This window comes from Canis aureus, chromosome 6 (genome assembly GCF_053574225.1).
Source record: "Canis aureus isolate CA01 chromosome 6, VMU_Caureus_v.1.0, whole genome shotgun sequence".
Taxonomy (NCBI): Eukaryota; Metazoa; Chordata; class Mammalia; order Carnivora; family Canidae; genus Canis; species Canis aureus.
This window is the reverse complement of record NC_135616.1, coordinates 39805529-39871607: the sequence shown is the minus strand read 5'-3', so window position 1 is coordinate 39871607 and position 66079 is coordinate 39805529. Positions and strand designations below refer to the sequence as shown.

Sequence of the window (66079 nt, the reverse complement as noted above, 5' to 3'; positions counted from 1 at the left end):
GGATGGAGAATTCAACAGTGGGGTAGGCTTCTGGGCCTGAGAGAGGCCATCTCCAAATTGTAGAGGGGGGGTCTCAGGCAGGAGGACGTGTCTTCCTGCACTTCTGTCCCTTCCTCCCTTGCCTGTTATCCCAGCTGCCTAGATTCAGGGAAAGTGGGACAGCTTGTGGGGGAGGGCTCCCTCTGTACATCCTCGATGATGATTGACAGCATCTTCCTTTTGCTGACCCCAAGCGTTCTGGGAGCTGTAATTGGTCATCAGAAGATCCAGGGCTCTGCAGGTGTTGGGGTGGAGGACCTGGGATGGGAGGGTTGGCTTCCCCCAGCGAGGCTGGGAGTGCCGAGGAGTAACTGTCCCCTCTGATCTCTGGCCAGAGATTGGATGCCCTGTGCCTCCTCCCCACCTGCTCAAGGCCAGCCTGCACTCACACGTCACCCAGACATAAAGGAAAAGACACATTTTTTAGGAAATGTTTTTAATAAAAGAAAATTACAAAAAAAAATTTTAAAGAACCCCATCCCTTTGTGTCCCCCCCCCCTCATTCCCCACTGCTGCCTCCATTTCTGAGGTGCCCTAGGAGGCTTCCCTCCATTTGGGGTCTGAGGACTTTTCTTTTTGTAGCTGGGGCTTTGGTGTTCCTTGTTGTGTCATTTCCCACTCACCTCCCCACCTGGTCTCCTGGGTGTTGTCACCAGACCTGAACCCGCGAGAGGACAGGGAACCAAGTGCCCTTCCCGCCGGCCTCTCGTGGCCTCTCTGCCTCCCTGTCTCCTGTCTCCCCTCTCCCATGGGCTCTGATGAAAAATTGCTGACTGTAGGTTTGGGAGTTTAGTTCTTAGAACCGTAGACGATTTCAGTTCTAGGAAAATAAAACCCGTTGATTACTAGATGGAATCTTGACTGCTTCTTGGGGGTGGTGGTGGTGGTGGTGTCTGGGGGGTGTGAGGGGGCAGGAGATGCGGGGGTCTCCAGTCCCTTGTCGGCCTGAGGTGGGCCAGTGGGCAAAGTGCATGAAGCGTCTCCTTGTACTCATGCCAGCCGCTGGGGAGCAGTGCATACCCCCCAGTCACCTGGGGGCTTGCCCCCAGCAGTGGGGGTGAGCGGTGCCGGAGCCTGACCCCCACCCCCGACCCCAGGACACAATGGGACGGGAGGTGCAGGGGCTGGTTTGGGGGAGCCTTGCTGCTGCCTCGAGTCAAAGCTACAAAGCTACGGATGCCTGCCAGTAAGTGGCAGGAAGGGCCGGGGAGCTGGCGACACCCCGAAGTGCGCGGAGTGGCCTGAGCAGGTCAGCATCTTCCAAGCCTCCCAGAGCTGACATTTTGTGACAAGCTTATGGACTGGCCTTTGAAGGGCCCACGTTTCATCCCTTCCTGCAGAAGCCCTAGGGCAGTTTCTTAACCTGCCCTGCCCCCTGCAGCAGACTGGGGGGCGCGGGGAGAGGACCGTCCGCAGCCCAGCCTGGAAAGGGAAGCCCTGTGTTTCCAATAGGAAGCCACAATCCTCTAGAAAATGGAGACTTCCTCTCTGGAAACTACAATTTCCAGCGGCCCTCGGCAGAGCGCGTGCTGGGACTTGCCCCGCGCCGCAGCCTAGCCTTCCCGGCCTTCAACTCCCGACGTGCCTCTCGGTGTTCTTACGCTGCCTGATTTCCTACCCGACCGAATTTCCTGTTTCCAGCTCGCCTAATAGTGACGGACGGACTACAACTCCCAGCTTGCAGAGCGAGGTTGATTTGCGCGTCTGCTCCGCATTTGGACTCCCATTTCCCATAAAGCCGAGGGACAGGGGCGGCGGGCTCAGGGCGCATGCGCGGGCGGCGCGGCGGCGCGGCGGGAAGCGGAGGTGAGCGTCCGGGGCCCGCGGTCCTGACCTCGTCGGGCTTTCCCGGGAATTGGGGGCCGGAAAGATCTTGGTTTGCCCGGGCCGTGGCTCGGTCAGCTGCTTGGAGCGGGTGGGTGCTGAGGACTGCTGGGGCCGGGGGCGGGCGGGACGGGCTTCCCGAGGACAGCCCCTCCGGGGTGTGTGGGCGCGGAGGGCCGGATCCTGGGGGTCCCCCCGCCCCCCCGGGGCTGCACCGCGCGCGGCCGAGCAGCGACCCCGCGGGCGTCCTGGCCGGGACGCCGGTGAACTAGCTCCCGGGGCTCCGTCGTCCACGGGCTGGCCTGGTGCTCGCACCTGCCGCTTCCCCCCTGCGTCGGGGTCGGCCGATCTGCGCTCCGAAGCGGGTACCCGGTGCGCATGGGAACCCCGAGGCCGCCGTTGGTCGGCAGGACGTTGGCAACTTTTTTTTCCACGTGAAGAAATAGAAAAATGGGGATCCCTGGGTGGCGCAGCGGTTTGGCGCCTGCCTTTGGCCCAGGGCGCGATCCTGGAGACCCGGGATCGAATCCCACGTCGGGCTCCCTGCATGGAGCCTGCTTCTCCCTCTGCCTGTGTCTCTGCCTCTCTCTCTCTCTCTCTGTTTGTGACTATCATAAAAAAAAAAAATTAAAAAAAATTAAAAAATTAAAAAAAAAAGAAAAATGATCCGACGGTTCAGATAAACCACTTGGTTTCTTTTCCTTTTATCCCAGTGTGCATAGTTGGAACCTGTAAACAAATGTGAAAGGAACCGCGCCCCCAAACAGTTCCTTTGCTCCGAACAAGTCCTGGGGCTCTTTCCTAAGCATAAATGTTTAAAGCCTGTGCCAGAATATGTATGGTTTTTTTTTTAATTTGCCTAAATGGCACAATACTATTCGCATTATTCTGTACTTTGTTAAAATATTAGAAGTAGTTTGAAGGACACCAACAACCCCGTAAAGTTTCAAGGATGACAAAACTAGCCCAGGCGTTAAGTTGCCCTGGATCCCAGAGGAAGATGCTGAGCAGGTGGGCACCCAGGTCTCCATGGCTCCGTGTGCTCCTTGTGCCACAGGAGTGCACTTTATTTGCACTTTTAAGTGAGACTCTGTGCTTAGCTGTAAAATAACATTAACGATCCCTGCTCTATCCCCCCCCCCCCATTTTTTCCCTTTTTTCTTTTTTAAGATTTTATTCATTCATGAGAGACACAGAGAGAGGCAGAGACACAGGCAGAGGGAGAAGCAGGCTCCATGCAGGGAGCTCGACGTGGGACTGGATCCCGGGTCTCCAGGATCACACCCCGGGCCGAAGGCAGTGCTAAACTGCTGGGCCACCGGGGCTGCCCCATTTTTTCCCTTTTTAAAAAAAGATTTATGTATTTCTTAGAGTGCCCGGGGGAAGGGTGTGGGCAGGAATCTCTCTCCGCTAAACTTGAAGTCCAAAGCAGGGCTGATCTCACAACCCTAAGATCAGGACCTGAATGGAAATCCAGATTCAGCGGCACCTGGGTGGCTCAGCGGTTGAGCGTCTGCCTTTGGTTCAGGGCAGGTCTCAGTTCAGGGCTGGAACTAGATGGCATGGCATGGTCTCTGGCCTCAGGGAACATTTTGGACCTTGAAGTCAGATATGTGTGGGTTTGAACGTCAGTTCTCATATAGTAGCTTTATGAGCACAGACAAGTCACCGAACTTCTGTTAAGTCTTTCCTTGCATCTTTGCCCACACGTCTCTATCCGTCTATTCTGGGGGTTTGTTTTTTAATCTTATTATTTTTTTCAGCAGGCTCCACACTCAATGTGTGGGGCTTGAACTCAGGACCCTGAGATTAAGACTCACATGCTCTCCCGACTGAGCTGGCCAGGTGCCCCTCTGTCCGTCTTCTTGAAAGCTGACTTGGAAGGTTTCTGGATCTTCCCTGGCCAGGGGATTCCTCACGGCCTCCAGCCATGCGTCTCTCTGCCCTGCTGGCCTTGGCATCCAAGGTCACTCTGCCCCGAGACTACCGCTATGGGATGAGCCGCCCAGGCTCTCTCGCAGACAGGAGGAAGAATCCTCCAGGGACCAGGCGGCGCCGGGTGGCTGTGGAACCCATCTCTGATGAAGACTGGCATCTGTTCTGTGGGGACACAGTGAGAACCTTGGATTGGGCAGAGTGGTGGGGGTCTCCCGGGGCAGAGGTCCCCTCCCTGACCCACATGTCTTCCCGCAGGTGGAGATCCTAGAAGGCAAAGATGCTGGGAAGCAAGGCAAAGTGGTGCAAGTCATCCGGCAGCGCAACTGGGTGGTCTTGGAGGGCCTGAATACAGTGAGTGGAGAGAGGATGGGGTGCTCAGGAAGCCCGTTCCGTGTCACTCTGCGTGAAGAGCAGCCAGGGAAGGAGGGAGGGAGACTAGCTGCAGGGGTGGTGGACAGCCCACTATGCTGCTGTTCACTGGGGCCGAGTGCTAGCTGTGGGAGGCAGGCCCTGTCACAGTCCTTGGTTTTCACGTCCCCTCTCTTTCGGACAGCACTACCGCTATGTTGGCAAGACCGCCGAGTCCCGGGGAACCATGATCCCTAGTGAAGCTCCCTTGCTTCACCACCAGGTCAAATTGGTGGATCCCGTGGACAGGTAAACACAGGGGCTCTGGCCAGAGGGCTCCCCTCTGCGAGTCTGCGTAGGTGTTGGTCACGCATACCAACGCATTCCAAAAGGAATGGTGGATGTTCCTGAAGTTGAGAGGGGCCATCTGTCTCATGGATGTGACCCCTACAGGTCACCCGGGTTAGAGATGGAACAGCAACAAGATGGTGACCTTCATGTTTTCAGCCATTGACTTTTTGGGGTGAAATGCAATAGGAAGACCGGGTTCTCAGGCTGGATTTCTCTTTTACATCCACCAGGAAGCCCACTGAGGTGGAATGGAGGTTCACGGAGGCGGGCGAGCGGGTACGTGTCTCCTCAAGATCGGGAAGAATTATCCCCAAACCTGATTTTCCCAGAGCTGACGGCATCGTCCCTGAAACGTGGACTGGTAAGGCTGGGGGAGGGGCAGGAAGGTGGGCTGGGGGGAGGAGTGGGAGGGAGGGTGAACAAGCCCTCCCACCCATCTCCTTTCCTCTGGCTCGACAGATGGCCCCAAAGACACATCAGTGGAAGATGCTCTCGAAAGAACCTATGTGCCCCGTTTAAAGACACTGGAGGAAGAGGTGATGGAGGCCATGGGGATCCAGGAGACACGAAGACACAAGAAAGTCTACTGGTATTGAGCCTGGGAGAGCACTCCTCCCTCTGCTTCTAGCCCTGAAGGACAGGCCACTCCTGCTGCAGACACCAGCAAAGAGCCAGGAGTCCTCCCCTGGGTGCAGCCTCCCCATCCTCTGGTAGCCTGGCACCCCTAACCACAGTGCACTGGCTTCTGGGACTGACGCAAGAGGTGTTGGTCCTCACACAATGATAGAGCCTGGATGGAAGTTAGCCAGCTTCCAGGGGGGCCAGGCCTGCAGGTTGTGGGAGAGAGACTGTCCGTGTCTATGTTTATGTCCGTCCGTGGATGTGGGTGGTCCAGCTGTGGCAACTCTACGACTCAGTAGGGGTTGGTGCACGTCTGTGTTTTCTTACACTGACTAGAAATGGCAGGGAAATAAAGATTTCACTTGTTTAATAAATTAAAAATAAATTTTTACATAGCATGATGTTATCACAGAGAAACCAGAGTTCCAGGAACATAGAATGCTGGTTCTTTGGGCAAGTGTGGTGGCTGGGTGGTTTCAGAGAGGGTTTGTCAGCTGTCTTCCATCTCCAGAAGAGAGAAGGCTTCACCCAGGGGCCTCTTGGTAGCCACCAGAACCAGGTTTCTGGGTGAGAGTGCAGGACTGAAGATCGGCAGGAGCTCAGCATAGAAGCCTAGGAGAAAGGCAGGGCCGCTCTCAGACTCCACTCAGATGCTCCTTGCCTAGCTTATGCATAGTCCTTCTCCTTGCCTCCCAGGGGAGGCCTCAGGCTATCTAGGGAGACCTAGTTCTCTACCAGGAATGTGGGGGTTCTGGCTTAACATGCAGCTCACGGATGTAGGCCTGATGAATGGGAATGTGCACTGACCAGCCCTCTTCGCCACCACCCCCCGACCAGGGAGGAACCCAGGCTACCCAGCAGGTGTGGGAGCTGGTAGCCACCCTTACCCTGCTCCTGAACATAGAGCAGCCGGTCCAGCAGAATCAGTGTCTCTACCAGTGGGGCCAGAAGCAAGGCCAGGCTGAAGAAGGCCACCACTCGGTTCTCCTGGGCCTGGTGGGCCTGAAGGGCAGCCAGATTCAGTGGCAGCTGAGGATCCAGCCCCACCCGCCGGAGTCCCCGCCGCACGTATCTGTGGGGTCAGCCACAGACAGCAATCAGTTTGCTTTTAGGAACCTCCGCCTCCCACTCAAAACTGCTTCCCTAACCCAGCTGGAACTTTGCTCTGTGTGCTACCTACTGCGCATTTTCAGATGTTTCCCTGGCTGTGAGCTGTCTATCCGATAGCAAATTAATCACAAAATTTACTTTCAGCTAGATCTGTCCGACTATTCAGCCATTTTTTTAGCATTTAAGAAATTTGATAGAGTTGTCTGATAAAAAACTGCCTTCCTAAAGAAATGTTGAGGAGCTGCCCCCCGAGACTTCAAAATCAACCCCCTGGGCACATCTGGAATGTCCTTCAGGATAAACTGACAAGTGAAGATGGGAGGGGCATCAGACCTGCAGTTGGTGATGTCCCCTCGTCACCCCCCCCTCAGCCTCACTCTTCAATCTTCAGCTCGTGGACCCTGGGGATCCCCTGCACGCCTGGCCGACGCAGCTCGGGCTGGGCACCCCGGATGACGGTCTCCAGTGCTGCCCGGTAGCAGTGGGTTCGGAGGCCAGGGCCTGATTTCTGCAGCCGCTCTGCATACTCCTCCAGGGCGTGGCAGGCTCCTTCCCGCAGCCTGTAAGGCAGCTCGTGGCCGGGCAGCCCAGCCACCCATTGACTCAGTGGGTAGCCACCAGGGTCACTCAACTTCATGTAGCAGCAGCCCACTGAAGCCAGGGCCACCACTTGAGGACAGGAGAAGTGCCTCAGCAAGGTAACGCTCAGATCCCCGCAGGCATGCAGGCCTGTCAGCAGCAAACGGGCCCTGCTCTGAGGTGAGGTGTCCAAGGGAAGCAGAAGCTCTTCACACAGAGCCGTAGGCTCTACCCACCTAACCACATGGTGTGGGGAGTATCGAGGGCTGGCTCGGACCACCTGTGAGGCAGGAAAGAACACAGGCAGGTGGGAAGTCTGTCTGCTGTCCCTGGGCCATGTCAGGTCATAGGAAGGGACATGTCCCCTGCATTCCTTCGCCAGGAGAGAAGCTGGAGAATGGGAGAGCTGAGCCTTGAATCAGGAGACAGGCTGAACTCTGGGCTTATCACAAACCCCAAACCTCTCTGTGTTCTGGCTCCCTCCTCTGTCAGAAGCCTGGTACCTTACCGGCTACCTCGCACGTGGCTGGAAGGACACACCAGTGTGCAAAGTACTTGGTAACTAGAAAGTGCCTTCAAGATGTGAGGAGGCGGGGAAACCTGGGTGGCTCAGCAGTTTAGCGCTGCCTTCAGCCCAGGGCCTGATCCTGGAGACCTGGGATCGAGTCCCACATCAGGCTCCATGCAGGGAGCCTGTGCCTGTGTCCCTCTGCCTGTGTCTCTGCCTCTCTCTCTCTGTGTTTCTCATGAATAAATAAATAAAATCTTAAAAAAAAAAAATGTGAGGAGGCTCTGGTGAAAGGGAGCCCATGGGCAAGGGGCAGCAGAGTTAGGTTAGAGACCACCACCTCAACCTCAGAAACTGAAGAGTGAGTCCAGCCTTGGTGCCTGATTCCAGCCAACCAGACCCTCCCCTACAGCCCCGGCTGCAGAAGCTGGCCTACCTGTGGGTGCCTCTTCTCTTCCTTCTCCAGAGCCTGCAGGAGCTCCTGGTCCAGGCGCTGGGCTCTCTGCACCAGCCTCTGGTCCCCCTCAATGCTCTTCACCAGCAGCCCCAGCCCCAGGGACATGAACCGGGAGAGATGGCCCTGCAGTCACAAGAGGGAGGGTGAAGACAGCCCCACTCAGTGTTCCCTCCACTGGCAGCCTCCCTAGCCTCCCTGGACACCTGAGGCTCTGGCCCCCAAAAGGCTCATCTACCCTGACTTCCACAACTCCTCAGCATCTTCCTCCAGCTTTCTATCCCCACAACTCAAACTATCGGGGGTCTGACTCACCTGGCCTGAACCTATATCCACAACCTGGGTGCAGCCCGTGAGGTCACTCAGCTTCTTCACCAGCTACAAGAGGAGGGAACAAAGTTCTCCTGGCCACTGGTTGCTGGCTCCCAGAGCAAACACCCATAATGAGGGTGGAGGAGCTGCAGAGGGTAGAGGAAGATGCACAGAGGGCCACAGAAGAGACAGTAGATATGGAAACCAAGAGGAAGGGTGCTGCCCCCAGGCTCAGGTGGTTCTTACTACTCAGCATCAAGAAGAGCTACGTGTTGAAGCCCTGAGCACGCTATGGAGAGGCAAGACAGGAAGATACAGCCACCAACCAACCCATCAAAGGATGAACAAACATATAAAACAAACACAGAAAAAAATAAATAAATAAATAAATAAATAAAACAAACACAGCATTGAGGGGGTGGCCCCTCAGTGCCAGTCGTCTCACCTCCCCCAGCCTCCGGATCTCATGCTGCTTCTTGGCCCTGACGTGTTTCCGGAAGGGAGCTGTCAGCCGGGAGCTCTGGCTGGGGTTCTCCAGGAACTCCGAAGGAGTCTGAAACCCAGGTGTCCGGGTAAAGGCCAGGGCACAGGCTGTAGACTTCAGGGCCAGCAGGGAAAGTGGCCACACCGACCTGTACCTGAGATAGGCCAGCCCCAGTGAATAGCTCTATTACATCCTAACTGTGCCAGTTTACAATTCAGGAAGCCCCAGGGGGACCCTGAGTCTGAGTCCCCCAGCACGGGGCCCCTCTTGCCCATACCTGACCACTTCCCCTTCCCCAGGCATCCCCAGCAGCTGCGTGGCCAGCTGTGGTGGGTTCAGTCCATCCAGCGCTTCCTGCCATGAGCAAGGGAGTGTGCCCCACAAGTTGTCTGTAAAGAATTCCTGCAGAAGGGGAGAAGCAGTCAATTTCTTTAAAAAAAAAGATTTATTTATTTATTTATTTATTCATTTATTTATTTATTTATTCATTCATTCATGATAGACATAGAGAGAGGCAGAGACACAGGCAGAGGAAGAAGCAGGCTCCATGCAGGGAGCCTGACGTGGGACTCGATCCCACAGCTCCAGGATCACGCCCTGGGCTAAAGGCCGCGCTAAACCGCTGAGCCACTGGGGCTGCCCAATAAATAAAATCTTAAAAAAAAAAGAAAGTTCAGCTAAATAACAAATACTTAGAAAATATTTTAATACGTTGTGCACTGTCCAAAACATTTTCCATGTGTCAATGCATTTAATCCTCCAACAACCCTATTAGATAAGTACTATCTTCTCTCCCATTTTACAAATAAGGAGACCGACACACAGCAACTAACTCTTTCAACTCAAAAAGCTAGTAAGCAGCAAAGCTGGGATCTGAAACCAACTGGACTCTAGTTCTTGCTCCTAACCACTCTGCTCTACTGCCTTCCTGTGGAAGAAAACCCTCCAGGCACACAAGTAACTGCAAAGACCCAGGTACCCACCATGTTTGTAGCACAAAAATCAGGCCAGTGTAGGAGCAGCAGAATGAACATGGGAGAAGCTCGTGTCAGACTTCACGAGGCAGCAGGGGGGACACCTGCCTGGCTCAGTGGTTGAGCATCTGCCTTCAGCTTAGGTCATGATCCTGGGGTCCTGGGATCGAGTCCCTCCGTCTATGTCTCTTATAAATACATAAAATCTTAGGGAAAAAAAAAAAGAGGCAGCAGGGGATGGGGATGGGTCATGCAGTGCTTTCTAGGTAACGGTAAGGAATTAAGATTTGATCAAAGCACCTAGAAAGCAAGGCACTATCTTGATCAGATTTACTTTTTTTACTTTTTTTTTTTTTTTTTTTTTTTATGATAGTCACAGAGAGAGAGAGAGGCAGAGACACAGGCAGAGGGAGAAGCAGGCTCCATGCACCGGGAGCCCGACGTGGGATTCGATCCCGGGTCTCCAGGATCGTGCCCCGGGCCAAAGGCAGGCGCCAAACCGCTGCGCCACCCAGGGATCCCAGATTTACTTTTTTTTAAGTAAACTTTACACCCAACATGAGGCTCAAACTTACTACTCTGCCACTGACCGACCCAGCCAGGCGCCTCTGATCAGATTTACATTTTTATTTATTCATTTACTTTTAATTTAAATTCAGTTTGCCAACATATAATACAGCACCCAGTGCTTATTCCACCACAGTGCCCTCAGTGCCCCTCACCCAGTTACCCCATTCCCCCCCACCTCCCCTTCTGCCACCCTTGGTTTGTTTCTCAGTCAGGAGTCTCTCATGGTTTGTCTTCCTCTCTAATTTCTCCCCACACAGTTCCCCTGCTTCCCTTATAGTCCCTTTCACTATTTCTTATGTTCCACATGAGTGAGACTATATGATAACTATTTTTCTCCGACTGACTTATTTCACTCCAGATTTACATTTGAAAGAGCTCAATCAGGCTGCTTTGTGAAGAAATGTCATGGAGAAGAAGTGGACACAGAGGTTAGTTAGGAAATGGTCCAGGAGCAGAGGATGGTGGCTTAGTCCCTGGTGGCATCAATGGAGATGGAAACACAGGAGTGAATCTGGTATCTATTCTGGAGACAGAGCCCCAGGAAGGGCCGGCACGTACATCAATGAAGGAGAGAGCTGGACCAAAGATGCTTCTGGGTCTGGGGGCTGACAGTCAGTGGACGCTGGTGCCACTCATACATCAGTGCATTTTCTCTTCAGGTGAGCCCTCCGACGGGGATTACTGCGGCAGCTGAGAAACCCGGGCTAGGCGGAGTTTCTTCAGACGCCTAAGGCTGGCCCAGTAAAGGAGGCAGCTGGTCTGTCGGCCTCCAGACCTCTCACTGTCCCTACACTGATGAGCCAAGGATTGACTCAAAGCTCGGGTGAAGAAGCACCTCGCACGTTCCCGGCAGGGCTCTGTGGTCCACACTTTGACCGTGGACTTGGGACGGTAAGAAAAACTACCTGTGTACTAGGAATGTTAACAGGTACGGGGCGGGGGGAGACGGGAGACGGTTCTAACCCTCTCTCGCACAGACACTAGGCTGAGACGCATAGAAAGCCGGAAGCCGGGGATCCCTGGGTGGCGCAGCGGTTTGGCGCCTGCCTTTGGCCCAGGGCACGATCCTGGAGCCCCGGGATCGAATCCCACATCGGGCTCCCGGTGCATGGAGCCTGCTTCTCCCTCTGCCTAGGTCTCTGCCTCTCTCTCTCTCTGTGACTTATCATAAAAAAAAAAAAAAAGAAAGTCGGAAGCTTGCGCCCCAGATTCTCCGCCCGCCGGGCGCACCCGCCCACACCCCCCGGGCCTCACGATGATGTAGGCGTCCACGATGGAGCGGTAGCGCGCCAGCACGCGGGTGAGGTTCACAGCCAGCTGCCTCCTCTGCTCCAGAGAGAGGCCGCGCGCCGAGACGCCGGGCATCCCGGGGGCAGGCGGCGGCGTCGGGAGCGGGGCGCGCTGAGCGGAGAGAGCGCCGGAGCCAGTCCCCACGCGGGGACCCTTCCCTGGCCGTCGGCAGGCGCGGAAGACGGGACGCGCCCCTGACGTCACAGGTCGCGACGCCGCGCGGAGGGGGCGCCCCCGGGGGGCGGAGCACCGCGCAGCACGTCACAGAGGCGAGACGCGGCGTCCCGGCTCGCCCCTCCCCGCGCATTTCCCTCCTTCCCCGGAAGTGAGGCTGGCCCCGCGTGCGGCGTTTCCCGCGGGGCGCGGCCGTCCCACCTTCGAGTTGTACCTCCACGGGGCTAGAGGGGCCGGGGAGCGCATCCCGCCCCCGCCGCCCCCCACGCCGCCCCCGCCGCCGCCGCCCCTGCCGCTGCTCACGCACTCAGACTCCCTGGCCTCCCTCCCGGAGGCGGGGGCGCTGCGGGCGCGCGCACGCCGGCCCCCGACGCGGTCCAATCCGCGCGCCTGCCGGCCCGGGCCTCGCCGCCGCGCGCCCACTTCCGCATCCGGCGCCGGGCGCTTCCGCTCGTAGCGGCGTCTGCCGGGAGGTAGGTGTGAGCGTCGGGGGCGCTCTCCTGGGCGGGGACCCCCGCGGCCTGGGTTCCCTGGGCGGCTACATGTGGTCAGGGGGCCTGTCTCGGGAGCAGGGCTGGGGCGCGGCGCCGGCGGAGGGTGACCGGCGGCCCCGGGGGCCGGCCCCGATTGCCGGCATGCGCGCTCAGCCGCTCTCCCCGGGCGGGCGATGCAGCCCCCGCTCCGGCTTTCCAGCTCCGCTTCCGAATGGGACTAGCTCTGGAGAGTGCCAGTGACCCTTCCCAGGCCCTACAGCTGGTGCATTATGGGGCCGCGCCACAACCGAGGCCCTCCTGGCTCACACGGTGCCCCTGACATCTCTCCACGTTACAGATTCGTTCCCACTCTGGGCAGTCGCTCGGATGCCTTTCCAACCTGCAGCCCACGCAGACGGGTCTTGTTTCCCAGGCCTGAAGGCTCTGTGATCAGGCTCCCTTTCTTTCCCAGGGTGTGCTACGGACCTCCAGATGTGGGCCCGTGGGATTCAGCAGAGGATGAGTCCTCTGTCGTGCTGTCATCAGTAAGCCACTCTTCCCAACTGCTTTCCCGCCATCCACTGTCCTCATGTCTACCCTGCTTCTCAATCTGGATTTTGGGGAACCTCCCCCTAAAAAAGCCTTAGAGGGGAATGCCAAGCACCGAAAATTCGTCAAGAAGCGGCGGCTCTTGGAACGGAGGGGCTTTCTGAATAAGAAGAACCAGCCCCCGAGCAAGACACCAAAGCAACATTCAGAACCTATGAAGAAAGGGGAGACTCCTAAGGTGGATGGCACTTGGAAGGTTTCTCCCCTTCCAAAAAAGAAGGCCGTTGCCTCCAGCAGTGGACCAGAGCAGTCCCTGGACAAGAAGACTGCAGTGCCGTGGCTGACACCTGCCCCTTCACAGAAGGCTGGCTCTGCTTTGGCTAAAGTAGATTTGCTGGGGGAGTTCCAGAGTGCCCTTCCAAAGATTAGGAGCCACCCAACTCGCCCCACAAGAAGGGCCCCAGAAGAATCCTACTCAGAAGAATGCCCCACAGAATTCCATCCAGTCTCATTCAGACAATAAGTGCTCCGGAACAACCCAGAAAACACCGAAGAAGATGGTGGCCATTGACTGTGAAATGGTGGGCACGGGACCCAAGGGGCATGTCAGTTCTCTGGCTCGATGTAGCATTGTCAACTACCATGGAGATGTGCTCTATGACGAATACATCCTTCCGCCCTGCCACATCGTGGACTACCGGACCAGGTGGAGTGGCATCCGGAAGCAGCACATGGTGAATGCTACACCCTTCAAGGTTGCACGGGGCCAGGTGAGAGGCATGGGGTACGACAGGAGCAGCAAGGTGGCTGCGCTGAGGTGCAGATCCCTTTTCAGCAGAGGATATCGCCCTAGAAGGCGCCAAAGAAGTTTGGAGGAGGGAAGTGGGAGTGGACTGCCAGATGAAGGGTGCAGGCATGGTGAAGGCCCAGAAAGTTACACAGCTAACGGCTGTGCTGAAGCGAGTTAGCAGAGACCGACCTGAACTCCCCAAAGGAATCATCACCTGGGAAACTAGGAACCTAGAGGACTAGGAGCACCACAGGGCAGAGTAGCAGGTGTGAATGGCGAGGGAATGGGCTCGATTTGGGAGTGCCTTGTAGAGATGTAGTTTGGGGTTGAGAACAGAGAGGTGGAGAGGGTTCCCAAGCAAGTGTGGGAAGTGTTGGTGGCAGGAGCTAGGTGGTTTGTATTCTTGGGACAGGTAGCCTGAAGCGGAGGGGTTGCGTGTCGGGCTCTCACCTCAGTCATGAGCAAACTTCTTTGTGGTAGCCCCAGGCTGGACCCTGGGAGCATCACAGAAGGACAGGAAAAGGAAGGCGAACCTGGGAGGCAAAGGGAGGAGGTGGAGGGGAAACCAGCTGGTCTTCGGAGGCCTCCAGAGGGCGCCCATGGTTCGTATTTTTATCTTTTCAACTTCACATTCTTAGTCTTTTTGGGACATGCTTTGTTCCACTAATTCTTTTCACTCCCTGTTAGTTGGAGGCGCTTCATCAGAGGCAAAGGTGCTGAGTTTTAGATAAAAGTACTTGAGAGGTGTGCCACAGGCCACCAGTGAGCAGGGCTGGGAGAGGCAGAAGGTGGGATGGGTCTGAGATCTCGACCCAGCTTGAATGAGGGCTGGATGTGAATTAATGTACAGTAGAGGTGTTGGTGGACAGTAAACTGAAGGTGCGGTTAGGAGCAAGCAGGAAGCTCAGCAGTTGGGCTCCCATTGAGTTTTCGTCATAAATGGATTCCACAGTGCCCATGCCAGGGTGTGAGATGGGTACGTTCAGATGGTCTGGCCCCTTCCAGGGGGTTCCTGCTGGCTCTGCATGGATTGTAGGACTGTGGCTTTTGTTCACAACCTGTTTGGAGCCCTCTTGGGGAATGGCCTTGAGAGCTTGTGCCTTATTCTTGGTTGTCTTTTTGGTTGCATGCCCTCATGCTTTGAGATCCTGAAATGGTGAGGTGACCTGGTCCTGAGACTAGTGTGAATGAGGTTCCTGAGCAGCTGCTGAGTGAGTGGGAGGAGCTGTAGAGCTGATTTTCTGGGTTGCTTGACCGATTCCTCTGCAGCCTGAGTCTGCAGGTGATTCTTAAGCTTTTATAACTTATAGGTCCTTCCAGAGTCTGATGAAAATCAGAGACACTCCTCCCCAAGCACCATATATGTAAATATTGGCATATGATTTGGGGTTTCTTTTATCTCCCTGGAGCCCATCTTTGACTCCATTGGTTCAACACTTAATGTCTAAGGCCAGAATATGGTAATGGTTAGAGAACTTCTCATAGCAAGCCAGAACTGAACTGGTTTAGCAAACATCTGACACATGAGTGTGATTTGGGACTGGAGCAAATTAATGAGAAGATAAGGAGCCATTGGTGATAGGAGTCCAAACCAGGGTTCCACCACAGGTTACCTGATGAGCAGGTAACAGCTGCTCATCACCTGGAAGTGAATCTCAGATGGAAGAAACGTTGTGGGAGAGGTCGAGGTAAGTGAGCACATGGTGCAAAGAGCTTGACAGGATCTATGACCACATTGGGCTTTCAGGATAGAGGGGCTCTTCTACCTTTGCTGCCTCCTCACCACCGCCTTTTCCGCTCCTATTTCAGATCTTGAAGATACTCACAGGGAAGATAGTGGTGGGCCATGCCATCCACAACGACTTCAAAGCCCTTCAGTACTTCCACCCCAAGTCCCTCACCCGTGACACCTCCCACATTCCCCCCCTCAACCGGAAGGCTGACTGCCCAGAGAATGCCACTATGTCTCTGAAGAGTCTCACCAAGAAGCTTCTAAACCGGGACATCCAGGTAGTGTCTCCCCAGATGCTGTCAGGCCCCCGGCTTGGATGCTGGGGGGCCCTTCTTGCTGCAGGCCCTGGCCCCGAAATTGCTCTGGTTGTAGATGCAGGTGGGGCTGCTCTGATGGGAAGAGCTTTAGCAAAAGGGCCCAGTGTGTAGGGTAACAGTTCCTGCTTTCTACCTCACAGAATGTCCCAGAGGGGTACTTGGAAGAGGGGGAAGTCTTCAAGTGCTGGCAAAACCCTAACTGAGGGATCCCTGGGTGGCGTAGCGGTTTAGCGTCTGCCTTTGGCCCAGGGCGCGATCCTGGAGACCCAGGATCGAATCCCACGTCAGGCTCCCGGTGCCGGGAGCCTGCTTCTCCCTCTGCCTATGTCTCTGCCTCTCTCTCTGTGTGTGACTATCATAAATAAATAAAACATTAAAAAAAAAAAAAAAAACCCTAACTGAGAAAAGAAAGCTTCTTTTAACAAAAAAAAAAAGAATGTATGTATGTATGTATGTATTTATTTATGAGAGACAGAGAGAGAGAGGCAGAGACACGGGAAGAGGGAGAAGCAGGCTCCATGCAGGGAGCCTGATGTCCACTCAATCCCTGGACTCCAGGATCACACCCTGAGCCAAAGGCAGATGCTCAACCGCTGAGCCATCCAGGCATCCCACACATAGTGCTTCTGAAAGTCTGCAAAATGGATGACAGGATCTCTTGTGTGGGCGACAGGTTTGCACTCAGAGAAAGGTGTCCTGCCTGGCAGGAGGGTGGGCACACGTGTGTAGAGAGTGGTTGAGGTTGTGGGGAAGGTGCGAGACTCACAAGGCCTGTCTGTGATCTGGTTGTTGTGTTTGCAGGGTGCAGAACAGCGTGGTGTGTATGGTCCACAGAAAGGTCTGAGGCAGACAGTGTCATAGGAGTTGAACCCTCAGAGGTCTCCAGAGTGGCCCACTAACTCTGCAGCAGCAACAGCATTTGGGGGGGCTGGGGAGAGCCAGTTGGGAAGGAAAGAAATAGTCTCTTGTGGCTTCATGCTACTCTCTTTCTGCTGTATTCAGGTTGGGAAAAGTGGACATTCCTCCGTGGAAGATGCTCAGGCCACCATGGAGCTGTACAAGTTGGTTGAAGTCGAGTGGGAACAGCACCTGGCCCAGAATCCCCCAAAGGACTAATGGCAGTGGGGGCGCTGTGATGTGGGCATACAGAGGCGGCACCACACCCAGGAGAAACCGGGCCATGGACCAGTGGACAGCTCTACCAGCTCCACCTCTTCGCAAGCTCAAGCTGTGAGGGAGAGAGAGGCTCCACCCCAGGCTTAATATTCATTGAAATTTCCCCTCAGGTGTTGTGTTGTGTGTCTGGCTAAGTGTTCCGCGGAAGGAGGAAGCCTCCATGTCAGAAGCAGCCGTATACTGTTTACCTCTTCAATGGTGCTAACCATGGGTCCCAGGGTGCTGGCTCCAGCAGGCCTTCTGACCTTCAAGGGGCAGGGCATACTGGGAAGTGTAGTTTCCCAAACTGCCTTATCGCCAGGGTGTCCCATTTTATGCCTTTTGTTCTCAAGTAATTAGCAGCACCTTGTTTCACTCTGAGAAGGACCCTGGTTGGATGATCGTGCTGCGAATCACAGACTCAGCTTTTGTCTCAGTCTCTACCTACTTTGTGGGGGCATACTGCTTGTCCTTGCCACTCTGACCTCCCGAGGAGCCATTCCTGGTGAGAGGTTCAGTTCTCCTCTGGGTTACGCAGTAGAGGTAAGAGAGCGTGACTTGGAAATCAACTTTTCTGATTTAGGAAAGTGGTGTCTTTCCTAAAGTCATAGAGGATTAATTTAATTTAGATCTCACTTGGTAGGTTTAAAAGAACTTAAAGTGTTTTCATGGGTTTTAGTATTTTACTTTATTAAGCCAAATCTCTAAAGACTCAAATTATTGAGTATTATCAAACATTGATAAATTTTTATAATGGAAAAACAATTGTGTGCTGTTTGTTGTTGTTTAACGTTACGCTAAAAAGTGTTTACGAGGAGGAGCGCCTGGCTGGCTCAAGTAGAGCACACAGTTCTTGATCTCTGGAGTTGTGAGTTCAAGCCCCACATTGGGCATAGAGCTTACTTGGGGAAAAACAAAATCTTGGGCAGCGCTGGTGGTGCAGCAGTTTAGCGCTGCCTGCGTCCCGGGGTGTGATCCTGGAGGTCTGGGATCGGGTCCCGTGTCGGGCTTCCTCCATGGCGCCTGCTTGTTCCTCTGCCTGTGTCTCTGCCCCTCTCTCTCTCTGAATAAATAAATAAATCTTAAAAAAAAAAAAAAATCTTGTCATAAGGCCTAATGGGGCTATGATGCTGTGAGGGGTTCCCGGATCTCTGTGGATAGCACTAACTGGGCTCTCTTGCTGGAAGTCCTCAAGAAGCACTGACCAAGCCTTTGCATGTAGCCCAAGTACTCTGCTGCCTTGTCCTCATCCCTACCACAAGCTGAGCAAACCAAAAATGATGGCCCAAACCACACAAACATATTCACACAGTGGGTGTGTGACCAGCAGAATGATTCAGAGTGGGCATGTGGGAGGGATGGGTCGAGGGAAGGAAGGGTGCTCAGTGACACCAGCCTGGTTCAACCTGCCAGCTCTTCTTTGGTGGCACACGCCCTTGTCTTGGGAAGGTGAGTCACAGGTCTGACCTTGTGTCTGGGATCACCATGTGCACTGTGGCTTGGGAAAATGCAGCTTCCACATATGCACCAGGACTATGCCGTCTTGAGGGGCTGGTTTGGCTCCAGGGGCAGAGTTACAGTCATGGCAGGTGGGAGAAGGGAGTTTCCTACAGCCAAACCGACCTCGGTCTTGCTGTCCTGTCCTGCGCTGCAGGATCTGCTTGCACAGGCAGCTGCTGAGCTGTGAGCAAGTTGGTTCCTGCTGAGCATGACATAAGGAATGTCCATGACACTTCAGAGGTGCCAAGTGCCCTCACACACCTCTAGGTGGGAATAATGGAAGAAGGCCACACCCAAAACTGGGAATACTTGCGAAAGAAAGCAAGTCTGAGTTACATCATAATTAGTAAACTGGGAGATACCCAGGAAAATCTTCGAGGTCAGCTTTGAGGGTACGTGTCAGCTGAAAGAGATGGCTTTGTGTGCATCTTGGTAGATAGCAGGCGGCTCTGGTGCCCCACTCGCTGCCTATGTCCTGAAGGGCACCTGGTCTCGATGCGGGGCCTGAAGGAGAGGCCCCCCTCAACCGGAAGGCTGACTGCCCAGAGAATGCCACTATGTCTCTGAAGAGTCTCACCAAGAAGCTTCTAAACCGGGACATCCAGGTAGTGTCTTCTACTCTACAAGTAGAGTTCTTCTACTCTGGGAAGAACCTGGCCAGAGGACCTTGCAACCATTTCCTTACTGTTTATTCTCATCACTCTTCCTGGTCAGAGCCCAGCTCACCCCACAAGGCTGCCTGGGGCCCCCTCTACTCCAGTTCCCTTCCTTCTCTGCCCCTCTGCCCCTCTGTCCTGGCTTCCTCCAAGGGTGGCCGCCTGAATCCCAAACAAGTCTTTTGCCTGAATGCGGGCCCTTCGGATGGAGCAGGCGCACAATGAAACGCATGCTTCTCTTCACAGTAGAAGGATGTGTTGTGATTCAGAGACCCCTCTGCAGGTGAACTCAGGAAGGAGCAAGGCGCATGAAAAATGTATACTGCCAGATGTCATCTGGACAGTGTGAAATGTCATTTAACCAAGTGATTCTCAACGGGAAGGGGAGTGGCTGTAGGAGTTCCAAGGGATGGCGCTGCTCGCCCTCTACTGGTGGCCATAGCATGGCGGCAAGGAGGAGTCATTTGATTCCTAGGTTAACAAATGATTGTAGCAGACAAAGGAAAGCTCAACAGTGCTGTAATGAGGAACTTGTCCCGAGGCACAGGAGCGAGAGTCCAAGTACAGAGACAAATACCTAGGTACGAAGTATGCCAGGTGCGTCCACGAGCATCCACCATCTGCAGTGGGAGCATTGCTCACAAAGCGCTTCGGTTTGCCCTGTGGTGCCATGAGAGCAGGTCACCTTGTCCTGATAACCATGCTTCAAGTTTAATTCTGCCATATACTAAATCTCTAGCACTTTCCTTCTTGTGGCAGCAAGGATTCCAGCATTAAAACATTGGGATTGGGGGATCCCTGGGTGGCGCAGCGGTTTAGCGCCTGCCTTTGGCCCAGGGCGCGATCCTGGAGGCCCGGGATCGAATCCCACGTCAGGCTCCCGGTGCATGGAGCCTGCTTCTCCCTCTGCCTGTGTCTCTGCCTCTCTCTCTCTCTCTCTGTGACTATCATAAATAAAATAAAAAAAAATATTAAAAAAAAAAAAAAAAACATTGGGATTGGGACGCCTGGGTGGCTCAGGGCCTGATCCCAGATTCCCGGGATTGAGTCCTGCATTGGGCTTCTTGCATGGAGCCTGCTTCTCCTCACTCTGCCTGTGTCTCTGCCTCTTTGTCTCTCATGGATAAATAAATCTTAAAAAAAAAAAATAAAACATTGGGATTTCTTTCCACTCTTGATGTTAATGGTGGCTGTCAATAATGACCATCACAACCGTTTACTGATTGCTTCTGTGTCAGACACTGTGCAGGGTCCCCTGGTGTGTGTGGTGTCATTCTCACTGAGGTAGGTGGTGGTGGTCTCACATAACAGTTGGAACAGGTGAGGTTGACAAGAACTCTCACCCGGGCCCAACAGCTGCCAGTGGGCCATGCGAACCTGCCAATCTGCCAGGCTGTGGCCTCCACTCTGTACTGCTGCTGTACTCTGCTGCTGACAGAGCCACGCCATGTCTGATGACCCTTGGAATCATCAGACACTGATTAAGCACCTGCTGTGTGCCTGGCGCTGTGCGATGCTGGAGGTGGCTTGCCCTTCGTCCACTAGTTGTTACAGTCTGGAAAAGGGAAGCCAGCTCACTAATTTCAGTTTGCTGTGGCAAGGGCCGGCCAGGACCACTGTGCAATTTCAAGCAGGGGAGTGACATGATCACCTTTGTGTTTTAGGACCATAATGTTGGCAGCCAGATGGAAGCTGGATTGGAGAAGAGCCAGGAGACGAGTTCTGTCTGAGTAACCCGGGTAAGTAATGATGGAGGGAGGCCTGGATCACGGAGGTGAGAGGATGCACATGAACACCCCGAGGAGGTAGGAGCTACTGAAGACCTAGAGGTCAGAGCAGGATGATTAAAGACAGTCTTGATACTTCTGACCTGCGGAGGATAAGCAGCAGTGATGTCGTTCACCAGGACAGAGAGCGATGGGCAGAAGAGTGGTTTCCCAGGAAGCTGACTCTGGGGTGCCTTGGAGCTGCCTGAAGATACTGAGTGAGAGACCTGGGACTGACGGCTCAGAGACCGCCAGGCAGCAGCGGGGAACCTTGGACGGGGAGGAGGCCTTTCCACATGAAGGTGCATGCAGGAGAGCGCAAGGCCAAGATGAGAGGCTTGGGATCCACCCTGGAGGGCAGCCTGAGGGAGGCTACTAGGTGGGCCAGAGGGCAACCCGAGAGGCTCTCCAGGGGGGAGGGACAGTATCAGACACCACGGAGAGGGCCAGCAGCATGAGAGCCAAGGAAAGGCTCTGTTTTTGTATGAATTTGGTGCCTTTCATCTGAGCAGTGTCTGCGGTGGGGGCAGAGGGCAGCAGAAGCTCACCCGAGGTGGGTTGCAGAATATATTGGAGGTGAGGAGGGAGAGAGGTGATGTGCACCGGTCTCCATGGGCTCCGAAGAGGGGCCCATGAGGACCACATGGGAATGAGGGGTCTGAGGAGGCTGCTGGCAAAGCCCTCAACCACGTGGCAGAGGAGGTGGCCGCTATAGTGGGTCCCAAGAGATTGGGGGAATGAGCTTGACCTTGGCCAGCAATGGGGACCCTTGTCTTCTAGGTCCAAAGAGAAGGAGGAAGGGATGGGGCAGACGGGTATGTTTCTGGGCAGCACCCGGATTGTTCATTAAATCTAAGTAGAGGGACGCCTGGGTGGCTCAGTGGTTGAGCGTCTGCCTTTGGCTCAGGTCTTGATCCCAGGTCCTGGGTCCTTGCATGGAGCCTGCTTCTCCCTCTGCCTGGGTCTCTGCCTCTCCCTGTCTCTCATGAATAAGTAAATAGAATCTTTATTTTTTTTTAAGATTATTTACTTATTTATTCATAGAGACAGAGACACAGGCAGAAGGAGAAGCAGGCTCCATGCAGAGAGCCTGACGTGGGACTTGATCCAGGGTCTCCAGGATCACGCCCTAGGCTGCAGGCGGCGCTAAACCACTGCGCCACCGGAGCTGCCCTAAATAGAATCTTTAAAAAAAAAATCTGAGCAGAGTAGGAGCCAGAAGTCAGGGGGACAGAAGTTAGGAGCAGCCACGGAGAAGGGAGAATGAGCTGATGGAGTACGCCAGGGGTCCTGAGTGAGATCGGACTTGAGTTTGCGGTGGTGCTGCAAGCTGGCTGTCGGGTCTTTCACCTGGCAGCGCAAATCTAGAAGGGGAGAGCTTCCACGGTTGGGAGGATGAGGTGTGCTGGAGTCCTTGGACTTGCAGCCTTGAGAGGCTGAGCTGTTGAGTGAGGGTCAGAGGACCCTCCTCCCGGTGGCCAGCCTGACCTTGGAGACCTGGAAGGGGGAGCCTGGGCCAGATCTGCAGTGCCCTGGGCAGGCGCAGCAATGAACACATTGCCTTTCTGAGGAGGAGGCTGAGTGCTACTGAGAAGCATGAAGAGTCCTGGCCTCTCCCAGCTGGGGCAGGGCCGCCCTTGTTTGCAGACTTGATTTTTGTCAGAGCGCCTCTTTTATGAGCCTATCAAGGACAATAAATAGACGATTAAATCAAGAACAGAAGTACTGGGGTGCCTGGGTGGCTCAGTCGGTTGGGCATTTGCCTTCAGCTCAGGGCATGATCTCAAGAGTCCTGGGATCAAGTTCCACATGGGGCTCCCTGCTCAGCAGGCAGTCTGCTTCTCCCTCGGCACCCCCTCCTCCACCAGAGTGTGTGCACATGCACTTTCACCCTCCTTCAAATAAATAAGTAATCTTAAAAAAAAAAAAAAAAAACCAGGTCCGTCCAAGTGGCTCAGTGGTTTAGCACTGCCTGGAGACCCAGAATCGAGTCCCACGTCAGGCTCCCTGCATGGAGCCTGTTTCTCCCTCTGCCTGTGTCTCTGCCTCTTTCTCTCTGTGTCTCTCATGAATAAATAAATAAAATCTTTAAGAATATGGGCAGCCCGGGGGGCTAAGCAGTTTAATGCCGCCTTCAGCCCAGGGCGTGATCCTGGAGACCTGAGATCGAGTCCCATATCAGGCTCCCTGCATGGAGCCTCCTTCTCCCTCTGCCTGTGCCTCAGCCTCTCTGTGTGTGTGTCTTTCATGAATGAATAGGTAAAATCTTAAAAAAAAAAAAAAAAAAAAAAAAAACTTTAAAAATAAATAAATAATAAATAAAAAGAATCAGTACTAATGAAAAGCACAACCAATTATTTCTTTCAGCCTCATAGTCACTGATTTGAGCTGATATCATTTGCTTACCTACCTTTCATTCATCTGTTCCAGAAACGGTTATCAAGTACCAACCATTGCCAGACACTGTTGTAAGCCTGCAAAACCTACTTGGGCTTCCCTTGCCATGGGGGCTGATGAGTGCTATGAAGGACAATGAGGGGGATCCCTGGGTGGCGCAGCGGTTTGGCGCCTGCCTTTGGCCCAGGGCGTGATCCTGGAGACCCGAGATCGAATCCCACGTCGGGCTCCCGGTGCATGGAGCCTGCTTCTCCCTCTGCCTGTGTCTCTGCCTCTCTTTCTCTATGTGACTATCATAAATAAATAAAAATTTAAAAAAAAAAAAAAAAAAAAAAAAAAAAAAGGACAATGAGGAGGTAGGCAGGTAGATGTGGACATGAGACTAGATGGTCTATTTAAAGAAGACCTCTCTGAGGACAGGACATGTGAGCAGAGGCCTGAAAACAGTGAGGAAATCTGTCATGTAAGTATCTGGGGAAGAACATTCCAGAGAAAGCGTGAAGTGCAAAGGCACTGAGGCCAGAGTACACTTGGTATATTCAGGAGCAGCAAGGCCAGTGTCTCAAGTGGAGTGAGCCAAGGGAAAAGTGGTAGGAATGGGATCAGTGAGCAGGGGAGGTGTAAGCAGGAAATACGGAGCCTTTAGAGCAGTAAAGGCTTGGCTTCTATCTGCACAAAATGCCAGGCATTGCAGGGTTTTGAGCAAAGGAGTGGTTTGAACTGACTTAAGGTGTAAAGGATCCCCCCTCCCCCACCCCTTGGGCTGCTGAGAAAGGAGAGAAGGAGGACAGAGAGAACCATGGAGCTCTGGCTCTGTCTATGCAAGAGGTGACAGGAGCCCTGGCAGCGGAGGTGGTAAGTGGCCTAATTTGGGACAGATTACCTTCCCACACAAGCATGATCTTTAGTGTGGTTGATCCCAAGCAAATGTTTATTTTATTTCATTTCATTTATTTTCTTTAGTAGCTCTACATCCAACATGGGGCTCAAACTCACGACCCCAAGATCAGGAGTCTCACACTCTTCCAATTGAGATGGCCAGGCATCCCAGAGCAAACGTTTAAAGCAAGGTTGATGTTTCGACCTTTGAATTCTCATCTGAGCTCTGTACACATGGCCCACCCATAAGAGAACGCTCAGGGAGCGCTTGCACCCTCGAAGGTCAGGACCTAGTGTGGTCAGGGGTGGGGATTGGCTGTAGCGTCTGGGCAGTCACATGAGAGATCTCTTTCTGGCAGTGATAAAATGGGTAAGGGACATTTGGTGGCTTGGTGAGCCAGGCTTCCCCCCAAGGCCCCGGGCTGCCCCTGGCTGCCCCACCTGGCTGCCCCTGCCTTCAGAGCCCCTGCTCGGGTCTCATCCCTCCTCTTTGTCCCCACCACTTGGCTGGGCTGACCTGCAGGCTTGCTTGCTTTTTTTAGTATGTGTGCTTCCTACCCTCACTCAGGGACACCACCAACTCTGTGCTTTCTTTGAAAGGGTATATATGGGGCAGCCTGGGTGGCTCGGCAGTTTAGCACTGCCTTCAGCCCAGGGTGTGATCCTAGAGTCCCAAGATCAAGTACCACATCAGGCTCCCTGCATGGAGCCTGCTTCTCTCTCTGCCTGTGTCTGTGCCCCTCTCTCTCTGTGTCTCTCATGAATAAATAAATAAAATCTTAAAAAAAAAAAAGGGGAGGGTATATATGTGAGGAATCGGATTTTGAGAGAGGTGGGGGTAAGGGGAGAGGAAGAGAGAAAGGAGGTATTTTTAAAAATTTGGCATGGAAAGACAAACACTTTAGTCATCTTCCAGGCTCAACCAAATTCGATTCTGAAGTGCTTAAGAACAAAGCTTTGCAATCAGCTGTATTCAAGGCAGCACAGGGGCCACTGTCACAAAGCACTGGGCTGAGTCCTGCAACTCCTTTCGGGGCGGGGCCTGCCACCCTGGCCCCTCTGTCATGGCTCGGCTCTGAGCAGCACCCAGAGGCAGCTTCCCCAAAGGAAGGGTCAGTCTCATCATTCCCTTCAACCCTATGGAATCCTGTTTGGTTGCTTCTTTGGAAAGATTCCATGAGAGGGATCCAACCATAACCACAGGAAGAAGGGGGACTGCCCCTGCCCTGGGACCCAGAGAGGGAGCAGAGGCAGATAATCCAGCCTGGCAGCTTGCTCAGGCTGGGGCTGGGGCTCTGGGCTGGGCCAGGAGAGTGAGTAGATCTGGGAAACTTTCCTGGAGGGCGAGCGGGTGGAGCTTCAGGAGGAGCCTTTGGAGAAAGGGCTGAGTGTTCTGGCGGCCTCCTCCCAGGCTAGGACCCACTCCATGCACACCCTCTCACCAAGGCAGGGAGCACCTCCTCTCAGCTTTGGCACCAGTTCCCTGGGCAAACTCAGAGCTCAAAAGAGGGGATTTGGTTCACAGAGGCCACAATACTCAAAAGCAGCAGAGAAAGGCCTGCGAGTGTCCTGGACCCAGGCCGACTCCCTCTCTGGGCCAGTTGCTGCAAGCTCGGAGGGAAGACAGGCCCAGCAAAAGTCCAGATCATTTGGATACCTGAAATCCTGAGGCTGACCACCCCAGAGCTCTGGGGTTTAGGAGGCGGGAGACTACAAAATCCAGGAGACACAGGCTGGCTCCTTTGATCTCCCAGGGACGTGTCCCTGCGGATCCCCAAGTGCCAAACTCCCCCTTGGATGTCTTCCCAGGGTCGGTGGAGGAGACACAGGCAAGGGAGGTGGGGTTTTGTCAAGGCAGCCTGATGGAAACTGACTGGCAGTAGCCCAGTGCCCTCTGTAATCCTGGCAGGCTGGGGGGCCCTCGTGGGACTGGGGGTAGTGGGCAGAGGGAGGCCGGAGACTGTTGAGTCTCTCTTTCTTTGACAGCTAACATTTTCCAGAGCTAGCGCCCGCAGGAGAAAGGAAATCAGAGCTTCCCACCTCACACATCTTTTTCCCATTTTGTTCGTGCTGCCCAGGGAAAGCCATTAGGGCTAGGTCAGTCTGGGGCCTCCCCCACCGCCCATCTCTCCAGCCGGCTACAAGGAGGGGCAGGGATGGGGGGGTCATTGGGAGGACAAGGCCCTAGCCTGCTAAGGGGCCAGACTCTGAACTCTTGCACCCCCTCTTCATTCCCTGCCCTCTCAGGTTGGGAGTTGGGGGCGGGGGCCTGGCATCTGGTTGCTGGGGCCCTCCCTCACTTTGCCCCTGCACCTCTGCTTCTGTCTCCGGGGAGTCTGGCCTGCTGGCCCTAAGAAAAGCTGGCTTGCTTGGCCTGAGTCTGCAGCAAGAAGCGCCTTGGGGTTGGGGACTCTGACCTCCTCCCTGGAGCCAGGCAGGGGGTGGCACATGGCTGGGTACTCTGGTCTGGAAGTGTGATGCACTGGGAGCATCGAGGAGCCTAGAAGGGGAGTCCTCCCCAAGCTGACTGACCTCCTCCTTGAGGCCAAGCCATCAGCCTGTCATCCTGCCCCTGCTCCCAGGGACAGTGAGTCCACTGCCCTCTTTCGAGCTCTATCCAGTACCGCCCCCCCCCGGCTTGTCTCTGGGACCTTGCCTGGCTCCCTCCCTCTCACTCCTTCTTCAATCCTGGAGTTGGCTTCTCTGGCCCAGGGCCACTCTCTGCAGTTCAGGTCAGAGAAGGAGCATATCCCCCAGCCAGTCTGCAGCCCTGCTGATTTCTTTCTTCTGCCAGAAAGTCCAGGTCATCTCAATGGGGAGAGGGATTCCCTGGAACCCCAAAGCTCCTCCAATTTCCCACCCTCAGAGAGCAGGAGAGGAGGCATCTGGGAGATGGCCTGAACTCCCCAGAACAAGTCTGGGGCCAGGCTGCAAGCTGCTCATCTTTTCCAGGCCAGGCCACTGTCCCCAGGTACCTGGCAAACCCAGGTGTTCAGCCCACCAAACTTGTCATGGCCCAGGCCTTCCCCGCCCTGCCCTGGGCTGCCAGGGGTTAAGGGACTGGTACAGGGCAAGGGGTGGGAGTGGCAGAGGGGTCTGGCCCTAGTCTCTGACTCATAAAAGCCAAGAGGAGTTTAACTGCAGGTCACAGGGCTGCCTGACTTCTCCATCCAGCAGTGCAGCCAGGAGGGGGTGGGGGTCGTTCAGGAGGGGAAATGGGGGCCACAGCTGGCCAGGCTCAGGCCCAGGCCCATCCAGCTTCAGATGCTGGCAGCTACCATCAACAGTGCCGGCGATATTGGTTCCCCACTTCACCCTTGGAGGTTCCCTCAAAAGCAGGAAGACTCCAGAGTAAGGGGAGTGGGACGTTGGTGCCTGTCAGTGCAGCAGGCTAGAAACATGGGCAGTGGCCTGGATGGGGAAAGAGGTGATGCCCTCTGCCAGACCAGCAGGAAGCACTAGTCTGGGTGCTGCCACAAAAGCACAGTGACCGAGAAGCAAGCACCCCAGGGTCAGAGAGCAAGAAGAGTGTGACGGCTGCCCTCACCTCCGCGCTGCCCCCTGCAGAGGCCAGCAGAGGCCAGCAGAGCCAGGGGCCTCTCTCAGGGGACAGGACTCGGTCTGGACACGTCCTCAGCCAGTGCATCCTCACCTCCTCCCGCTCGCCTTCCCGGCTCAGCGCGCCCAGCCCAGCCCTGAGAACAGCGTTGGCAGCTGGGAACCAGGTAGCAGAGCCAAAAACAACAGAGGAGCTGCTTGGCCGCCTGGGTGCCACTCAGACCCTCGCCTGCTCTGTGATTTCCCCTGGAGAGGGCAGCCCTCCTCCCACCTGAGGCTCTGACCCTGCTCAGTTCAACAGGGCTAGGGGCTGGCCCTGGAGGTCACCTCCAGGCCCTCCTTTCCAGGACAGCCCCCAGCCCTTTCTTTACATCACTAGGGCTTCTCTGTCCGCACCTTCCCTGGCTTGAACGGACAGGAGTTGCCTGCTTTCCAGATGTCTGACCCAGTCTACCAGCTGGCTGGAAGCCCTGTTCCCTGCTGTAACAGCAATCTGTGGGGAGAATCCGAGCCAGGCCTTACCAGATCTGAAAAGGGCTAGATCCCTGAACCCAGGCAGACAGACAAAACCGGAACATTCCCCTCTGTACTGAGGGTCAGACCAGGAGGCAGGATGCTTGAGTTCACGCTGCGCCACACTGAATGCTGAGGGCTTGGGGGCCAGGGGACACCACTGTCTGGGCCCAGCCACTCCTAGCTCCTTTATTCTACACTCGCCCCCCCACCCCAAAAGTTCTGCCCACGCTGCTGCCCCTCCGCTGAGTGGCAGAGACCCCGTGTCCAGCCTCGCCTGGGTTTAATTTCTACAAGACTCCCAGCCAACACACTCTGTGACGCAGCGGATACAATAACACTGCTCGGGGTGAGGCTCTTCTCCAAGTGCTGACCTTGGCCAGAGAATCTTCTTGGTCCCAGGTTGGGGAGCGGGGAGGGGTTCGCGATTCTCCCACCCTTTCCTTTTTTTTTTTTTTTTTAAGATTTTATTTATTTATTCATGAGACACACACAGAGAGAGAGAGAGAGAGACAGACAGACAGACACAGGCAGAGGGAGAAGCAGGCTCCATGCAGGAAGCCTGACATGGGACTCGATCCTGGGTCTCCAGGATCATACTCTGGGCTGAAGGTGCACTAAACCACTGAGCTACTGGGACTGCCTGTCTCCCACCCTTTCCATCCCCAGCTGGGCTGGTGGTCCCTCCTGCCCCATCCTCAAGAGAGAGTGGAGAGGGCTAGAGACAGCTTCTCCTCCCAAGCCCCTGACTCCTCCGTCACACACACACATCTATACCCACTCACGCTCAGGCTTCTCCACTCAGCCAGAAGTGTGCCCACCCCCCATTCCTTCCACGGCAAAACCAGCCACCTTCCTCTTAGCCACAAGGCCATGGGAACAAAGCCCTAGAATGTTCCTTGCTGAGCTCTCAGGCCTGTTTCCTCCCCACCCCACTTCACCCCCATTCTGCTGATACTCCCCCAGCTTTTCTTACCAACTTTACACCACTCCCCAGTATCCAAATTCCTGGGGGAGCCCCCAGTAGGGGTCTGACCAACATTCCTAGAAAGGGAGAATGGGTGCTCTCCGCCTCCCCCCGCCCCCCCCAGCAGATCTGCAACAGGTTTGGTCCTAATGAAAAGGCCGGCGACACTCAGGAAATTAAAGCCAGTTGTTTGTGACTGAGTGACAGACAGGGGCTAAGCCCCTCCCTGCTGCCTGGCTCTGGGCCTGGTCCCTGCCCCTGGGCTCCCCCACCTCCTCAGTTAGCCCCCTTTCCCATCCCCCAATCCTCTGTTCCACCCATAGTATCCCCCAGCCCTCTGCATGTTCCCTAAGCCACCCCCACTTGCCGACCAGATGCTCCTGTGGGCTGAGACCCCAGCCCAGCTTCCTGGCACCCTGCTCCAGACCCTTTCCCCACCTCCTCCAGCCAGGGTTGGGGTGCAGAGGCTGGAGCTCAGGCCCAGAGCTGCCAAACCACAAACACTCACATCTGGAAAAAATTCCCCTCCCAGTCTGACTTCCCTTTGTCTTACTTGTGTCTTTCTGGAACTTTTGGCTGCCAGGCCAGTGGGGGGGAGTGAGGAAGTGAAGGGGGGAGTGGGCACAGGCCTCCCTGCCCCCACTCCAGGGAGCCCCCCTTCCAGCTGCCCCAGGATCCTGAGCCAGACCACGTCCCCCCCTCTGCTCCCGTAGGGCTGGCCTCCTGATGAGTTCTCTTGGTGAGGTTCTGACATCCTGAGTTGCCAGGCTCATGGGGGACAGGGCCTGCAACAGCCTTCTCTTCTGCAGCAGGAAAGATGCCTCCTGAGCCTGGTACTGGACTCTTCCAGCTAGGGGCTCAAGAGGGCTGGAGTGGAGAGGAGGTCGAGAGAGTGACTAGAATGGAAAGGGGGGCAGGAGGGGTGTCAGGTGTCGGGTTCCTGCCAGCTTCCCTCCCCCAAGCCTCTCCTCATCCCTTTGGCTGGGAGCCTGATTCACAGTCAGAACCTAATTCCTCTCTCTTTACCTACAGCAGCAAGAGCCAGCTGGTGGGGGGAGGATGACAGGCGGCTGGCTGCAAGGCTGGGTCTGAAGCACTGCCCCCCCAGGGGCTGCCCCTTCCCTCCACCACCTCTACTTCTGTCTGTCCTTCCTCAAAGAGCTCCCCGACCCCTTGCTTCCAGAAGCCCAGGCCTCCCCCACTGGCTAAGTCCTCCCACACAAACCCTGGACCCTAAAGCCAGGCTGAAGGGTCTCTTCTTCAAACCCGACCCTTGATCGCTCCCCCTGCGGGACCCATGAAGTCCCTTCTATCATAGAACCCCCACACCTCCTGCTCCAAGGCACCCTCGCTGCTTTACTGTTTCTACACATCCATTATTCAGAGATTTCCCTCCTTGCAGCACAGTGGCTCCAGCCCTCTCCGGTCTTTGGAGAAGCCTCCGGCCCCTCTGCTTTGGCTCTGTTTCCTCTGACTCCTCCCCAGCCAAGGCCCCCAACTCTCAGACCGGTCCAGGGCTCTAACGGAAAGGGTTCAGGATCTCAGCAAGCCTGTCCTCTGCTCCACCCACGGCCACGCTGGCAGGGAGGGGCCGGCGCAGGGACCAGATGTGGGGTGTTTCCTGCTTGCCTCCCCTCGCAAGGAGCTGGGAGCACAGTCCCGGAGGGTGGCGGCGGGGGGTGTGCAGCGCCGGCAGCGGGGCCACGTGCGCGCCTTCACCGAGGGCAGCTGGGCCGCAGCATCCCCAGCAGCCTCCCGGAGCGCCGAGGGCCCGTCCGCCCCCACCCGTCTGCGCTCTGCGGCTTCGGACCTCCCGGCCGCTCTCTGGGGCTCCCCGCTTGCTTCCGTCAGTTTCTGGCAACCAGCCCTCCCAAAACGGGGCTCGGGGTGGGGAGCTGGGCCCTGCACCCTCCTTTGAGCTCCTGAGCAGCCGCAGGCGGGAGGTGACACCTGAGACCCCGCTCCACCCCTCCCCGGAGCACCCGGTCTCCCTCCAACTGGGGTGGCCACGCGGCGCGCGGGGGCTCCAAGCCTCCATCCCCACCCCCGCCGCCTGCTGCGATCCCCTGGGGGTTGGGGAGCCCGGAGACAGAGAAAGAGCCTTAATTAAGAGCTCGTGTCAAGTGATTGGCTGTGACCTCTGCCCTCCCCAGCCTCGAGCCCGGGGCTCCTGCTTAACCCTTCGATGCCCGTCCAACTCAATAAGATGAAGGAGTCTCCTGAGCCAGTCTCAGAGTCCGCGACCCTGCCGCAGCCCTGAGCCCCTTGGAGGTCCGCGGGAGCTGGTGCGGCGCCCCCTCCCACCCCAGGCCGCTCCAGCAGGAGGCGCCATTAGCCTATTCGAGTGTCTGGCGCAACCGCCCCTGGCCTCGCCCGCGGCTCTCTCAGCTCCCTGCGGTCACCCTAGACCCAGGTCAGGCTCGGTGGAGCCCAGCACCGCTCGGCTCGGAGTGGGGATCGCCCGCCGGTGGTGTCACTAGGTGTCTGGCGCCAAGGACTCGATTGCCGCGAGTCAGGAGTCAGGTCCGGGAGGCCCGGGGACCTGGTGAGCCGTGACCCTGGCGACGAGAGACCCGTGGATCTGCACCCCGACCCGGCGCCCCTTCCTCTTGGTGGAGAGCCCAATCCGAGCGCTCGCCCCGAGCCAGCTGCCTTGGCCCCTGGCCAGCCCCCGGACCCGCCGAAGGCGACCAGATCCGGAGCCCGGGCTCAGGGCCCCCCAGGTGGGGTGGGGGGCGGGGCGGGAGGCGGGGCCACCTCTCTCTCTCCCTCTTTCCCTCCCTCTCTCCCTCTCTCCGGCAGGGGCGGGCCGTACGGGGTATAAAAGCTGCCGGCGCGGAGCCCAAGCCAGCTCTGGGGTTGCCCTGGGTGGGACGTGTCCTGTCCTGAGTCTCACCACCAAGCAAAGGCCACCGCAGCAGCCCTTTTGACTAGAAGACTCAGCCTCCGGTGATCCAACCAAAGCATCTAAAGGGACCGCCACCGCACCTCTACCATGCCCAACTTCTCTGGCAACTGGAAGATTATCCGATCAGAAAACTTCGAGGATTTGCTCAAAGTGCTGGGTAAGGAGATGGTGGAGCTTGCAGGAGCGGAGGTGGGTGTGAGAAAGAAAGGACAGTGGGGGTCAAGGCACGGGAGGTTGGGTATCTGCATCCCCAACAAAAGGGGCCATTCTCCTGGGTCAGGGGGGCCTTAGGGCCAGGAGGTTTAGATCCTTTCTCTGGCGGGGTGCCCCAGAGGCCAGCCCCTGTAGTGACCAGCCTGTGAATCAAATGGAAACCAGAACACGAGGTCAGTATTCCTCCGGGGTGGGGCCAGGGAGCTCTCCACAGGTCAGAGGCTGCAAACTCTGCACCCAGGCTGGGAGTTTGGGTCCCTACTCAGCCGAGCCCCTCGGACCTGGTCCAGCCCCTCTGCCCCCACTCTGCTACTAGTAGCCCAGTCCCCGGGGCAGGTTCCTTCTCCCTCTGTGCCGGGCTCCACCTGCCAGGTGACTGGCCACCCCAGCTCCCACGGTTGCCCCTTCCCTCCCACTTCAGCACTTTCCACTCTGTGCCCCCACTCTCCATCTGTGACACAAATATTTTCCTACAGCGGGCAGTTCCAGCGTCCTAAATCATTCTGGATAATTATCACTTTCTTAGATTTCAACAAATGGCTTCGTGTGAAACCCCAACCCCCCATTTCCGAAAATGCCAGTTCTCTTCTCCCTCCCTCCCTGAAGCTGCAGCCCTGCTGGGTGTATTGGTTAAAAGTGGGGGAAGCTAAGTCTACTCTGCCTTTCCCAACTCCTGTGTGCCCGCTGGTGTGTGGGGAGAGGCTCTGGGAAGAGAGGGAGGTTGCTTAAGGACCTCAGCAATTGGGAAGCCCCCCGGGAGCTGAGCAGCCAGAGGGTAAGCATGCCCTGGATCTCTGGGGCTGAACACGGTGACCCCCTCCTTAGGTAGGGGGAGATGGAGGTCACAGCCCATGCAGGGCAGGGTGTAGGAGTGAGTCCAGACCCGGGAAGGGTCTGGAATGCTGTGTTTCCATCATTCCTTGCCATTAATTCTTGCGTCTAAACCACCATACGTCTTCAAACCCTGTCTGTCTTTCCCGCTCTGCCTTTGCTGCAATTAAAAAACAAAAACAAAACAAAACAAAGCAAAAAAACCAAAAAACCAAATGTGTTCCTTTCCCCATCCCTGGATTCTGGCCCCTCTCCAGTGGATGAAGCAGGAGGTGGCTGGGCACACCCGAAGGCCCAGCTGCAGAATAAGAGCCAAAGCCTGGCCCTGTTGTCTGTCTGTCTTTGGCCTGTTTGTCCTCCCTGCGGGGTCTCTCAGAGCCACGTGCCCTCCTCAGGCCCTGCTGGGGCAGATTGAAAACAGATCCATTAGACAAACAGCCCTGGCTGGAGAGGCCTCTCCGCTGGGCCCAAGCCCCTCCAGCCCAGGCTGGCCCCTGCAGGAAGCTTGGCCCCTCCTTGCCCCCTCTGCCCTTGGTCAAGTATCCCTTTTCTGGAGAGGAATGCTCAGGTGTTGGGTGATAACTGTCTCACCCACTGTGCTAGGCAGAGTGTGTGAGCAGGTTCTGCTCCTGTAGCAGGAAGGGTGAATGTTAGATGGTGAGGTGACTTCCAGGTGAGGATGGGATGAGATGTGTCTCCTCTGCCAAGGCCACTGGATCTGGGAATCCTGGTCACTTCTCCCTGGACCCATGAGATCAACAGCCAAGAAGGGGGCTCCCGGGGCTCCAGGGAGAGACCTCTGCTCTCCCGCTCTCTACTTTCTGGAACAAAGTGGGTCTGCTTTAGTGCTAAGGGAAAAGAGGATTTGTTTCTCTAGGAACCAGGTCTGGAGGAGGGCCAGGAAGCCCAGGTTGCCTGATCTACCCCTGCTTGGCCCTCTTGTTCCCACCCATTGCCTCTCTGAAGCTCTCTGCTGGTTCAGTGTGGGGGCACAGGCAGGTGAAGTGGGGTGGTGATGCTCAGACCTGGCCCCGGCCAGCAAGGCCTACCTGGTGGCTTGTTGTCTCACTCTCCTGGCTTCCCCACCCTTCTTAATGACAGGGGAGCCAAAGAGAAGGGGTCCAGTTTGGGGAAGGACACGGTGGATAGGCTCGGGAGACTCTGAATCCACAGAGAAGGCCTGACCGCCCCCAGGTCAGGGTGATCCTAGAGTAGGGAACACATAGGGGCAGGGGGAGGGCAGGGTCCCCGTCTGTCCCTTGAGGGGAGATGGGCACAGGATCCCACCTAGAGGCCGGGCCAGCAAGGGTCTGATGCAGGCAACTTGGTCTGAGCCTCAGCGCTGGCTTTTTCTTCGGTTTCCTTTTCTCAGTAAAAAATAAGGACAGCAATAAGGACAGGTGTGCCAAGAAAAAAAAAAAAAAAGGACAGGTGTGCCTAGCGCTGTGTGTGCTGGGTCCCACACATGCCTCCCATTTGCCCAGGGTCACCTGGCCTAAAAGGGAGACTCAGCCAGGTGGATATTGGGGTCCAGTGGATCTACTGTGGAGCCTCTGGCTTCCTTGGGCTAGGCTGCTCTATAAAGGGGGAGAGCTGCCCCAGCTGGTCACTGCTGAGGGTCTCTGCTCCCCACTGCGGAGAGGGACAGGGATTGGGCAAAAGAATACCAGCCTAGCACTAGGAAGGGGAAGTGCCCAAGGCAGAGAGGAAGTGGCCTCTACTTCCAGGACTGGAGTGGTAATGCCTGGCTGGGGAGGGTCTGGCCTGTACTTGGGCAGGGGTGAATCATCACGGAGGGTCGCAAGCAAGGTGGACAGAGGGCCCCAAGGGAGGTGAACAGGGCCAAGGTGAGGATGCCTGCTGGGTGAGGGGAATAGGGAGAGTCTGCCCCTGAGAATGCCGAGAGTGAAGAGCTAGACCTTCGGGTCAGGGCTGCTAGTCAGCGGGGTAGGCCTACAGGGTGCTGCCGCCCTGCCCTGGACTGAACCGTGGGGACGAGTGAGGCATGGGCCCGGGGCATCCCTGAAAGCCAGCCTCCCCCCTCTCTGTGCAGGGGTGAACGTGATGCTGAGGAAAATCGCTGTGGCCGCGGCTTCCAAGCCAGCAGTGGAGATCAAACAAGAGGGAGACACATTTTACATCAAGACCTCCACCACGGTGCGGACCACGGAGGTCAACTTCAAGGTCGGGGAAGAGTTTGAGGAGCAGACTGTGGACGGCAGACCCTGTAAGGTGAGTGCTGGGGCGTTGTGGTGTCCATTACCCAGCCTCCCAATCTCCCAAAGGCCATTTTCCAGTCTTCTCCAGGATTCGTGGCTCCGCTCCCAGGGGATGAAGTCCCTCTGGCTGCATCGTCCTCGCTGCGAGCCCCACTCACTTGGCCTCTCTCTTGCAGAGCCTGGTGAAGTGGGAGAGCGAGAACAAAATGGTCTGCGAGCAGAGGCTTTTGAAGGGAGACGGCCCCAAGACCTCCTGGACCAGGGAGCTGACCAACGACGGGGAGCTGGTCCTGGTAAGACCTGCCTCCTGCCAGCCCAGCGCCAGCCCAGCGCCAGCCCAGCACCAGCCTCGGTGGGGGGCGGTTCTGAGACACTCTAGGGCATAGGAGGTGCAAGACAAGCTGTACTGGGCACCCCCCAGCTCCTGGGGGGTGGGGGGCTGCTGGGGCAAGACTGTCCCTGTCCCTCACGGTGCTACTCTGTGACTGTGATGTGGTCCTCTGTGTGGAAAAAAGCATGCGCCCCGAGAGGCCCAGAAGTTCCCTGGGTGACCCTCCCGGCTTGGGGAGGAGGCTGGAGCACAAACCGTCGGGGCTCCATTGCCATCCTCCCTCCCAGGACACCAGGGCATCTGGGGACCAGCTCCCACCTGTTGGTCCTGATTCTAGAAGTAGGTTTGGTCTCCCAAGCCGCAGGAGCATGGGCCTTCCAGGTTCACAATGACTTCTGGCTTCTGTCCCTCTAGACCATGACAGCTGATGATATCGTGTGCACCAGGGTCTACGTCCGAGAGTGAGCAGCTGGCTGTGGGTCCAGGAGCTGCCAGAGCCGGCCCCCAGCCCCCCCAGCCGCCCCCCTCAACTTGCCCTGTCTCACTGCTCCCCCTCCCCCCTCCCCCACCCCCCCCGCTGCCCCTCCCCTTTCCTCCTAGGCTAGCTCTCCCCTCCCCCTGCTCACTTCTGGGGATGCTGGGATGCCTCCAGCAGGGTTCTGCTTTTTAGGGCCCCTACTCACACCCTCCCCCAACAAAGAGGGATGGATGGCAAGAGCCCACATCACCCGTTCCAGAATCACTCCCCCTCCCTAGCCAGCAGTCCCAAACCTGCCCAAAGCACAGCCTCTCTTTCTGCACAGTGACCTGAGGGCCCCAGTGGGAAAGATGATCCTCTGGCTTCCACCCCTTGTCCCTGTAGCCTACACAGTGTAGAATATTTATTGGTTAATTTTATTAAAATGTTTTAAAAAAATACAACCTGTCTCTGGTTCATTGGGAAGGGGACAGATAAAGTCACGAGTGCCACTTTGCTTCTGAAGTGTGGTGTGAGAAACAAGTGTGTCAGCAGCAGGGGGAGTGGGGCCACAATGAGGGGGGGCCTTCCCTCATCCCCCGGCTCCTCCTGCAGCCTCCTGCACCGCCCTGGCTTCCAGGCTTGCCCTGGACCTCTCAGCAGGGACACTGGGTACTGAGGAGCCGACTCCCACCTTCTCCCACACTCTCCACTGATTGTTCCTTCAGTCCTCCACCTCCCATCTGTGGGAGACCCCAGGTCTGGCCTTGGCCTCCCACGCGGTTCCAGATGAGCTCACCAACGCCCACAGGCTGGCCTCGCTCCCACCCAGGTCTCCTGATGAGACCGTCGTCCTGCCTGCCCTCTGGTTCTGAGCTATCAGCCTTGAGACCTACACAGCCCTCCTGCTGGCTCCCACCCACCTTCCCATGCCTCCTCATTTGGGTCAAGGCTCCACTGCACGGTGCCTTCCAAGTTCTATCACCATCTCCCCATCAAGTGCCTGCCCTCCTTCCACAGGCCGAGGCCCTCGACTGGACCATCTCATGGCTCACCTAGTTTCACGCAGCAAGCAGTACCTTCTAGCTGGCCTGCCTGGCCTGCCTGGCCTGCTTTTCCATCATCATGGCTTCATGGGGTGAAGTGAGCACAAGTGTTAGAAAAAGGGAGGTTCTGGGATGCCTGGGTGGCTCAGCGGTTGAGCACCTTTGGCCCAGGGTGTGATCCTGGGGTCCCAGGATCAATTCTTGCATAGGGCTCCCTGCATGGAGCCTGCTTCTCTCTCTGCCTATGTCTCTGCCTCTCTCTCTCTGTTTCTCATGAATAAATAAATATGTTTTAAAAACAAAAAAAGAAGAGAGGTTCTGTCCTACTTCTACCACTTGCTCCATCCATGATCTCTGAGCCTTCGTTCTGTAACCTAAAGGCTTGTGCTGGGAAGCTTCAGTTGGGGGCCAGCCAAATCCAGGCAGTCGCCAAGTGCTTCTGCCCCTATCCTGCTCATTCAACTCTGTCAAATAGAATGTTTCCCTACATCATGGAAAGTTGACTTCAGATGCTGCAAGCTTGGGACCTCTGAGTGGCTTAGTGGTTGGGTGTCTGCCTTCAGCTCAGGACATGATCCTGGAGTCCTGGGATTGAATCCCGCATGGAGGTCCCTGCATGGAGCCTGCTTCTCCCTCGCCTGTGTCCCTGCCTCTCTCTCATGAATAAATAAATAAAGTTGAAAAAAAAAAAGGACATAGCACTTAGCAATAGTAAGCCCCCACAAAGTGAAGGTCCCACCTCTCTGACCCACCCCTCCAAAATGCGAGGACTGAGGTTGTCCTTCAAAACACAAACTAGGGCAGCCCGGGTGGCTCAGCGGTTTAGCGCCACCTTCAGCCCAGGGCCTGATCCTGGAGTCCCACGTCGGGCTCCCTGCATGGAGCCTCCTTCTCCCTCTGCCTGTGTCTCTGCCTCTCTCTCTCTCTATGTCTCTCATGAATAAATAAATAAAATCTTAAAAAAATATAAGAAAGTCCAGGAGGGCAGGGACTGGGCTTTACCCATCAGACTGGGGGCTCCTGGAGGGTAAGGACTGGGTCTCCCCCATCAGACTGGAGGCTCCCAGCAGGTGGGGACTGGGCCTCCTTGAAGGCAATGGCAGTGTGTCTCCCCTGAGCTTGGGACTCCCCGAGGGTCAGGCCCTTCCCCTGGCTCTGCTTCCCCTGTGCTCCCCCACCCTCCAGACTGAGATGACAGGGAAGTTAAGTCCCAGACTCGGGAGATGGGATCAGGGAGGGGCCACCTCACCCATCTGGTCCAGCCTGGCCCAACCCGTGAGAAAGTCCCTCCAGCCTCCCCTCCCATCCCCAAGGCCCTCTTCCTCCTCTTCCGTTACCTGGGCCTTCATTACTCAGCAGTGCTTTTAGGAGAAAGTGCACAGGGGCCCCCAACGCCCCCCTACTTGCATCCCCAAAATTCTGTGGGCAGAACCTTCTCTACAAGTCAGGCTTCTCAGAGTTCAACCACGGAGGGGGCAGTGGAGGGACCTGGGCCACCCAGCCTCCCTTGCTCCTGCGACCAGGGCAGGAGGGCCGGAGAAGGAAGGAGGGCAGGGGCCAGGGAGGGGGCATGTGTGACTCTCCCCGGGTTGGGTGGCTGCCACGCCACAGCAAGGGCACAGAGCCTGCACCAACATCTCAGGGAAACTGAGGTGCACACACTTGGCAAGGGACAGGAACATGGGGCTGAGAAGGCCTAGCTACGTCAAAACCAAGAGATTCAGGGCATGGCCAGACCAATGAGGACAAAGTCTGAAGGGAGCCCAAGGCCCGGGTGCCACAGAGGCCCCCAGAACCCAATGGCAGCTCCATGGCTGTGTGTGGCAAGAAGAGCCAAGCCTCCCGAACCCACAGGGGAGCTAGGCAGAGTGGGGCCAGACACGGAACCCTGAACCCCAGAGGGTGCCTAGGAGAGGGAGAGGCTGGGAGGAGCCCATTGGAGGAGACATAGGGGTCAGGGAGGAGGGGGAATCCGGCGGCGGGGAGGGGAGCCAACTGAGGGCCAGTGGTGGAGGGGGCCCAGGGGAGTCCGGGGGAGGGGGTGCTGGTCAGGCCCTCTGACCCCATCCTGACAAAGGGCCGCCTGGGGACTGCCACAGGAGCAAGATGGATGGGGCTGGGGCGGCCAGGCCCTTTGTGGCGGGGAGATGAAAGGGAACAGCCTTTGAGGAGATTCTCCAGCCCACCCCCTCCACCCCGGCTGCCCCCCACTCCTGCCCGTTGGCTCCCTGCCCCTCCCCCCACCTCAGGAGCCTCGAGTATTGTGGGAGAGAGGGGGTGGGGGGAGTCGGAAACAGGGCGGGAGGAGCTGCGTCCAACCAGGTATTTCCCCTGGCTGGGCCCGCATACCTGAGAGATGGGGGGCAGGCCGCTGGATGGGGTGGCGGGGGCGCTGGGTCCATACACAACTCGAATGGGCGAATGAGCATAAGAAGCAGGGTCTGTGCCCGTGCCAGTGAGGCCCCGGAGGAGCTGGGGGAGACTGTGGATCCAGCGGGGACCAGGGGTGTCTGGGCGGGCCCTCCCGCCACTACCACAGGCCTGCTGCCCTCCTGACCTCTCGGCTTCTTCCTGTCCCTGTCCCCCTTGGCGCTGCCAGTCGAGAAACCAGTTCTGTGCCTGTCCTGGATAAGGATCTCTAGCTGGGCGCTTCCCAGGCAGCGGCAGGAACCTGGCAGGCTGACTGGCACCGCCGCCCCAGCCAGGGCGCAGGGGTCTCTCCGCTTCTCGTCTCTGCCACGGGCCAGGGCCAGGGCCGCCCTCCCTCCCTCGCCCTCGAGGAAGAGATCTCCTCCAGTAGCCTTGTAGGGGGCAGGGGGCCTCTGTTGCCTTCCCCCCGGGTGTCCCAGAGGCTGGGTCCCTCTCCTGCCCCTTCTGTCCCCTCTGCCCCCTCCCCCCAGGCTCCCCACAGGGTCCTGACACCGGCTCCCTACACTAGGGTCAGCCCCCACCCAGCCACTGGCATGGAGGGGGGCAGGGGAGACAGGGTTGACCATACTTAACCCTAGTCCATGCTCTTCTCCTGAACCATCACTCAACTCCCCTGACATTCTGGTCCCTTTCTCATCCCCCTACTGGAACTGGAAGGGACTTTCAAAGGTCATCTCCATTCCTCTGCCTCTCATCACATGTCTGCCTAACCTCTGTCCCTGCCCAGCACCCCAGAAACCACAGACCACTCCTAGAGCCGCTGCCCGCCCCCTGCCCGCCCTCCGCAAGTTTGGCCAGCCTCTCCCAACTGCCAGATGAGCAACTCTGGCAGCCTTCAGGGAGACCTGGGGGCGTCTGGAGGCGAGGGGCACTCAGGTCTCAGCTCCTACCCCCACCCCTGGAGGTGAACAGGTGTGTCAAGCCAGGCTGGGATTCAAGCTGGTGACTCAAGCGCGCAACTGAGCCGCCGACAGCTGTGCTTGTCCTCAGCAATGAGCCCTCCCTTCCACCGCCACCCAAGATGGAATCTTAGAAGCTGGGAATTCTAGAAGCCAGGAATAGAGTCCCAGAAGGAAGGGCCCTCAGGGATCATGCCTCTCCTTTGTCTGAGAGGAAACTGAGGATCAGAAAGGGGTGTGGCTTGCTTAGGGGGTCACTCAGGCAGCAGGGAAATGGTCGCTTGAAAGGCTGTGGCTTAGGCCCAGTAAAACCCTCGTGGTCCCAGCACCTATCAGCTGGGCCCCTCACACCTCTTGCTCTCCAGCAAGGGATGTGGGTTCACTGGTGTGGAGAGGACTCTTCCCTGTCTCCTGCCCTGGAGCCCTGGAGCGAGGCAGGCAGGTGCCCCTCGCTGGGCCTCTTTCCTCTTCTGGGCCGCAGATTATGAGGCCGGGACAGGTGCCGGGGGCCCTTCAGTCTCAGGTGGGGGATTAGAAGCTAAGGTTTCAGCAGGAGACTGAAGGCAAGGGTATCCCTGGCTCAGCCCAGAGCTGCAGGGGGTGGGAGAGCCCTGCTCCCCTGGCTCAGCAGGGGCAGGCAGGACTCCCAAGCCCCTTCTACCTCTGCCCAGCCAGGGATGTGTGGGAGCATCGGGAGGCCAGGGTGCCGCATCATCCCCCAGCCGGGTGACACACAGGGAAAGGTGGTATCACTGTTTTCAGGGGAGCCTATAAAGGGAGGAGCCAGGCCAGGCCTTTCGCAGCAGCAGCAGCTTGTGTCCCCCTGACAAACATTTTCAAAGCCCGGACTCCGTGCAGACATGGAGCAAATATTCTCTGACCCCTGAGAGGTGCCAAGCGTGTCATTTCAACTCCCCCCTCCGCAGTTCCAGAGTCAGGTGGGCCCTGGGAGGTCGCTGTGCAAGATGGGGTCCTCTCCTGCCACCCTGCCCAGACTGCCTGGGGCTCAGCTCCCACCTCTCCTCTAGGCCCTGCAGAGGCTAAACTTTGCAGACAAGCTTTCCTGTAATTGTCCTTCTGTCATCACAGCTCTTGACACAGAAACCAGACAAGGGGCTGTGGAAAGGCATAGGCAGAAAGGTGAGGTCGCCTTTCCAGGACCCTGTCTGTGGGCGAGACCATGGGGACACAACCCAGTTAAGTCCAGAGACTCGCCAGAAAGAGATTTGCCCTCCCCCAGCCTGCTCTGACTCACTCCTGCCCTTTGTCCCCAGCCTTCCAGGGAAGTCCCTCCTAAAGCTAACCTAAGTGCCTCCTGCTGTAGCATCAACTCCTCTGGGGATGGAACCCAGGGGACAGGTTCTGGTCTCAGGGGGCCTCAGGAACCAGGCTGCGGAGTGGGTAGGCACACTTGGGTGGAGATGCTGCTGCTGCCTCCCTCACCTTCCCTCCCTCGTTCTCCACCCAACACCCGGCCTTCCCCTCTCCTCAGCCCCCCACTCAAGCTCTTGGCTGGGAGCCAGCATTGTTCCCTCCCGGCTCCCACTCCCCTCCTCCTTCCCTCCCTGCCATCCAGAGGCAGCAGGCCCTGGGCATCCCCCCCCGCCCCACACACACACACCAGGTCCCTGCTTGCCCAGAGGGAGAGATGTGGGAGCAGAACTTCGGTTCCAGGTTCTGCTTCCTCATCAAGCTCCACCAACAGAGAAGGCTGGGAGCTTGGGTTACTTGGGGCCCCTGATTATTTTTAATGCCACCAGCTCACAAGATAAATATACCTCCCCTCCCCCAGCTGCCCCAAGGACTCCCTCCTTCCTCACCATTCCCCCAGGCTCCTCAGACCCTAGGGGCCTTTCCTTCTTGTCACATGCTGTCCTGCTGGGTCCCTTCTTGTCTCTCTGGATTCCCAGCAGGGAGACAACTTGGCCCCCAAATCCCATGGATGAGTTGGGGAGATGTGCTGGCGCTACCCTGTACCTTCTTGAGAACTGGCACTCTGCAAAGGACTTCCAGGGGAGCCTGCCCCTGGGAGGAGAGGCTGGGGCAGGCCTCCCAGAGCCCTGGGAGGAGGCGCTGGACAGAAGGCACTCCTGCAGGTTGGTCTGTCTCCTTGGCACCAGGTGGGGCCTTGGGGCCCCACTCCTCCTTGGCCAGGGGCAGGGCTTGGTGGAGGGGTGGGGAGAGGGCTGGTGGAGCCCACCTCTGCCTCCTCTCTTATCCCACTCCACTCCCGCTGGTTGGTCCCACAAGACAAGCAAGTTCTGCCTGCAATTCACTTCTAGGCCTCTTGCTTTGATCCAAAGAACATTCTGGCAATAGTTCAGTGCAGGGACTGCAGCTCTGAGAGAGGGCAGAAGAGGGAGACTGGGATTGGGATGGATTGTTGTTGGTTCCTTGATTGTTGGAGTCCCCGGGCTGAGAAAGCCACCCAGGTCCTGAGGACAGATCCTGTGAGCCAGCCTGCAGCAGGTAGCTGGTCTGTGCAGCAGATACCTGCCACCACACAGGAGCAAATCTTGTGATGGTCGCCTCTGTTGGGCTGGTCCCACAGCTTCTGCCTCACAGGCCTGATCGTTCCCTGGATCCACAGAAGAAAAGTCTGGGCCATTTTCCCAAGAGCCCCCAGATGCCCTAGATGACCTCGTCTTCTGTAATTATTTTCAAATACTTCAGGCAGTCTATCAATTAAGAATTATACTGGGGGGCAGCCTGGGTGGCTCAGCGGTTTAGTGCTGCCTTCGGCCCGGGGCGTGATCCTGGAGTCCCGGGATCGAGTCCCACATTGGGCTCCCTGCATGGAGCCTGCTTCTCCCTCTGCCTGTGTCTCTGCCTCTCTTTGTCTTTGTGTCTCTCATGAATAAATAAATAAAATCTTTTAAAAAATTATATTGGGGCACCTGGGGGGTTCAGTGGGGGAAGCGTCTGCCTTCATTTGGCTCAGGTCATGATCCCAGGGTCCTGGGATCCAGTCCCACATTGGGCTCCCTGCTCAGTGTGGAGCCTGCTCCTCCCTCTCCCTCTGCTGCTCCCCCTGCTTGGGCTCTTTCTCTGTGTGTCAAATAAATAATTATTTTTCAAAGATTTTATTTATTTATTCATGAGAGACACAGAGAGAGCGAGAGAGGCAGAGACACAGGCAGAGGGAGAAACAGGCTCTGCAGGAAGCCTGATGTGGAACTTGATCCATCTCCGGGATCAGGCCCTGGGCTGAAGGCAGCACTAAAACGCTGACCACCCAGGCTGCCCAAATAAATAAAATTAAAAAAAAAAAAGACATACATGGCACAACTTGACCCCTGCTTCTCCCTCCTTCCCCCCAGAGGGAGCCATTGTCCTCTCCTTCAGTTTTGTTTTGGTTTTTAAAAGATTTTATTCATTTATTTATGAGACACACACATACACAGACACACAGAGAGAGAGACAGAGAGAGAGAGAGGCAGAGACACAGGCAGAAGGAGAAGCAGGCTCTACGCTGGGAGCCCAATGTGGGACTCGATCCAGGGACTCCAGGGCCCTGGAGCCGAAAGCAGGTGCCAAACTGCTGAGCCACCCCGGGATTCCCCTCTCCTTCAGTTTTACCATCCACTTGCTTTCCAGAAATACTTCTACATACACACATCTGTCCAGATGACACATGGTTTTGCAGTGTTTTGAAGCCCCTTGCTTTTCCAGAATGAGAACAGCATGATGCTCCTGAGGTTCATGCACATGGATGTGATTCCACAGTTCTATCAAATGAACACACCTCACAACCAGAAAACATTTAAAACGTGACAGCACCCCAACTACTTGGAGCCCTGGGACCTCTTCAGCCCTGCTGAAGTTTAGCCTCTGTAGGGCCTAGACAAGAGGCTGGAGCTGAGCCCCAGGCAGTCCAGGGAGGGTGGCAGGAAAGGACCCCTCCTGCAGGGCTCTGTGGGTCCTCAGGGTGGCATTGTTCCTGCAGTGGAGGTCGAAGATGTGCAGTCCCTCCTCCCAGATGGTGCCTATGAGCTGGGAGGCCTGGGTGAGGGTGGCTGGGAGGCAGTGGGGGCAAGGACCCAAGTGCCCACCTCCCTCCCTCACTGCTCCACTTCACAGACATACCCTGATCTGCGGAGGACCGGGTGCTGGGAACTTGCAAGGGGCAGGCAGAGGTGAGCAATCTGGTTCAGGGTAGGTACGTATTACTGTCCCACCTTAATGAGAAGCTGAGACTCAGAATTTGGGTGTCTCTCCAGGACTCAAACCCGGGTCTGCCTCTAGAGCCAGTGCTCTGGACAGCCTTGTCCCCTCGCCTGCAGTGGCCTGGGCCCCCAACAGGCCCACTCTGTCAGTGGGGTGCTCGGGCGCAAACTCAGCCCTCAGTCAGGAGGGCATCCAGGCACTGGCACCGAGTCCTGCGCCCAGGCCTGCGCCCTACCCCAGCTCCTGTCCACCCCCAGCAGCTCTCCTGGTTTTCTCTGCCGGCTTTTCCCAGAGCTGGGCGGGCCAGTGGTAGCAGGAGACAGAGACTCCACTTTAAGCAGGGTAGAGGGGCTTGAGTTCCATGTCAGTCACCTCCTGGTTCCATGTGGTCTACAGTAGCCCCCAAGTGAGATGACAGGAGAACATAAGGGATGGCAGAGACTAGAGGTCCTTGTTCGTCCCCTCTGACTCATCCTGTGAGCACCACCATCCGCTTCATTGCTGGAGAGAGGGACAGGGATGCGCAGGCTGAGTCCGGACCCTGAGTCCAAATTCTGATTGTGTGTTCTTGGGTAGGTTACTTAATCTCCTTGAGTTGTTTTCTCCAGTGGAAATCATGGATGATCACAACATTACCTGCCTCACTGCACAATCTCTAGTTTTTAGAAATCCTGTTTCAGGCACCTAGGTGACTCAGTGGTTGAGTGTCTGCCTTTGGCTCGGGTTGTGGTCCCTGGGTCCTGGGATCAAGTCCCACATTGGGCTCCCTGCAGGGAGCCTGCTTCTCCCTCTGCCTGTGTGTCTGTGTCTCTCATGAATAAGAAAATCCAGTTTCCTGGGGAGGGGATGTGGCACTTCTTGAGGCAACAGCGGCCCCTGGAGGCTGCACTCTGCTACGGGGTGCAGCCACACCCTGAGCCCAGAGCAGGAAGGTGGCCTCTCTGTGGGGGTGCTTGCCAAACCCTAGACCCAGAGGGCCAGAGACAGGAGGGGACAGCGTGTCTCTGTACCTTCTCTCCTGGGGCGGCCTCATCCACCCTCACGGTGCCCCCCATCTGCCCCACTCGGGCATCATCCTATACTGGAGCCCTGCCCTACACACCTCCCCAAGCCCCGGACCTGGGGCCAAGCCACAAGTGCGAGGTCTTCCTGGTCCACCCCGCCCCCCCATCTCACTCTTCCTGGAACTGACATTCTGGGTATTCCCACGTCTCTTTCCTCCTCTCCACCCGGAGCTCAGGTCTCATCATGTTGAGCCTTGATGGTGGCAAGGGCCTCCTGACACGCTGTGCTGCTGTCTCTCCCACCACACCCCACCCCACTTTAATCCTCCCCCAGCACACCCCACCCCACCCCACCTCACCCCACCCCACCTCAGTTCTCCACAGTGATCTTCCTAAGATGCGCATCTGACCAAGTCACCCTTCCACCCATCTGACCAGACCCCTGCCAGGCTCCTTGCTGCCTTGAGGGCCAAGGCCTCAATTTAACCATACTGCCTCCTCCTCTGCCCGCCCCGCCCGATCACACTCTGGCCCCCCTGTATGCGGCACCCCCATGTGGCCAATATGCCCAGGGGCTCCCAGGGATGGGGCTCCATATTGGTCCTCTGTGATTGCAATATTTACTCGGTGCATACCTGGCAGTCAGTATGGGCTTCTTGAGGGCTATTTGAATAAATTAATGAGAAAACAGACCCAGAGAAGTACACTGACTACTCAAAGTGGCCTAAAGGGACAGGGCTCTTTGCTCAGTGCTCTTTCCACCCTACTCGCTGTCCCTTGGCCGCCTGGCCAGGAAGGAGGCTGGGAAGGCCTCCTGCCCTGTTGCAGAGGATGCAGCCAAGGTTGAGAAGGAGCAGGTCAGGGAGCCAAAGACTAGGGGCTAAGTTAGGGATGGATGCCCTAGCCTCTGCGTTATGAGGCAAAGAAGGTGGGAGAGAGGATGGAAGGGAAATGAGACCTTCTGAGATGTCCCTGATCATCAACTGCGATAACCTGCTGCTGTAGCTCCCTCTCCCACCCCTGAAGGGCAGCTGGCAGAAAACCCCTGAGGCGTTTTTTTTTAAGATTTTATTTATTCATGAGAGACACACAGAGAGAGAGGCAGAGACACAGGCAGAAGGAGAAGCAGGCTCCCCACTGAGCAGGGAGCCTGATGGAGGACTCGATCCCAGGACCCCAGGATCATGCCCTGAGCTGAAGGCAGATGCTCAAACACTGAGCTACCCAGGACCCCCCCCCAACTCTGAGCTTTTCTGTCCCCTGTTGTCTGTCTGAGGGGGGCAACAGGGGTGAGTGTCCCTTACCCAGCCTCCCTCAGTTGTGGACCTTCCTCCCCGGGGCCCACGGGGGCTCCTTTCACAGAGTCTTCTTGGCACACCAAGCCTCACCTGTCCCTCCCTGTGGCCCCGTCTATTCCCCACCATCCCTCTGCGGGGAATGGGACACCGGTGTGCCCCTCAGGCGGACCCCCACCCCTGAGGACTCGTCCCCTCGGGAGCCCGCTCTCACTCGCCCTTGTGGGCATCACAGGTCCCCTCTGCGCAGAAGAGGGAGAAGCTGCATCTGCCTTCCAGGGATGGCTGGCACCCCCCAGTGCAGCTGCACTGGGCTCTTCCAACTCCGCCTGCCTTCCCCACGTAGACAGGGCGCAGAGGCCTTCCTGCGGCTCGGGAACCGCTCTTCAGGGGGTGTGCGGTGCTCAGAGGCTGCCGCTTTTAGCTTTGGAGCTTAGCGGGGACATGAGTAGATTGAGAAAGTCTTCATCAAACATTATTCCAAGTTCTCTTGTCACCCTGTCTTCTTCCTCTGGGATCAATTCCCACCTCTCAAGGTCCCTCTTAAAATACAGCATCCAAAACTATACTCCATGCACGGAGGGCCACAAAGCTGTCGCCCCTTGGTCTGGACACCCTGCACCCGCTCAAGGCAGGTGGAGTCATTTTGCCACGTTGGTTACATGAGGACCTTGAGCTCCGCAGAAACCCCCAGGCTGTCTTCAGTGGACACACTCTCTCTTCACTGTTCCTTTCTTAGGCTGCTGACTTTGAAACCAAAAGCAGAATTTTACATTTATTCCTATCAAATGTCATTTGGTTCATTTTTTGGTACTCAGTCAAAACATAATTCTCCGGCAGCCTGGGTGGCTCAGCAATTTAACACCACCTTCAGCCCAGGGTGTGATCCTGGAGACCCGGGATCGAGTCCCACATCGGACTCCCTGCATGGAGCCTGCTTCTCCCTCTGCCTGTGTCTCTGCCTCTCTGTGTGTGTGTGTGTGTGTGTGTCTCTCTCATGAATAAATAAGTAAAATCTTAAAAAAAAGAAAACCTAATTCTCAATTCTTGCATAGTCTGTAGATCGGACAAATGCGGCTTCTAGGCTTTCAACCCAGTCTTTGACAAACATTTGCGATAGTAAAGTCGGAGGGCAGAACTCTGTGAGGTGGCCCACAGGGCCTTACTCTGCCTCTGGGTGTGGCCACTGAGCTGTGTATCTACCCACCACAGCATCACATGGCCCACGTGTCCTGGGCCCAGGGACAGAAAAGTGCCGCCAAAGTCCTCACAAAAATCCTAGGAATCCATGGGGTGCCTGGGTGGCTCAGTGGTTGAGCGGCTGCCTTCTGCTCAGGTAGTGATCCCGGGATCCTGGGATGGAGCTCCGCATCGGGTTCCCCACTGGGAGCCTGCTTCTCCCTCTACCTGTGTCTCTGCCTCTCTCTCTGTGCCAGGCTGTGGTTGCTGGAACCTACTTCCCCTGCCTTAGGAAAATCAATACCACATTTTTTCTCCAGCATCCCAGAGCATCTCTGCTCCCCATGAGCCCCCAAGTTCACCAACAGTGTCCATAGGAGAGTTTGCTCCAGTGCAATGGCTTTCATGGTGATGGTCTTCAAAGACTTCCCCACACGTGGTCTTGTTTGATCTTCAAAGAAAATGTATGGGAACGGAGAAGTATTAACCTCCTTTACGGACAGGTACACTGAGGCTACTTAGAGAAGTTACACAATTTGCCCAAGGTGGTTAGCTAGAGAATGCAAAAGTCAGACACGGTGCTCTCTCCTGGACACAGCTCTTGGAAGCCCCCAGCCCAAGCCAGACAGCAGTTTTGTGAGGTAACGTGAGGATGAAGAAGCCTCAGCCTCAGGTGTGCACTGATCCTCGGTCACCCCCTCCATTCTACACCCACCAGCCCCTCCCGGCCTTCATTCCATGTGCTGGTAGTAAATTCCAAAGCCTAGCTGGCCTGGGGATGGGTGGTGGCATCGGTGGGATGGCCTTCTGGTCCCTGACCCCGTTCTATCCCCCACCCCATTCTCTGTGCTTCCCTAGCTCTCTGTAGACACCCTGGGAGCTGAGTATTGTAATAATCTCACTACTTTTACCTCCACCAGCCGACCCTGAGCATTCATCACTGTTGTCCTCACAAACCAAACTGTGCGCTCCTCTGGGGCTGGGGCAGAGTGCTGACACTTAGCAGGTACACAGTGAACACTTACTAGCCTAAACTGGATTTATGTGGGCAGAAATTCCTTCCCCAGAGACAGCCTCCGATTCTTTTTGGCCCTGCCTCTCCTTTACATACTCCACATCTTACCCTTCCCTCATTAACCAGCTCAGGGATCGCCCCCTCCAGGAGGCCTTCCCCACTGCTCCCAACTCTGGTGAGCTCTCCACTTGCAGAGCTGCAGAATCCTCACAGGGATTTTGTTTTGTTTTGTTTTTAAAGATTTTATTTATTTATTTTTTTTTTTTTAAAGATTTTATTTATTCATGAGAGACACAGAGAGAGGCAGAAACACAGGCAGAGGGAGAAGCAGGCTCCATGCAGGGAGCCAGATGCGGGACTCGATCCCAGGACTCCAGGATCAGGTCCTGGGCCAAAGGCAGGCACTAAATCGCTGAGCCATCCAGTGATCCCCAAGATTTTATTTATTTATTCACAAGAGACGCACAGAGAGAGGCAGAGACACAGGCAGAGGCAGAAGACACAGGCTCCCTGCTGGGAACCTGATGCAGGACTCGATCCCAGGACCCTGGGATTACGACCTGAGCCAAAGGCAGATGCTCAACCACTGAGCTACCCAAGTGCCCCTCCTCAGAGGGATGTTTTGAGGATTCCGTCAGAGAGTGCCAGTAAAATGTCAGAATATGCTGTGGCGCCTGCCAAGGCTCAGGACATTTGGGCTGTTTCTGCGGGCTTTCTCTTCCTGGCCCTGTCTATCCACCACCAGGGGGCACGCTCTGCCCAAAAAACCCCCCGACACAGAGGGCAAGATGGGACCCCTCTCGCTGAGAACTGGGGGAGGCCTTGACTTACCAGAACCGTGTGTTTGTGAGCCTTGGGTCATATGGAAGAGCAGTGGGAAGGATGGAGGTGCATAATGGGGAGCACATCCTCTCCCCCGGATCTCCCCGTTTCCTGGTGTGTGTGTGTACGCGCTGCGCCTCCGAACAGAACATATTTGTTCTTGTTTTCCAGGCTGGGTCCCTCTGTCCTCTCTCTGCAACGCGGCTTTCTCTCGGCATTTCAGGAGGGCGAGCACTCCTATCTGCCAAACAACCAAGGTCCGGTGGCCCAGCGAGTCTTATCATTGCTCCCATTTTACGGGTGAAGAAACCGATTCCATGAGTGGTACCTCTCCTGGGTATGCTGAGTAACTGGGACTCGCCCTGCTGCCCCCCACCCCCACCCTCCGCCTGCCAGGCCTGAGTACCCGGCCCCCTCCCTCTGAAAACCACCCCGTAGGATTGGATTCCCCAGGAGGCCCCCCACTCCAGGATCCAGCACAGCCGGGCACCGAGGCCAGCTGCCAGCCGCCGGCTTCCCGAACTCCAGGGGTTAAGGCCTGGGTCCCGCCCCTTTTCCCGCCAGGCTGGCGGGAGTATGAATAGCCTCGTTTCCCACTCCCGACGTTCAGTCGCTCGGCTGCTCCTCGCCCCGCCCCGTCATTGTCCCTGCGGGTCTCCTTTTCCCTCCCGTCCGTCCTCAGGGCTGGGAGAGTTGCTTGCTGGCTTCTCCCGCTGCTGCCCCGTGTCTCTCCGCCTTCGGTGGGTCAGACTCTGGAGCAGGATGGAGGGCTGCCTGGGGGAGGAATCTTTTCAGATGTGGGAGCTCAACCGGCGCCTGGAGGCCTACCTGGCGCGGGTGAAGGCCCTGGAGGAGCAGAATGAGCTGCTCGGCGCGGAGCTCGGGGGCCTCCGGGCACAGACCGGGGATGCCTCCTGGCGGGCCCGTGCAGACGAAGAGCTGGCGGCCCTGCGGGCCCTCGTCGAGCAGCGCTGGCGGGAGAAGCACGCGGCCGAGGTGGCGCGCGACAACCTGGCGGACGAGGTGGAGGGCGTGGCCAGCCAGTGCCAACAGCAGCGGCTGGCGCGGGAGCGGGCGGCGGCCGAGGCGGCCCGCAGCCGGCGTGCGGCCGAGGCCGAGAAGTGCGCCCAGGCCCGGCTGGGCTCCCGGGTGGCCGAGCTGGAGCGCGAGCTGAAGGCGGTGTACGCGGCGCACGAGGAGGAGCGCGCCGGCCTCTGCGCCCGGCCCCTCGTCCCCAGCCGCCCCGCCGCGCCCCGCGGACCCCCCGCGCCCGCCCCGGAGCTGGAGGAGCTGGCGCGGCGGCTGGGGGACGCGTGGCGCGGGGCCGTGCGGGACTACCAGGAGCGCGTGGCGCGCATGGAGACGTCGCTGGGCCAAGCCCGCGAGCGCCTGAGCCGTGCGGTGCAGGGCGCCCGCGAGGGTCGCCTGGAACTTCAGCAGCTGCAGGCGGAGCGCGGCGGCCTCCAGGAGCGCAGGGCCGCGCTGGAGCAGAGGCTGGAGGGCCGCTGGCAGGAGCGGCTCCGGGCCACCGAGAAGTTCCAGGTGACCGGGGAGGGCCGGGGAGGCGCGGTCCCCGCCGGGCTCAGGGACCTGCGGGAGGCCGTGGGGAGCGGAGGTGGAGGTGCTGCCGGTGCAGGGGCCCCTTCTTAGAAAATCCGTCCTGGTGCAGAGGCCCTTGACTTTGCCGACTTTGTCTAGAGTCGGTGGGAATGGCGGGGGTTCAGAGCGTGTCAAGCACTCCCCGCCCCGGCGGACAGGCGCAAGAAAACGGCAGCAGCCTCCTCCTCGCTGTCTGGACAGGCCCCGGGCTTCCTGGGCTCTGCTATGGCTCAGAGGATGCGCTCAGAGGGTGCACAGGGCACCACTCCCACCCCTACGCCAGCCTGCCAGCCCGCAGCGCTGAGTCTGCCCGACTGGCCACTGGCCACTGCCCAGATCCTAAAGGCCTCTTCCCCAGGACAGGTGGGGTTCGAGCCCTGGGTGTGTGGCCACCAGCCTTACGACCATGTCATGGCTTCTCGGCTCCTGCAGCACATTCCAAAGGCCCGGTACAGTTGCTCGCTCTCACAGGGTGCAGATGGGACCAGCAGCTGAGGAAATAGCCTCCAGCCCGGGCCAGACAGAGGTCTGGCCATGGCCACTTCCCACCCTTCCTCTCTGAGGAGAAAGATTCCAGAACATGTGGGAAGCGGAGGGGGTAGGGGCCTGGTGTGAGAACCTGGAGACAGGGATTGGGACTCAGTGTTTGGCTTCCAGTCCTGCGGGCTCCAGGCCTCTTGATTAATCGTTTTTCCTTCTGCTTCCACTTTTTTTTTTCCTCTCCTCTCTCACCCCCCACTTCCTGTGGGAGCTGAAATCCAGGCAGCACTGGCTTCCATTCACTCTGCATCCTCTGAGCGGCAGCCAGACCTTGGGAGAGGCCCGAGAGGGGTCACCATCCTCATCTCCTCATCTTGGAGGCTCCAGGGGGGTTGCTCTGGAGAGGCATAGGGCAGTAGAGGCAGGAATTTGCTCTATGGAGAAGCCAGAAGCCAGAGAACAGAGGCAGCAGCAGCAGGGGGGTGGAAGGGGTAGGGGGGTGGGAGGGGGAGAGGTGGGCACAGGTTAATTAGCAAGAGGAGCCCTGCCCCTCACTGGCCCTCTCTGGCTTGTTCTGCAGCTGGCAGTGGACGCCCTGGAGCAGGAGAAACAGGGCCTGCAGAGCCAGATTGCCCAGGTCCTGGAAGGTCGGCAGCAGCTAGCACACCTCAAGATGTCCCTGAGCCTGGAGGTGGCCACATACAGGTATGGGTTGATGGTGACCAGCCCCAGCACACAGATACACACCTGCTCAGAGGCGGAGGCTCCACTGCAGGGACCCAGAGCCATGGGCCGTGGCAGCTGTGCTACCAGTAGGTTCCGTGACTCTACTGATTCTTCCCAACCCAGGATGTGTCCCCCTACCCTCAAGCCCACCTGCTCTTGTGGGTTTGGGACCAAAAAAGTATCCTGTGCCTAGGAAGTCCCCCAAGGAGAGATGATGTTGCTCAGTGTATGGCCTCAGGAGAGACAGCTGGACACACGTGGGGCATCTCCATCCAGACCTTCCCGGAAGGGGCTGAAAAGCCTGTGTGTATATGTGCGTGTGTATGTGTGTGTGCACGCTGAGGTAATGATGTCCTCTGGCAGCCCCAGAAAGAAGGAATTGCAGGTTGGGTGGAGGATGGCACTGACTTGCCACCTGACCTGGGCCTCAGTCTCCTTGTCTGGAGATGGGAGATGGGCTGGGTAACATCCAAGGCCCCTTCCGTCCTGAACATCATGGGCTTGACTCCCCTCAAGCCCTAGTGCCCCGGTTCTGCCCAGACCATCTGCTGATCACATTTCCTGTTGGCTCCAGAAAGGCTGAGACCAAGGAAGTGCTGCCTCTCTGGCTCTGTGGCCTTGGGCCAAAGTCCAGTCTCTTCTGGAAACCTGATCTGTTGGGTGGAGGACCCAGTGATGGAACCCAAGGAAGGGGCTTTGCCATAGGGTGGGGGCCAGCGCTGGACACACCATGAGGACAGTACCCTCAAGAATTTCCAGGCCAACCAAGACAGGGACGCTGGGGCAGGGGAGGCAGGGCCGTGAAAGGGAAGGTCAGTGAGGATCTTGAGATGAGGAAGAGGACACTGTACCTCCATGGAGCACAGAGCTCAGAGAGCAGGTACCCGGTAGGCAAGGACAGGTGAGACCATGGCAGACACTAAGCAGACTCCGAGTCCTTGAGAGGAGCAGGGAGTAAATGTTCAGCATGATCTGTTGAATTGGTTCGTTCCCCCTCCTCCTCGTCCCTTCTTCATTCCTCGTGGGGCACGGAGGCAGGGCTGTGGACACAAAGACTTCCATTGCCCTGAAAGGCTTGTGATCCAGAGTACTTAGAGATCTCAGGATGAGGGCCTTGACCCCCAATCAAAACACGCAGGGCAAGGGTCCGGGCAGGCTTAACCACTGGTTTTTGAGGCATGAAAAGGATTTGGAGAGAGAGAACGGAATTCATTTGCTTTTGTCTGTGACCAGCTTTGGGGGCCCTGGGGGAGAAAGAGGGAGCCTATCCCATGGGAACCGCCTGAGAATTCCCACTTCCCCTGGGAAGCCCCCCTACTCAGACCCTCCAGACAGCCCTGTGGACAAAGGCAGCAATTAGCATGAGAATCAGCCCCACAGAGAGGATGAGATCACTGGCCTGGGGGCGGGGGGGATGGGGGGAAAGAGGGGGAGGTGTGTGAGTGTGTGTGCGCGTGCTGTGTAGACTGTGTGGGAATCTGCTCCTGTGTCTGTGAGTCTAGCGGTGTGTTCCAAATAAATGTGCGATGCTGTGTGACCTAGTGTGTGATATCTGTGGCGTGTGTCCATGTGATTTCCCGAGCACAGCCAAGTATTGGCCCGCATGTGGCTTTTGTGTGGCGGCAGAAATGAAGAGAAGTCTGGCAGGATCAGGGACACAAGCTCAGTGGAGTCCTTCATGGCTGACTTGCCAGAGGCCTGTGAGCAGAGGGATGACCCAGCTTTTCCTCCCTCATCCCCAGGACCCTCCTAGAGGCTGAGAACTCCCGGCTGCAGACCCCTGGCAGTGGTTCCAACCCTTCTCTCGGCTTCCAGGGTAAGAGGAGGGGCCAGATTCCCCTTCAGACTCTTTCCTTTGCTCTTTATACCCCCGAATGATTTCTCTCCCGGGAGACAGAGTCTAGATCTTGACTCCTGGGGCTGCAGTAGCCGTGGCCTCTCAGCCCAGCCAGTGGAAGGTGGGGGCAGGGCTCATGGGCACTCTTGCCACACATGGTAGCTGCCTGGAAGCTCCCCGCCACTGCCAGTCCCTCCTGACACTGTTTCTTCCCCTCTGCCTTTCCAGACCCTAAACTGGAGCTGCATTTCCCTGGGACCCCAGAGGGCCAGCACCTGGGACCTTTGCTCTCTGCCCTGAGCCCTACTTCCCTCTCCTTGCCCTTGCCTGATACCCTTGAGACACCCATGCCAGGCTTTCTGAAGAGCCAAAAATTCCTTCAGGCCCGTACCCCAACCTTGGCCAGCACCCCCATCCCGCCCACACTTCAGGCTCCCTGCAGTGTTAGAGATGCAAAGATCAGAGCTCAGGATGCCCCCCCCTCCCTGCTCCAGCCACAGATTGGGAGGCAGCAGGTTCCAGAGGCTATACAGGCTAAAGCCAAGGTGGCCATCCCTACCAGCATCCTGCCAGGACCAGAGGAGCCTGGGGGCGAGCAACGAGAGACCAGTACAGGCCAGTCCTCTGAGGATGCTACCTCTTTGGCCTCATCCCTCAGCCCTTATCACTCTAGTTTAGAGGCCAAAGGTAGAGAACTCAGTGGGTCTGGAATGGCCAGCAGATTCCAAGAGGAAGGCAAAGGGCAAATCCAGAAACTGGCAGAGGAAGAAACAGCCATAGAGGTCAAAATGGTGAACAGTTTGCAGCAGGAAACACAGCAAGAAGAGGGTCTGAACATGCAGGAAATCCAGGACTCCCAGGGTCCTTTGGAAAGAGAGACTCTGAAGTCTGTGGAAGAGAAAATTCAAGAGCCATCAATGTCTCTGGAAAAACAGAGCCATGAGACATTGAGATCTCTAGAGAGGGAGTATCTAGAATCTCTGAGGTCTTTAGAAGAAGACAAGTTAGATAGGCCAAACAGTCTAGAAAAGGAGAATCAAGAGCTATTGATGTCTTTAGAAGAGGAGGATGCAGAGGTAGTGAGACCTCTAGAAAAAAAGACTCTAGGACTAGTTAAGTCTGTAGGAAAGGAGGACCCACAGATGTTGCAATCTCTAGAAAAGGAGAATAGAGAAATAATGAGGTCTCTTGAAGACGGTCTGGAGACATTTTTATATCCAGAAAAGGAAAACCAAGCGTTAGTAAGGTCTCTGGAAGAGAACTTTGAGTCAGTGAGAGATCTAGAAAAGGAGAATCAAGAGCCACTGTGGTCTCTGGAAGATGAGAATCAAGAGAACTTGAGACTACAAGAAAAAGAGAACCAGGAGTTGCTAAACTCTCTAGAAGATGAGAAGCAGGAGACCTTGAGGCCTCTAGAAAAAGATAACCAGGAACCACTGAGGTCTCTAGAAGATGAGAACCAGGAGACATTGAGATCTCTAGAAAAAGAGAACCAGAAATCCTTGCGGCCTCTAGAAGAAGAGGACCAGGAGACAATGAGACCTTTAGAAGAAGAGAACCAGGAGCAAGTGAAGTCTTTAGAAGATGAGAATCAAGAGAACTTGAGACTACTAGAAAAAGAGAACCAGAAATCCTGGAGGTCTCCAGAAGAAGATAACCAAGAGACATTGAAGCTTCTAGAAGAAGAAAGCCAGGAGCCAGTGGGGTCTTTAGAAGAAGAAGACCAGGAGACATTGAGGCCTCTAGAAAAAGAGAACCAGGAGCCAATGAAGTCTCTAGAAGATGAGAATCAAGAGAACTTGAGACCACTAGAAAAAGAAAACCAAAAGTCCTGGAGATCTCTAGAAGACGACAACCAGGAGACACTGAAGCCTCTGGAAAAAGAAACCCAGGAGCCAGTGGGGTATCTAGAAGGAGAAGACCAGGGGACATTGAGGCCTCTAGAAAAAGAGAACCAGGAGCCAGTGAAGTCTCTAGAAGATGAGAACCAGGAGACATTGAGATCTCTAGAAAAAGAGAACCAGGAGCCAGTGAGGTCTCTAGTAGAAGATTTGGCAACACTGAGACCTCTAGAAAAGGTGAAACCAGAGCCACAAATGTCTCTTGGAAAAGACCAGGAGATATTTAGACCTTTGGAAAATGAGGATCAACAGTTATTAAGGTTCCTAAAAGAAGAGAGTGTAGAGGCAATGAGATCTTTAGAAACAGAAAATTTAGAACAACTGCAGTCTGCAAGAAAAGACTTGGAAATATTGAAACCTCTAAAAACTCAAGAGTCACTGTGGTCTCTAGAAGAAACGAATCAGGAGACAATGAAGCCTTTAGAAAAGGAAAGTCAGGAACCACTGGAATCTGTGGAAGAGCACCAAGAGACACTGAGACCTCTAGAAAAGGAAAATCCAGAATCACTGAACTCTCTGGGTGAGGGGAACCTAGAGCATCTGAGACCTCCAGAAGAGCTTGGTAAGGAAAGTCAAAGGTACCTGGCTGAGGAAGAGACCCCGGAGCATATGGAGAATCCAGAGTCACCAAGGTCTTTGAAAGAGGAAGGACAGGAGTTGCCACTGTCTGCCACCCAGCAGGGGTGGGAAGATATGGTGGGGGGCCAAGAAGTGGATCAGAAAATGCTCCCTGGCAGGGCTGCAGTGGGTCAGGAGGCTGAGGGAAAGCTGGACCTGAGAGAGTGGGATGGCTCCGGGAAGGAGTCTGTAGGGCATGGAGAACTGCAGCTGGCAGCCACAGGGGAGGTCTGGAACCCTGGCAAGGGGCACCCAGGTTGCCCTGAGCCCAAAGAGCAGAGGATCCCGGTTAAGGGAGTCGGTGGGGAGGGAGGCACTGAGGGTTTCCAGGACCTTGAGTTTCAGCCAGAGCAAGTGGGGGCCCCAGGGCTCCAGGCTCCCCAGGGAATGTCAGAGGCAAGACAGCTGGTATCAGAAGGTGGAGATGAGTCCCCAGAGGGTGGCCAAACCTCCCTAGAGGTCACTTTGGGGTTGGAGACAGCTGTAGAGGACTCTGCTCCAGGAAGCCGACAGGTACCAGAGCAGGAGGTGGTAGGGCTGGAGGACCCAGGCCACCTGGCCAGAGAGGAGGTGATGGTCCCACCCATAGGTGAGGAAGGTTTGGAGGCAGAGAGGATGCAGGGCTTGGAAGGACCCTTTCTGGGCTCAAAAGAGGCAGTTGCTCTGGATCCAGAGCCTTCAACCCTGCTCAGGAAGAGCACAGACCCCCTGGCACCTCCCCAGTGCTGGGAGGAGGTGGAGCCCGAGGCCCCTTGGGGAGCAGAGGTAGGGCTTCCCGTTGAGACCCAGGGCCCCTCTCACAGTGGAAACAGTGGGGGTACCCCTCAGTCCAGGCCCCTGGGGTCAGAAGAAGCAGGAGAAGATGCAGACCTAATGCTGGGACCCCTCAGCCCAAGGCCCACTGAACCCCGGGTGCCCACCCCAATCCCTGGAGATGCTCCTGGGCTCCAGCTCCTGGCTGAGGGGAGCCAGGAGGCTGGCTGGGGGCTGGAGGGCAGAGCAGAGGCTCTGGGAAGGGTGGAGGGCGAGCAGGAGGAGTTGGGTTCTGAGGGGAGCCCTGAGGATCTCCAGGAGGAAGGAAAGAACAGAGAAGACAGTGAGGCCGATGAGCTTGGGGAGACTCTTCCCGACTCCACTCCCCTGGGCCTCTATCTCAGGTCCCCAGCCTCCCCCAGGTGGGACCAGGTTGGAGAACAGAGGCCCTCCCCTCAAGGCCAGGCCGGAAAGGAAGGCTGGGATCCTTCTGCCCTGGCCTCCCAGCTTGGGGAAGAGGAGGAGGAGGAGGGGGAAGAATGTGGTCAGGACTCTGACTTGTCGGGCGAATTTGAGGACCTAGAAACTGAGGGTTCTGTCCTTCCTGAGGTCCCTGGGGAGGCTGCAGAACGTCCAGGCCAAGTGCCTCAGCTGCTCCTGGAGCCAGCAGCCTGGGACAGGGATAGGGAGTCTGATGGGTTTGCAGATGAGGAAGAGAGTGGGGAAGAGGGAGAAGAAGAAGAGGGAAGAGAGTCAGAGGCTGGCCACTGGGGCCCGGGGCTCGCTGTTGGCACCCTTCCAGGGCCAGGTGGCCCTCAGAGAGGGAGCTTCCTGGGGTCTGAGAGCGTGGATGTCAGTGTTCCCTGGGATGATGGCTCAAGGGGCATGGCAGCTGCTTCGTGCGTGAGTGTCCTGGAGACTGAGTCCCGGGACAGCACGGAGCCCTCAGGCTCAGATGAGGAGGCTGACCCTGTTCCCTTAGAGAGGGGGGACCAGGTCACTGGCCCTCTGGGAACCCTCACTGGGGTGGAAGAGCCAGGCCTGGGAGGAGGGGACGGGCTTGGTGTCAATAGCCAGGGCCCCAGCCTGAAGGAAGAGTTAGAACATATGAATGGGGAGGTGGTGAATGGGCTGCAGCAGTCTGAGGGAGGAGGGCAGGGGGAGCTGGGGGGCCCCGAGGGGAGCCAAGGGAGCCCCTTGGAGGAGGATGAGAGGGGTGCCCTGAAGACCCCTTGGGCGGGGCCTGCTCTTCACCTGGGCCCCGGCCAATTCCTGAAGTTCAGTCAGAGGGAAGGAGATGTAGACTCCTGGTCCTCAGGGGAGGACTAGAGAAAGTGCCTCCTCCCTCACTGACAACTTGGTGTGTGTGTCTCTGTGTGTGTGTGTGCGCACACACACACACGCACGTGCACCCATACTTGTAGGAGGTCCCTAAGCCCCCTCCCTGCTCAGAGGCAGCACCCTTAAATTATAATCTCTTGACCTGTGGTTTCTGTCCAGGAGGTCTGGCTGGCCAAGGTGAGGCAGGGTGTGGTGTAGGGATGTGTTCCAAGAATGGAAGCTCTGGGAATACAGCCCAGCCCCTTAGACCCTGTGAAGGGGGACGTCTGGCCTGCATTGTCCTGTAAGGCTGAAGCCTATTGAACCACTGTAGGACTAGGCCCCTTCCCTCGAGCACCCCTTCTCCCATCTTATCATTGGGGAGGAGCTCCTCCCAGGAGAGGGGGCTGGGTGGTGCTCACCACAGGGCTCACCAGCCCTGTCCTTCCTTGCTGCATCCTCTTGGGATGCCTGGCCATCTGGTGAGGGTGTGCTCCCATGTCCTGACCACTGCCCCACCCCCACCCCCACAACGTATTCGTGCTGTGTTGTATCTGGCTCCTCCCTGCCTGAATAAAGTCATTCTCTCGCCTCCAAAATCTGGACTCTTCCTTCCCCAGTGTGGGGGGGGCCTCAGGGCTGGATGGAGTAGAGGAAACAGGGTGACTGGGGAGGAAGCTAGTGCGGAGGAGCTGTCCTCTGAGGACAGAAGGACCTGGAAGGCCTCACAGGGCCCTGGGAGGGCAGGGTGGCAGTCCAGGTGACCCCAGTGCCAGCAGAAGCCAGGCCCATCATCATCTCTGCCCACAGTGCTGATGACAGGGATTAGGCCTGGGGCCACCCCACCTTATGCATCCTACCCCCCTCCCCTGACCCCTCAGTGCCGCCATATAATGAGCCCCTTGCCTCCAAACCCAAACAGTCTAGCCTGTGATGTCTGCTCCGAGTGGCTGGGTCAGAGCTGGATGAGGGAGGCTGTGTGGCCTCTCATCATGTCTAACCTCTCTGAGCCTCAGACTCAGCCGCAATGTGAGGTGTGCTGGACAGGGTGATGAGGTGGGGGCAGGGAAGGTGTCTTGGGGGCAGGAAGAGCAGGAGAAGGCCACGGGAGGCTGGGTGGGGAATGCAGCCTAGATCTTCAGTAGGACTTCCTCAGAAGATGGGAGGAGAGGGGGGATAAACTCAAGCTGTCAGGTGTGAAGGAACCAGCGGCTGTGCTGCCAATGGGTTTTGGCCTGGGGTCCCCACAGCTGCAGCTTCTCCCCATCCCCACCCCTCTTCCCAGGAGTTATCCCGGTCCCTGTGTGGGGCAGGGAGAGACCAGGGGCTCCTGGATTAGATGGGGCCCGAGGCCTTGAAATCAGGATACCCAGCAAGAAACCACTCCCGCTCAGGGCCGCGGGCAGAAAGAACTGGCAACCCCTCTAAAGGTCCCGGTGCCGGCAGGCTGCCACATTTGGAGGGCAGCCCAAGTCCGGAGCAGGCTCTTCCTCTCCCCAGGCCCAAGGCTGAGGGCAGAGGGACAATGAGAGGATGAAGTCCCAACCCCTCTGGCCCCACTCAGGTCCTCTGGCCAAAGAGGGGTGGCTGGACAGGAGGTGCCCTGACGGAATCTCTCTGTCCCCTTCTCTGCTCGGGAGTCTCTGGATGCCCAGACCCTCATGTCACACACGGCCCTGCCCTTGAGTGTAGGATCTTGGCTGTCCCCACCCTTCTGGCAGCCCCAGCCTCCGCTCTCCCTCCTGTACCCACCGCTGACAAGGCCTTGTCTGATCCCGCTGGGCCTTGGAGCCAGCACTCTGGCATCCAGGCGAGTAGGGACCACTCCCTGCCCCTCCGCACAGGACAGAGGAGCCCTGTGCAATATCTGCTCCCCTTGGGGGCAGCCGCCTGGGCCAGGGGCCAAGGACAGAGGCCACGCCAAGCACTCCTTCCCTGTCTCCGGGTACCCATCCTGCCCCCCTAACGCCAGGATCCCTGGTCTCCTATGGGGCGGATGGGGGACAGGGAGGATGTGAGTTAGAAATCAGGACTTCTGGGCAGCCCGGGTGGCTCAGGGGTTTAGCGCCGCCTTCAGTCCAGGGCGTGCTCCTGGAGACCCAGGATAGAGTCCCACGTCGGGCTCCCTGCATGGAGCCTGCTTCTCCCTCTGCCTGTGTCTCTGCCTCTCTCTCTCTGTATCTCATCAATAAATAAATAAGATCTTAAAAAAAAAAAAAAACAAGAGTATTACTTTTCAACAAATAACTTGCTGAGCATCTGCTATGTGCCATGCACTGTGCATACACTGGGAATCCAGGGTTCCTTGCTCCCTTCGGATTGAATAAGAGCTTCTGAGCATAGGGATCCCTGGGTGGCGCAGTGGTTTGGCGCCTGCCTTTGGCCCAGGGCGCGATCCTGGAGACCCGGGATCAAATCCCACATCGGGCTCCCGGTGCATGGAGCCTGCTTCTCCCTCTGCCTGTCTCTCTTTCTCTCCCTCTCTCTGTGACTATCATAAATAAATAAAAAATTAAAAAAAAAAAAAAAGAGCTTCTGAGCATAAATCACACTTGAAAACAGCTGTAGGAGGTTGTGGGAGCATAGAGCAGGGGACCCCGCCTGACTTGGGTGGGGGGAATATGAGGAGGGGGAGAATGGGAGGAGGGGGAGGGAAAGCATCCTAGCTACAGGGAACAGCATGTGCAAAATCCTGGGGCAAGACCAGAGACCCTGGCTTGAGGAACAGAAGGAAGGTGGGTGTGGCCAGAGGTGGAAGATGAGGGGGAAGAAGGTTAACAGTGAGATGATGGAGGGTCTGAGTCCTGGGCTGATGCCTTGCCAAGCAGCCAGGAGGTGTGTACATTTTCCGGGGGGAATGAGGAGCCTCTAATGGGCTTGAAGGCATGGGTGGCATGACCAGGTTTGCATTTTCAATAAAACCTTCTGGGGGTTGGGCAAGGAGAGGTGGAGTGTGCAAGGAGTACTTCAGGAAGGCTACTGCAGTGGTCTGGGCAGGGGCACTGGTGGCAGTAGGCATGTAGAGGACAGAAGTAAGGGAGGCAGGACCTCAGCTCTTGGTGGCACCGCTGTGGGAGACAGAAGGGTATGTGGCAGCGGAGGCTCTCAGGTTCTTGGCTGGGACAGCTGGGAGATGGTGGTGCCATCTTCTGAGCTGGAGAATCAGCTCAGGGGCTGCCCTGGAGTTCAAGAGAGAGGGCCAGGGTGGAAACAAGAGCCCGAGGGTGGGCAGCCTGGGGGTCACGCAGAGAGAGCCCAGGATGGAGCCCCCAGGTAGCTACCTGCAGAGGCTAGTCGGGGGACCCTGTCCTCTCAGAAAGTTGCAGGAAGGCTTAGACGTTGTTGGCACACAGGGCCTGGGGGGGTGGCAGGGTGCTCAGCAAACAGGTATGGAATTAATGAAGGAAGCAACGAATGAAGGAAGGAAGGAAGTGTGATGAGGTCCAACAACAGGAAGCCCTTCAGAGGGTGGAGTCCCGAGAAGGGAACAAGGAGGCAGCACCCACCCCTCCAGCACCACCTCCCAAGGAGGACAAGTGGGAGGTTATTCTGGGGCCTTCATGGGTAAATATAGCCTCTGAACAGGGTGGGGGCAGGGTGGGGGGGCCCCCCCTGGAGATGGCTTCCTCGGTTTGTTTGGGGCACTTCCTTATAAGGCTATGCAGGCTGAGGCGCCAGAGGGTGAGGTCAGGGGCTGAGCTCTCCAGCCAGCCAGCCCAGCATCCCTGTCCCTCCAGCAACTCCTGTCCCTCCAGCACCGGCCACCCACCACCCATCACCCAGCTGCTGGGTCTCAGAGGGAATCAAAAGCCTGGGCTTTGGGCTCGGGCCAAGGGAGCTCCGAGTGGGGCCTCTTAAAGGAGCCGTGGCCTTCCAGCCTGTGTGCATGCCCAGGGCCCTCGGCCGTGGCTCCCCATGGCCGTGACTCCCCGTGGCCGTGACTCCCTGTGGTCTAACCTCATATCTCCCGCCACAGGCTGCCCCTCTCCCCAGCCTCTTAAGAGCAAACACTGGGGACGCCTGGGTCGCTCAGTGGTTGAGCGTCTGCCTTTGGCTCAGGGTGTGATCCCAGGCCCGGGATCAAGGCCCACATCGGGCTCCCCGGATGTGGCAGGGAGTAGGCAGGGAGTCTACTCTCCTTCTGCCTATGTCTCTGCCTCTTTCTGTGTGTCTCCCATGAATAAATAAAATCTTAAAAAAAAAAAAAGAACACTGAAGTTCATCCACTGCTTCCAAAGGCCCAGGCCCCTCAGCTCCCCGCAGTGCCCCCCTCTCGGCCCCTCCTTGGGGACCAGCTGCTGCCACTTGACCCTGTGGTGCCCCAGCTGCTGTCTGCAATGCCATCCTTGGCAGGCAGGGAAGGAGGAATGTGGTTTAATTTCAGCTGGAATGTGCCCTCTGGGCGGCCCACAGTGAGGGGAGGGACAGAGACCAAGCCCACAGGAGCCCAGGAAACCCAAGAGGACTCTGGGTTGGGGAACAGGCTGCTGTGTCCTCCTGGGCCCCCTGCATCCTGCTTCGAGGCTCTGACCAGGATGGGTTCTCCAGCAGGACAGGGCTCCCTGGGAGCTGGGCAGAGACGCTTCTTGTGCACGCAGCTCTCACGGGTGAAGAAAGGAGCCTTAGAGAGAGAGTCTCAAGTGACAGCACTGGGAAGGGAATGAGTGAAAGAGGCACAGAATGGCCTAGGGCAAGGGCCCCCAAGTCTGCTGTGGAAGCAGAGGGAAACATGGAGCTCTGCTTCCTCCCTCACATCCACTTTTCCTTGTCTGCCCATGCAGGGGTCCTTTCCCGATGACCTCTTCCACCCAGCACCCCCACACCCAGAGCACATTTGTCACTTCTCCAACATTCCAGGAGCAGTGGGTTGGCCTTCTGCTCCCCTGCACCTTCCCCAGGCCCCATTATTTGAAGGACCCCAGGCTGGACGGCCCCTCTGCATCCTGACATCAGGGACTGAGCCCAGACCCCAGAGGCCCAGGCCCCAGGGACCCTCTGGCCCCCTCCTGTCTTCTCCACCCTGACCACCCCCATGACTCAGCTGTGGCTCCAGAAATAATCCGAGGCAGATGCCAGGGGCCCACCATTGAGAAACTACCTCTTGGCAGCTGTGCGCTCAGCTGCTGACAAGCCAGGGCCTCACAGTCCTGGGAAGGGTGGCTGAGGGCCTCAGGGCTAGGGAGGTGGCACATAGGCTCTGGCCCCTCTGGGGCCCCCCACTCCCAAGCCCTCCCTGTCTCCCTGTTTTCTCCCCTCCACTGTCTGCTACCTGCTCTTCTCCCAACTCCCAAATCCCGTGGTCTCTCCTGGGCTCCTTCCTTTTCTATCCACCTCACATGTCATGGAGAACTTCAGCTCACCCTGATAGGAAATTTGATGCACAGAGTGATGTCCCCTACCCATGCTACTAAGAGTCCCTAGACGCCTCTTGGGGTACACAGAACACAGGTCAGTGGGCTGTGGGCTGTTCCCCTCCAATGCCCCAGCCCCAAGCAGTCAACAGGCCTTCCTCTGCTAACAAGCTAGCCAAAGACTCAGGGAAAACCAGCAGGGAATAAACACAGAGGCCGCAGATCCTCCCACTCAGACGATTAATTAGAGCCCAGAGTCCTTTGGTGGGCGAGCGTCCTCACATTCTTCCTCCTTCTCCTTCTTTTCTTGTCTTTCCTCCCCTTTTCCCAGCTCTTCCTCTTGCTCTGCCCCTGAATTTTTCCTTTCATCCTTCCCAGGAGAAAGCAGGCTGCTTTGTAGCCAGCAGAGTGGAAGTGAGACCCCAGGAAGGACCTGGGTACTTGGGGGAAGGCAGGAAGGCCAGTCCAGCTGGGAGAGGGGGCACCTGAGTCCTCACTAGGGGCAGCGATCAGAGGATCAGATACAGCCTCCAGGGTGAGCCCTCCCACCCCCCGGGCCGGGGGGCGGGGGGGGGGGGGCTGCTGACAGGCTGAGCATTTTTGGAAGTCTTTGGGAGGCCAGGACAATGGGGCCCTTTCTCTCATTGCACAGGAGACAGTTCCCTGGGGCTGGGACAAAGGCCCCAGTGAGGTCAGGGCTCTGTGTGGGAGTTGGAGGTGGGGGAGGAATGGTGAGGTGGGGTGTGGGTCAGAGCAGGCTGGGGGATTGCTGGGGACCATGGTAGTCGGTGGGCACCTGGAGGGCCCATTTCACTCATGGGGCCCTCAGGCCCCTCTGCATGGGGCCCTCAGGCCAGACTCCTGAGGCTGGCCTCCCTTCTCAACTTATATCCCTACATTCTGACCTCACCCCAAAAGGACAGGAAACCCCTGGAGAGGATGTCTCCATGTCTAACGTGGGGTTAGACATGTGGGCAAGAGGCTTGGAGTATAACCAGCATCCATTGCTGGGCAGGGCTGGGCAGGGCTGGGCACATAGTCCATGCTGTGCCCTGGAAGCACAAGCAGACACCCTGCTGCAGGCTCTTCGCAGAGAGACAGGGCAGGCACTCCAGGAGCTGTGGATCCCCCCTCCAGTCATCGCACACGTGCCGATGTGCACACACACACAGACACGCATACACACACATGCAGGTCAGTGTTGGATTTTGTTCATGGTGCTGAGTCATCCCTGGACCAGCTCCCGCTTCTCCAGGAAGCCCCACAAAGCCAGGAGAAGGCTTCCGTTTCCGGCAGCCTTGCTCCAGTGGCCAGCAGGTGTTGGGGAGGGGGAAAGGATTCCAGTTCCAGGCCCGGTCAACCTCTGGCACTGTCCTCATCTAGGCTCAAGCAGTGGAACCCTGCCTCCAGCCGTGGGGAAGAGTCAGTGAGGAAGTGTTGGGGACAGGGCTGGGCAACCCAATCCTCTTCCAGCTCACCCCAGGAGCCTCTAGAGGATCCAACCTGCTGTGTCAGCTCCATCTCTGTGAGGGCTTGTTTCTCAGAGAACCTCTCTTAGGAGCCCAGGGACAGACACAGCCCCTCCTCAGCCTTCTCTTCAGGCCCTACTTTCAAAAGCCCACCTTGGGGGATCCCTGGGTGGCGCAGCGGTTTGGTGCCTGCCTTTGGCCCAGGGTGCGATCCTGGAGACCCGGGATCGAATCCCACGTCGGGCTCCCGGTGCATGGAGCCTGCTTCTCCCTCTGCCTGTGTCTCTGCCTCTCTCTCTCTCTCTCTCTCTGTGACTATCATAAATAAATAAAAATTAAAAAACAAAAAAACCAAAAGCCCAGCTTGGTCTTGATGCACAA

General features: G+C 57.0%; 6 protein-coding genes and 1 long non-coding RNA gene across 17 annotated transcripts in view; 5 read left to right on the top strand and 2 right to left on the bottom strand.

Moving 5' to 3' along the window:
- HDGF (heparin binding growth factor) overlaps window positions 1-887 on the top strand; it is an 8812-nt gene extending 7925 nt beyond the window's left edge. For both annotated transcript variants that reach the window (XM_077901146.1, XM_077901147.1), the window contains exon 6: window positions 1-887. This exon is cut by the window's left edge and continues 413 nt beyond it. The gene's annotated coding sequence lies outside the window, so the exon portion shown is untranslated.
- Window positions 888-1697: 810 nt separating this feature from the next.
- Window positions 1698-5512, top strand: MRPL24 (mitochondrial ribosomal protein L24). 3 transcript variants are annotated; one of them, XM_077901148.1, is made up of 6 exons: window positions 1698-1845; window positions 3630-3976; window positions 4057-4152; window positions 4355-4458; window positions 4731-4861; window positions 4960-5512. In XM_077901148.1, exons 2-6 carry the CDS (start codon window positions 3794-3796, stop codon window positions 5094-5096), a joined length of 651 nt encoding a protein of 216 aa, XP_077757274.1. In that variant the 5' UTR covers window positions 1698-1845; window positions 3630-3793; the 3' UTR covers window positions 5097-5512. The 3 variants fall into 3 exon arrangements, with proteins under 3 accessions (XP_077757274.1, XP_077757276.1, XP_077757275.1); XM_077901150.1 differs by having other exon boundaries at window positions 1710-1845; window positions 3627-3976; XM_077901149.1 differs by having other exon boundaries at window positions 1803-1954.
- METTL25B (methyltransferase like 25B) lies at window positions 5474-12022 on the bottom strand. Of its 8 annotated transcripts, none has more exons than XM_077901140.1 (8): window positions 11884-12022; window positions 8846-8970; window positions 8530-8637; window positions 8088-8150; window positions 7755-7898; window positions 6609-7090; window positions 6009-6193; window positions 5474-5733 (listed from the first exon to the last, which is right to left on the bottom strand). In XM_077901140.1, exons 1-8 carry the CDS (start codon window positions 12005-12007, stop codon window positions 5612-5614), a joined length of 1353 nt encoding a protein of 450 aa, XP_077757266.1. In that variant the 5' UTR covers window positions 12008-12022; the 3' UTR covers window positions 5474-5611. The 8 variants fall into 8 exon arrangements, with proteins under 8 accessions (XP_077757266.1, XP_077757267.1, XP_077757261.1 ...); XM_077901141.1 differs by having other exon boundaries at window positions 8530-8722; window positions 11884-11965; XM_077901135.1 differs by lacking the exon at window positions 11884-12022 and adding an exon at window positions 11367-11808.
- A 385-nt stretch (window positions 12023-12407) lies between these two features.
- On the top strand, window positions 12408-17357 carry ISG20L2 (interferon stimulated exonuclease gene 20 like 2). Its single transcript, XM_077901145.1, is given in 4 exon segments — window positions 12408-13057; window positions 13059-13368; window positions 15198-15398; window positions 16440-17357. Coding segments are annotated over 4 exon segments (1044 nt in total). The 5' UTR covers window positions 12408-12638; the 3' UTR covers window positions 16554-17357.
- Window positions 17358-31644: 14287 nt separating this feature from the next.
- CRABP2 (cellular retinoic acid binding protein 2) lies at window positions 31645-36251 on the top strand. Its single transcript, XM_077901151.1, has 4 exons — window positions 31645-31893; window positions 34834-35012; window positions 35176-35292; window positions 35745-36251. The coding sequence occupies exons 1-4, from the start codon at window positions 31824-31826 to the stop codon at window positions 35793-35795; spliced, it is 417 nt and encodes a 138-aa protein (XP_077757277.1). The 5' UTR covers window positions 31645-31823; the 3' UTR covers window positions 35796-36251.
- LOC144315881 (uncharacterized) lies at window positions 32382-35298 on the bottom strand. The gene is made up of 4 exons (XR_013381630.1): window positions 35044-35298; window positions 34068-34142; window positions 33372-33601; window positions 32382-33178 (listed from the first exon to the last, which is right to left on the bottom strand). It is a non-coding gene; the product is annotated as an uncharacterized LOC144315881 (long non-coding RNA).
- A 13980-nt stretch (window positions 36252-50231) lies between the features above and the next one.
- On the top strand, window positions 50232-59477 carry NES (nestin). Its single transcript, XM_077901134.1, has 4 exons — window positions 50232-51186; window positions 52304-52428; window positions 54192-54265; window positions 54515-59477. The coding sequence occupies exons 1-4, from the start codon at window positions 50407-50409 to the stop codon at window positions 58885-58887; spliced, it is 5352 nt and encodes a 1783-aa protein (XP_077757260.1). The 5' UTR covers window positions 50232-50406; the 3' UTR covers window positions 58888-59477.
- The last annotated feature ends 6602 nt before the right edge of the window (window positions 59478-66079 follow it).

Excerpts from the sequence above, each read along its gene's own strand:
- METTL25B (XM_077901135.1), bottom strand. The coding sequence starts at position 11,709 with ATGCGCGGGGAGGGGCGAGCCGGGACGCCGCGTCTCGCCTCTGTGACG. Across the intron at positions 7,899-8,087 it reads TGGATATAGGTTCAGGCCAG|GGCCATCTCTCCCGGTTCAT; the intron begins GTGAGTCAGACC and ends TTGTGACTGCAG. Across the intron at positions 7,091-7,754 it reads AAGAGAAGAGGCACCCACAG|GTGGTCCGAGCCAGCCCTCG; the intron begins GTAGGCCAGCTT and ends CCTGCCTCACAG.
- NES (XM_077901134.1), top strand. The coding sequence starts at position 50,407 with ATGGAGGGCTGCCTGGGGGAGGAATCTTTTCAGATGTGGGAGCTCAAC. Across the intron at positions 52,429-54,191 it reads CTGGAGGTGGCCACATACAG|GACCCTCCTAGAGGCTGAGA; the intron begins GTATGGGTTGAT and ends CCTCATCCCCAG. Across the intron at positions 54,266-54,514 it reads CCCTTCTCTCGGCTTCCAGG|ACCCTAAACTGGAGCTGCAT; the intron begins GTAAGAGGAGGG and ends CTGCCTTTCCAG.
- MRPL24 (XM_077901148.1), top strand. The coding sequence starts at position 3,794 with ATGCGTCTCTCTGCCCTGCTGGCCTTGGCATCCAAGGTCACTCTGCCC. Across the intron at positions 3,977-4,056 it reads ATCTGTTCTGTGGGGACACA|GTGGAGATCCTAGAAGGCAA; the intron begins GTGAGAACCTTG and ends GTCTTCCCGCAG. Across the intron at positions 4,153-4,354 it reads TCTTGGAGGGCCTGAATACA|CACTACCGCTATGTTGGCAA; the intron begins GTGAGTGGAGAG and ends TCTTTCGGACAG.
- CRABP2 (XM_077901151.1), top strand. The coding sequence starts at position 31,824 with ATGCCCAACTTCTCTGGCAACTGGAAGATTATCCGATCAGAAAACTTC. Across the intron at positions 31,894-34,833 it reads GGATTTGCTCAAAGTGCTGG|GGGTGAACGTGATGCTGAGG; the intron begins GTAAGGAGATGG and ends CTCTCTGTGCAG. Across the intron at positions 35,013-35,175 it reads TGGACGGCAGACCCTGTAAG|AGCCTGGTGAAGTGGGAGAG; the intron begins GTGAGTGCTGGG and ends TCTCTCTTGCAG.